At 40.9% G+C, this 71,313-nt stretch overlaps 8 protein-coding genes across 11 annotated transcripts in view; 6 read left to right on the top strand and 2 right to left on the bottom strand.

The window, feature by feature from the left end:
• LOC308698591 (alpha-1,6-mannosyl-glycoprotein 2-beta-N-acetylglucosaminyltransferase) overlaps nucleotides 1–1,476 on the bottom strand; it is a 4,370-nt gene extending 2,894 nt beyond the window's left edge. Inside the window, exons 1-2 of one of the 2 annotated variants that reach the window (XM_081378760.1) lie at nucleotides 1,357–1,476; nucleotides 1–1,225 (exon numbers count right to left, since the gene is read on the bottom strand). The exon at nucleotides 1–1,225 is cut by the window's left edge and continues 2,894 nt beyond it. In XM_081378760.1, the coding sequence (XP_081234886.1) occupies nucleotides 1–1,116 (1,116 nt within the window). In that variant the 5' untranslated portion in view covers nucleotides 1,117–1,225; nucleotides 1,357–1,476. The remainder of the gene's footprint in view (nucleotides 1,226–1,356) is intronic. The other variant, XM_081378761.1, reaches the window with a different exon arrangement.
• A 36,325-nt stretch (nucleotides 1,477–37,801) lies between these two features.
• On the top strand, nucleotides 37,802–45,215 carry LOC308698041 (thrombomodulin-like). The gene is made up of 2 exons (XM_081377865.1): nucleotides 37,802–40,589; nucleotides 44,934–45,215. The coding sequence occupies exon 1, from the start codon at nucleotides 37,913–37,915 to the stop codon at nucleotides 39,383–39,385; it is 1,473 nt and encodes a 490-aa protein (XP_081233991.1). The 5' UTR covers nucleotides 37,802–37,912; the 3' UTR covers nucleotides 39,386–40,589; nucleotides 44,934–45,215.
• On the top strand, nucleotides 37,850–46,641 carry LOC308698043 (toll-like receptor 5). Of its 2 annotated transcripts, none has more exons than XM_081377873.1 (2): nucleotides 37,850–39,319; nucleotides 45,445–46,641. In XM_081377873.1, the coding sequence occupies exons 1-2, from the start codon at nucleotides 39,276–39,278 to the stop codon at nucleotides 46,409–46,411; spliced, it is 1,011 nt and encodes a 336-aa protein (XP_081233999.1). In that variant the 5' UTR covers nucleotides 37,850–39,275; the 3' UTR covers nucleotides 46,412–46,641. The 2 variants fall into 2 exon arrangements, with proteins under 2 accessions (XP_081233999.1, XP_081234000.1); XM_081377874.1 differs by lacking the exon at nucleotides 37,850–39,319 and adding an exon at nucleotides 45,054–45,215.
• A 4,482-nt stretch (nucleotides 46,642–51,123) lies between these two features.
• On the top strand, nucleotides 51,124–52,754 carry LOC308698200 (toll-like receptor 5; the record flags this gene model as incomplete). Its single annotated transcript, XM_081378119.1, has 2 exons — nucleotides 51,124–51,144; nucleotides 52,161–52,754. 2 exons carry the CDS (start codon nucleotides 51,124–51,126, stop codon nucleotides 52,752–52,754), a joined length of 615 nt encoding a protein of 204 aa, XP_081234245.1.
• Nucleotides 52,755–57,528: 4,774 nt separating this feature from the next.
• On the top strand, nucleotides 57,529–59,911 carry LOC308698862 (thrombomodulin-like). The gene has a single exon (XM_081379281.1). The coding sequence runs from the start codon at nucleotides 57,673–57,675 to the stop codon at nucleotides 59,041–59,043; it is 1,371 nt and encodes a 456-aa protein (XP_081235407.1). The 5' UTR covers nucleotides 57,529–57,672; the 3' UTR covers nucleotides 59,044–59,911.
• On the top strand, nucleotides 59,878–64,119 carry LOC308698861 (toll-like receptor 5). Its single transcript, XM_081379280.1, has 2 exons — nucleotides 59,878–60,289; nucleotides 60,466–64,119. The coding sequence occupies exon 2, from the start codon at nucleotides 60,476–60,478 to the stop codon at nucleotides 63,110–63,112; it is 2,637 nt and encodes an 878-aa protein (XP_081235406.1). The 5' UTR covers nucleotides 59,878–60,289; nucleotides 60,466–60,475; the 3' UTR covers nucleotides 63,113–64,119.
• Nucleotides 64,120–65,672: 1,553 nt separating this feature from the next.
• LOC308698560 (toll-like receptor 5) lies at nucleotides 65,673–69,990 on the top strand. Its single transcript, XM_081378697.1, has 2 exons — nucleotides 65,673–65,990; nucleotides 66,995–69,990. The coding sequence occupies exon 2, from the start codon at nucleotides 67,005–67,007 to the stop codon at nucleotides 69,642–69,644; it is 2,640 nt and encodes an 879-aa protein (XP_081234823.1). The 5' UTR covers nucleotides 65,673–65,990; nucleotides 66,995–67,004; the 3' UTR covers nucleotides 69,645–69,990.
• Nucleotides 69,991–70,178: 188 nt separating this feature from the next.
• disp1 (dispatched homolog 1) overlaps nucleotides 70,179–71,313 on the bottom strand; it is a 77,116-nt gene continuing 75,981 nt past the window's right edge. For both annotated transcript variants that reach the window (XM_081378696.1, XM_081378695.1), the window contains exon 8: nucleotides 70,179–71,313. This exon is cut by the window's right edge and continues 3,177 nt beyond it. In XM_081378696.1, coding sequence (XP_081234822.1) covers nucleotides 70,921–71,313 — 393 coding nt within the window. In that variant the 3' untranslated portion in view covers nucleotides 70,179–70,920.

Here is a 71,313-nt window from a genome sequence, read left to right as displayed (position 1 = left end):
CGAATGTGCCTCTTTAAGTGCCGAATCCACCCTCTCCTGAGCCCTTTCGGGCCGACAGTCCTCTTTCTGGTGCAGGCCGCAGTCGCCCGTGTGAAGAACCCGGCTCCCGCGGGCCATCAGGACCTTGAGGGGTTTTGAGATGCACGTACCTGACAAGTTCTGGAGGGTCCAGTCCCAGTTATAATCATCATAGGTGCAGAACGCGTTGCTGCATCCCATCAGTTTATAGTAGAGCTCTCTGGAGATTCCCATTCCTATGTTGTGCTTGGTGGACAGCCATGCTGTCGTCTCGGTTTTGCTGGAAAACTCGTGAAATCCGGATAAACCGTCGTGGTTTCCTAACGCGAGGACGTCGCAGTCCCCGCAGCTGGTTTTCCTAAGCTCGGTCATGGATTTGAAGTATGCGTGGAAATCAGGGAGAAGATAGTTGTCTTCCTCGATGAACACGACATATCCGTGGTATCCCAGAAGAACCCGCACTCTTTCGAACACGAAATGCAGTTTCCACCACCAGTGGTGTTTGGTCTGAGTGATGGACGCTTCCCTGTAGTGTCCGTACGAATCCGGGTGCTCCGCGTTCAAACATCCCTTTTTAATGGCGTCCTCCTTTGAAATGTCTCTCGGACAATCTCTCGGATCTTGTCCTGGGAATTCGTTCGGATACAGCTGAGTGCTGTATGGGAAATAGATCTGGAGGACCCTACAGAAAGTGATTCCCTGGACCATATCAGAGATTTCCTCGGAGAAATAGTCGTGGCTGAATATCACAAGAGTGTTTTCTATGCCATCGACTTTTTCCAGGGATTGTATGAGCATTTTGAGGTACGCCGGACGATTGTGGACTTGAACGACGACCACCATCTCCGGCTCGGATGGAAACTTGTCTCCGTTGAGAATAAACTGCCTGTAGTTGCTGTCATAGATGGACTTCCTCATATCCTGGATGTTGCCGTACTCAAATTTCACCATTAGTACAGCAGCCGGAGTGCTGTCTTTTTCAGTCACCTCCACGTTTGTTTCCTCTTTAGTCCGTTTAATGGAATAAAACAACATTATAAAGACAATTAAAATGACGAGGAACACAATAAAGTTCTTCTTCAACAGCCGTAATCTCATTTTCAATGTCAAAGCAGCATGGAAAGCAAACTCTGGGTCATGCACTGCTGTTACACGTCTGTTGTGGGCATAATCCGGGCATTTTCACAGGTGAAACACGAACATGGTTCTGTCAAGAGAAGTTCATCAAAGAGTTTTATAATGTGAACGCGCGAGACAAACACGCGATTCATAAAGCGTAGTGCGCGATCACGATAATGTGTCGCGAATGTCGTTGTTTGTGAAGCGCGAGCTACTCACCCAGATAAAGTGTCATGTGCAACAAAGTTGGAAACAGGAAGAGAAAGTGATGTGAGAAAGAGCGAGGAGGTCTTTAGCGCTGACGTGTACTTACAGTCAACAGGAGCACGTGATCGCTCCTCCTCACTCTCTCACAGGACAAACTTAAGACATGATTTACGCTACATTATTATTTTAAAATACATAAATAATATCTGTTTATATTGTATGCATTCTTTAAAGTTTATATTCCTAACCAATTGATGATTGTTATATTATAATTTAGAAAAAATATATATAGCCTAAATAAAAAATATAATAAAATGCAGACTTGTTGTTTTTAATGTTTTACCTTTAATGAAATTTCATTTATATATTAGGCAATTGTTCATGAATATTATGTGTGTGTGTGTGTGTGTGTGTGTGTGTGTGTATATATACATATATACACATATAATACATATAGACATATATATACATACATTCATACATACATACATATACAATTTCATATTTATATTTTATACAGATTTATTAGGATTGATAAACAAACAATACACACAATATTGAATACATGAAGTGATAACTTTAGACACATATATTGGCTATAAGTGTATATGACATATACAAATTCCTTGGGATGTTCTTCAACCTTTACATGAGAAAAAGATCAAAAGACAAGAAACACAAAACCCCTTTTGTGTCCAGACATATAGAAACCAGGTTTTCTAGTTGTGTTAAAGTTGTGGAACCAGCCTTGCAGCTCTTTTGTTGGTTATTCAGATCACCTCTAGATGGCAAAAGAAGAGCATCATATTAAACCCGTTTCTTACGTCATTTATCTTTCAGAAAAAAACAGAACTCATGTAACTCAATAGCTTTGCTAGACATAATGACTATGTGTACCAGTGATTCAATCATGTTGTCACCCAGCAAGAATTGCCAACCGGTCAGTTTAGCACCAATCAGGTGTTGAGTTTTGAAAAATAACATTCATGGTGTGATAAATTATAATAACAGTTGAATATGCATTTGAATAATATACTTTACATACAGATTAGGTGTGTAATTTCCTTGCAACTAACAAACTGAAATGTTTAAAATCTAATAGACCATTAAAAATTCAGACTGACTCCCCCATTGGCAAATTCCTCTTAAACATCAAGCAAAGAACCGTAATATTTCAAATAAACAGACTTACAAGGCTTTGTCAATCCAACATTCAGAGTTTTTCTCAACAAACATCTTTGTGCAATTCTGTTTGGTGCCACTATTAATTCAGGAATCAGTATTAATTGATGTTTGTTGCATGCATTTGGTTGACCATTCAGTGTATATGTAACAGAGACAAAAACAATCCAATTAAATACATTGCATAAGGGTGATAAAGGGAAATTAATATTTGCAATGATCCAGTAAAAGAAATGTAGGCGTATAACTATATAACAGGATAATTGATATGAAGTGGTTTCGCCCATTAAACCAATAAACTGAGTTTTTTTAATTATCGGGTGGAACTGCAGTATTTAAAAACACTTGTTGATTGAACTTAATAAAACCGAGATCCCAGGATGTTCATGGTCTTAAATCAAAGGTCACACTGTTATGGTGTAACCGGCCTGAGTTTAATTTGGTTGCGAGGGTTTAGCGCAGGTCAAACACACATCAGATGATGGTAGCGGTCAGAGACAGGCACAGGCTTTCAAACAGTCAAAGCAAAAGCTTCTTTCAGCCATGAGATTTATTAGTTTTAAGGGAACTTTGTTTTTGAAAGAGCTCCACATAGATGTGATCTTTAGCAGTGACTTCTTTTAAAAAGTTTACACAGGGTCAGAATGACACAAAACCCTTTAAAACTTCTACATTTTTGTGAGTTTCTGCACTATGAAACCGCTTGTGGTCGCTTTCTTTCTTTCTGAGGAAACACAATGCAGAACTAATCAATTGTAAAGCATCGACACACTCATCAGCTTGTTGTGCAATACAGCCACGTGAAAAGATTTGTGAATGTTATGCATCAGCTGCTAAAACTCACTCTTAGAAAAAAAAGGTTAAATGGGGTTTTAAATAGAATTCCATTGCTCTTGACTCAATTCTAAAGAACACTTCATGCCAAAAAGGTTCAGGAGAAATGCCTAGAATGTTTGCATAATAATTTCATGTTTAATGGGATATTAAAAATTTTCTAAGTTTGTTTACAAGCTACTTGATTGATAAAAATGAATTAGGCCTAATTAAAACGGAATGCATATGGGAAACCCCTGAAAAAAAAATGATTTGTTGAATTTAATCAATTTTTTTATGGTAAGTGGTTGCACACAATTGATTTTAGCTACATTTAAACAAATGCATTAAGTTGAACTAAATCAATTTTAGTTCAACTTAATGCATTTGTTTAAATGTAGCTAAAATCAATTGTGTGCAACCACTTACCATAAAATTTTTTATTAAATGCAACAAATCATTTTTTTCAGTGCATGAAGTGCCTATTCATCTATATGTGTTGGTAAGTGAAGAAAACATTGTGAAGTAAAGACCAGTATGTGAATTTTATTAGATCATTGACATTTATTTGATCACTGATATTATGAGTGTTGAAATCAACACTGAACATCCATAAACTTTCAGAAGTTGGATTGATTCTGGTTGGATTCAAGGCCTGACATCCAAAGAGTTTTTTATTCCTCACACGGCATGTATTTCTCAAACCAGCTCAGTGCAAAATCAGTTTTCCTCAGACTTATCTTATCTCCTCAGTGTTCACCTGTTTTTTTTTCTCTCTCTCTCTCTCTCCTTTGGACTGTCTAGTCCATATTATCTCAATATTTTCGTAACGATTAACATTCTGTTTACAGCAATGTGAAACAATGGTGCAGATTTCTCCAAAACTAACAGTGTTTTATTGTTTCCCGCACACTACAGGTTTTTGGACGGGACGTCACTTCTGTTCAAGTTTGCAAGTACATGTCAACATATGCTACTAACCCTATAACCCTAACCTAACAGTCTACTAACAGTTAGCTGACATGTAGTTGCAAAGTTACTGTAGAATATAATGTAGACTATTAAAATAAACTGTTACCATTGCTGTTGCCAGCATTTTATATGAGGTACAAGTCTACAAATTGGCAGGACATTTTCATGGCATGTCAGACAGGAGAGTATTGTTCACAGTTCTGTGGGTGGATGTGATTAAAAACATCACTTTACAAATATTTACTGAGTGTTACATAATGCAATGATATTTAATATGCAATCGACATCCATTGTTGCTCGTTATGTGCTTTAAAACGCTTTCTGATTGCATAATGCGGAAATTGTTTTGGCCTTTGCAATGATATTTGTTGATTTCTTTTTTTTAGCTTTTAATTATTTTACAGCCAGTGTTTTGAGATATTATTATAATTTTCAATCATATTTTGAATTCATTTAAGTTAAAGTTTTAGTAATTTTGTTGTTTTTGTCATTTATTTTTATTTCAGTTTTATTGATCGTTATTTTAGTTAATCAAGGTAACAAAATGAAAATAAGAAATCTTGCCTCAACAACAAGCTGAAATACAGTGTGTGTTTTTGTACATTTTACTTTTTTGAGGTTTTGGTTTTGGTTAAGATCACTGTTGAACAAACTTTCCCAACATTTTCCCCCTGAAAACAAAAAACAAAAACGTTCTCATGTTCCAAAAAAAAAAAAAAGACGCCAGCACAAAAAAAGTGCCAAATATCAGTCATTAAAATATTTTATTGCAATTATGTGTTGTTTTGAGGAGCCAAGAAGATTTATAGACAACACTGGCTTTAATCTGATGGTTTCAGAGAGATTTTACTGCTAATCATCAAAAACAGAAGCAATAATGGAAAGAAATGCAATACAGCCTTTGATGCAAATATGGAAGTAAGGTTAGATGTCCAGCTCATGTGTTGTGACATTACTGGATATTTGCATTTATTTACATGTAATAAAGGATGTCAGGTTTTGCAATAGTAGTGTTTGTGAGGGTGTTCTTGGGCGCACAGGAATCTCTGTGTCTTGCCACGAGAGGCCAAAACATCTGTTCTCAATCACAGCTCAGAAACAGCAGTATGCATCGGTGAGGACGACTCTGGGATGTGAAAACAAAAGAAAACACGGCTAAATCAGTGTGTATTCTCCAGGGTTGGGACATAAACTGATGAAGCACGTGTGTCAGAGGATGACCGTTGTCTGTGTGCTTATGTAATAGGCCAATTACATATCGCATGAAGCCACACTACGACAGCAACGACTAACATCTGAAAGAGTCAGTGTTAGCGATGCAGTGTTTGGGTGGAGATCACACTTGGCTGCCAGGTTACCACAAAAACAATGAGAATTCAAATAATAATAATATGATGATGTAGATGACGATGACGGTGTCCCCACATTTTACGAAATCACGCTACACTCATTAGTGATGCACTAGTGAAATTATATCATTACAGCATTTAATACCAAAAACAAAAGGGCAATGAAATGAATTAATTTCTTCATAGTGGAGACCAGGGTAAGTTGTCACACATTTTTTAAAATATATAATTTATTGTAAAGACACAAGGTTTAAAGCTTTAAAAACTATTGAACATTTAAGCCATTGTTGCTTAAGAAAAAAAAATAGATTCAGTTCATTAAACACCTAAAGCGTCCCTAAAGCGGCGCATGTTGTCACACTGCACGAGGTTTTCAGAATGGAATGGTTTAGATTACGCATGAGCCCAACACAGACGGAGAGCCCGAGCCTGCTGCTCTTCCAGAGAGTCTGACCCGGTGTGTGTGCCGGCTACATCGGCCGTTCCCATGGGGTTGCTTTTGGAGTTCGAAACCATGGTTCTGGTTCTGCCCAACCCAGAGTTTCCTGATCCCCCGCTGGTTCTGCCCAGCTCAGAGTTTCCTGTTCCCCCGCTGGTTCTGCCCAGCTCAGAGTTTCCTGATCCCCCGCTGGTCCTGCCCAACCCAGAGTTTCCTGATCCCCCGCTGGTTCTGCCCGGCCCAGAGTTTCCTGATCCCCCGCTGGTTCTGCCCAACCCAGAGTTTCCTGATCCCCCGCTGGTTCTGCCCAACCCAGAGTTTCCTGATCCCCCGCTGGTTCTGCCCGGCCCAGAGTTTCCTGATCCCCCGCTGGTTCTGCCCAACCCAGAGTTTCCTGATCCCCCGCTGGTTCTGCCCAACCCAGAGTTTCCTGATCCCCCGCTGGTTCTGCCCAACCCAGAGTTTCCTGATCCCCCGCTGGTTCTGCCCAACCCAGAGTTTCCTGATCCCCCGCTGGTTCTGCCCAACCCAGAGTTTCCTGATCCCCCGCTGGTTCTGCCCAACCCAGAGTTTCCTGATCCCCCGCTGGTTCTGCCCAGCTCAGAGTTTCCTGATCCCCCACTGGTTTTGCCCAACCCAGAGTTTCCTGATCCCCCGCTGGTTCTGCCCAAACCCAGAGTTTCCTGATCCCCCGCTGGTTCTGCCCAACCCAGAGTTTCCTGATCCCCTGCTGGTCCTGCCCAGCTCAGAGTTTCCTGATTCCCCGCTGGTTCTGCCCAGCTCAGAGTTTCCTGTTCCCCCGCTGGTCCTGCCCAGCTCAGAGTTTCCTGTTCCCCCGCTGGTTCTGCCCAGCCCAGGTTCCCCCGCTGGTTCTGCCCAGCTCAGAGTTTCCTGTTCCCCCGCTGGTCCTTCCCAGCCCAGAGTTTCCTGATCCCCCACTGGTTCTGCCCAACCCACAGTTTCCTGTTCCCCGCTGGTTCTGCCCAACCCAGAGTTTCCTGATCCCCCGCTGGTCCTACCCAGCTCAGAGTTTCCTGATCCCCCGCTGGTTCTGCCCAACCCAGAGTTTCCTGATCCCCCGCTGGTTCTGCCCAACCCACAGTTTCCTGTTCCCCCGCTGGTTCTGCCCAGCTCAGAGTTTCCTGATCCCCCGCTGGTTCTGCCCAACTTAGAGTTTCCTGATCCCCCGCTGGTCCTGCCCAGCCCAGAGTTTCCTGTTCCCCCGCTGGTTCTGCCCAACCCAGAGTTTCCTGATCCCCCGCTGGTTCTGCCCAACCCAGAGTTTCCTGATCCCCCACTGGTTCTGCCCAACCCACAGTTTCCTGATCCCCCGCTGGTTCTGCCCAACCCAGAGTTTTCTGTTCCCCCGCTGGTTCTGCCCAACCCAGAGTTTCCTGATCTCCCGCTGGTTCTGCCCAACCCAGAGTTTCCTGTTCCCCCGCTGGTCCTGCCCAGCTCAGAGTTTCCTGATACCCCGCTGGTTCTGCCCAACCCAGAGTTTCCTGTTCCCCCGCTGGTCCTGCCCAGCTCAGAGTTTCCAGATCCCCCACTGGTTCTGCCCAACCCAGAGTCTCCTGATCCCCCGCTGGTCCTGCCCAGCTCAGAGTTTCCTGATCCCCCGCTGGTCCTGCCCAGCTCAGAGTTTCCTGTTCCCCCGCTGGTTCTGCCCAACCCAGAGTTTCCTGTTCCCCCGCTGGTTCTGCCCAGCTCAGAGTTTCCTGATCCCCCGCTGGTCCTGCCCAGCCCAGAGTTTCCTGATCCCCCGCTGGTCCTGCCCAGCTCAGAGTTTCCTGTTCCCCCGCTGGTTCTGCCCAACCCAGAGTTTCCTGTTCCCCCGCTGGTTCTGCCCAGCTCAGAGTTTCCTGATCCCCCGCTGGTCCTGCCCAGCCCAGAGTTTCCTGATCTCCCGGCTGGTCCTGCCCAGCCCAGAGTTTCCTGTTCCCCCACTAGTCCTGCCCAGCTCAGAGTTTCCTGTGTCTCCAGTATTCCTACCCAGCCTTCCTCTTCCATCTCCTCTACCAAAGCTAAACAGTACGTCAGCCCAGCCTCCATTGGTCCCCTCCTCCTGCGCTGCATGGATGACAAGAAGATCGCCTGTATCCAAGTAAATCCTCAGAGCCCTTGACTCCACCTTGACCCTCTGATCCTACAGCGTCTCCTTGGCTCCACGTTCCCTTAGCCCCACCGGGGTTTATCAGTCCTCGGACTCCACCAGGCTCCCTTGTCCCTCCGGCCCTACTACACCACAGTCTTCCACTCTTCTGGCTGGCGGCTCACTTCTCTCCACCCCTCTTGCTCCGTCTGGCAGCCCATTCCCTCCAGCATTGCCTTGGTCCTCGCTCCCTCAAAATCTACCCCGCTCTGCTGAGTCCCCATCTACATCTCGGCCCCTCAAGCCTGCAAGTCTGCCTCGTCCCCTCCAGATCTCTGGTGTCACCTTGGGTCTCCATCTCCTCCTTTCCATCTAGGACCCCTCCACTGTCGTCTCTGACTCCATCAGTCATCACCATAGTGTCATTGAGGGCTTCTCCATCATGGCTCCACTATTTTAATAATGTATTAGTAAATGTTGAAATGAATATAAACTAAGATTAATAAATGCTGTAGAAGTATTGTTCATTCTTTTTTTTTCTTTTTTTTATTAATTATGCATCACATCTTATTCACATATACAACATTTGTATACAACATTATACAACATCTATCCCCCCCTTCAAGAGAACCCCGCCCCTCTGGACCTGTATGTCAAATATTCCATGGGTAAAAGTTCAAATATTACCTTATGCCAGTCTAAAACTGTAGGTGGTTTATTTGAAATCCATTTCAACAATATAGCTTTACGTGCAGCATATGTTAAAACATTCCACAATTTTTGACAATGTGATCCTTTTATTTGTGGGTGTGGTAATCCCAACAATAAACACACTGGGTCCAGGTCCAACTTCTTATTAAAAACCAAGTCTAATTTCAAAGCCACTTCTACCCAAAAGTCCTGGATATGCATACAGGTCCATACAGTATGTATAAAGCTACCAACTTCCCTGTTACATTTCATACACAGAGCTGATTTCCTTGGGTCCATCTTATGTCTGAGTTCAGGTGATATCTGAAGGCGATGCAGTAACTTAAATTGTAATTCCTTCACTCTATTACACATGGATATGCTATTAGCATGCTCCCATATGTCCGCCTCCATAACTTTATCTATTACCGCCCCAAGGTCCTGAGCCCATGTTTGAATAATTGTATTATTAGTCTTAATGGACTTATAAAAGGCCTCATAGCATCGCCTTACTATAGCCTTATTGCTATGTATTTTGTATAGTAGTTGCTCAATTGGTGACATTTCCAGAGTAAATTTATGCCGAATTGGATTCTGTATAAAGCTTTTGATTTGTAGGAACCTAAGAAAATGTGTGTGTGATAAGTTGTATTTCAGTCTTAGTTGGTCAAATGACATCATTCTGTCCCCTTCAAATAAGTCTTTCAAAGTTGTGATACCAGCACTTTCCCACAGAGCAAACCCATTATCTGTCATGCCAGGGAGAAAATCTGTATTTCTTCGTATTGGAGTAATTGGAGATAAAACATCTGTTCTCTTTTCCCATTTCTTAATCATGTCCCAAGCCTTTAGTGTGGATTTAACAATGAAATTACCCTCTGCAACCTCTAGTTTATTCCGATTCAGGATAAAAGGGAGACTAGCTAATTGTAATGGCTTACCTAAATTATATGCCTCAATATCGAGCCAGACAGAGTCCGAGTCACTCCGTACCCAATCTACTAGATATCGAAATTGGGAAGCCACTTGATATAGTTTAATGTTGGGAACTGCCAAACCCCCCTGACCCGATGACAGTTGCAATTTTGTTAATTTAAGTCGTGGTCTCTTGCCATTCCATATAAATGATCTGAACCAACCGTTAACCGTCTTAATAGTATTATTATTTAGTACGACTGGGATCATTTGGAATTTGTAGAGCAGTCGTGGTAAGATATTCATCTTAATTAAAGAGATTCTTCCCAGCATTGAGAGTGGTAAAGAAGACCATCTCTCTAGGTCATCATGGATGCGTTTAAGCAAAGGCTGAAAATTTGCTTTAAACATCCTTTGCAGCAGAGGAGTAATAAATATACCTAGATAAAGAAAACCTTCTGTTGCCCATCTGAAAGGTGACAAGCCGGGGGGAAGAAAGTGATGCACCCGACCCAATGGCAAGGCCTCTGACTTACTGAAATTTATTTTGTAACCAGAAAACTTACTAAACTCGTTAATAACAGTAAGGACTAACATAACAGATATTTCTGGTTGCGTGATAAACAATAGAACATCGTCAGCATACAGAGAAATCTTATGTTGCCTATGATTAATCGATATACCATGAATAGAAGGGTGGGTTCTAATAGCTTCTGCTAGTGGCTCGATTGCGATTGCAAACAGCAGTGGTGATAAGGGGAACCCTTGGCGAGTGCCCCTTCCCAAAGCAAAGTAGGGAGAGCATTTACCATTTGTGATGACAGACCCTACTGGGTTATGATAAAGCAGCTTGACCCATTCAATAAAATCTTTACCTAAATCAAATTCCTTGAGTGTGAAAAACAAAAAATCCCATTCTATACGGTCAAAGGCTTTTTCTGCATCCAATGACACTACCATACCTTTAAGATTATTTTGCTGACACAGCTGAATAATGTTAAGTAACCTTCTAACATTATTACATGAGTTCCTTCCAGTAATAAACCCTGTCTGATCATTATTAATGATAGTTGGGAGGATTTTCTCTAGTCTTAAGGCTAGTATTTTAGATAAAATCTTAAAGTCTAAGTTTAGTAGACTGATAGGTCGGACTCGGTAGGATGAACACATATCCGCTGGTTTATCCTTCTTAAGAATCAGGCTAATGTTCGCTTCTGTAAGTGTTTTGGGAAGAGCTCTCTTCTCGAAGGAGTCATTAAACATGGCAAGTAGGGGCTTCACCAACAGCGGCTTAAAACATTTGTAAAAGTCTGAGCTAAAGCCATCAGGGCCTGGAGCCTTTCCTGATTGTAAAACACCAACAGCTTTAGCTACTTCTTCCAGTGTTATCGGTCCGTTCAGTACTGTCTTTTGTTGGTCATTAGGCTTGGGCAGATTCAGATTGGAGAAAAAGCCCTCCATAAGTCTGGAAGACCCTGCTGGCTGCTCACTTGTATATAACTTTGCATAAAATTCTACAAAAACCTTATTTATGCCATTGCTATCCAGTTTTGCCTGCCCCAAGACATCTTTAACTGAAGATATGTTCTGAGAGATAGGTCTATTCTTAACCAGGTTGGCTAAATATTTGCTAGGTTTGTTACCAAATTCATATAATTTCTGCCTTGCGAATCTTATAGTCTGCTCTGCCTTCTGAGTGAGCAGTGAGTTAAGTGCTGCTCTTGTGGTCAAAGTTGTTTTAAGATTAGTATCCGTAGGATTCTGGTTATATGCCTTCTCACACTCAGCTAGCTGTAGCTCCAGTTTCCGTTGATTTTCTTGACACTTCCGTTTTGTGCTTTTTTCATAAGATATTATCAAACCGCGTGAGTAAGCCTTACACGTCTCCCACAAAATAGAAGGCGATACATCAGGTGTATTATTACATGAAAAGAATAGCTGAAACTCAGTCCGAAAAAAAGATATAAAATTTTACTCTCCAGAGAAGAATGTGAATTCTTTGTTGTTTGGATTGAGTGCTCGCCACACATCCAAATAACCTAGTTCTTCACATACATCAGCGGTTGCTCGCGCCCGTTTGGTTAGTTCTTTCAGCAGGTAACTTATCAATGCGAGGGTCTAATATGCAATTTAAGTCACCACCAGCAAATGACCGAGCACAGTCCAACTCCGCTAATTCTGAAAAAGCTTTTGTAATGAGAGCAGGAGGATGACCTGGTGGAGCATAAACATTTAAAATAGATATATTTTCGCCAAACAGGCAGGGGCGTAGTTTGTGGGGGGGTTGGGGGGGAGATAACCCCCCCAATATTTAAATCTATGCATTACAACCCCCCCGATATTTATACCATGATCACATGAAAAATATGCAGACCCAAACTTCAACCCCCCCAATGTTCAAACCAAATCTACGCCCTTGCAAACAGGTGTCCTTTTATTGCAACATATCTTCCTGCATTATCTTTAATACAGGATTCTAGCTTAAAAGGAAGTCGTTTGTTAATAAGGATGCAGACTCCTCTACTATTGGACGTGAAAGAAGAAAAAAAAACTTGTCCCACCCATTCCCGTTTAAGTTTTTCATGTTCTGTGTCTTTTAGGTGTGTTTCTTGCAGTAGGGCTATGTCAACCTCTTCTTTTTTTAGATACGTCAATATTTTTTTTCTTTTCACAGGATGATGTATGCCTCTAATATTCCATGTACATACCTTAAGTATAGAGTCAATCATAGTGGTTGTAAAGAATTAAATAGAGCGAGGATTGGTTGTTGCCTTAAGTCTGTATGCATTATACTATCCATAATCTAATTCCCTCCATGTACCATACATTGTGACCGGAAAAAAGATAAAACAGAAAGAGAAACTCAAAGTGCTGCGCTGTCTTCCCTAACCCTAGAATAACCCCCTGATCAAAACTATATACACACAGTCTCCCATGAACAAACAGGCAAATGGAACTCGAAATAAAGAGAAGGGTGGAGACCCCAACTTCAGAAGAGAGACCCTTGCTAGGCCCTCTTAACCTTACTTCAGATGCGACTATGATGTTCCTGAACCCACAATATTGAGTGCAATCAATTATTCAATCAGCCCTATGTTCACTGAGCTGACGTTCAACCATCACTTGTATTTTTCCACATAGTATCACACAAAAAGAACAGGGATATCTCTGGTATCTATACAGTCAGAAAGTTAATAATATAAAGACAAAAAAAAAAAAAAAAAAAAAGGAATAGGCAGCTGGCCACGTCCGACATCCCTCGCTCCTTTGGGCACTTTCACTTATGACAAAAAAAAAAAAAAAAAAAAATCCACTTATGACCGACAAAATGCAATTATTTATGGCTGCGAGCCGTGCAGGCCTCGTTTCCAAGATAAACTTCTGTTAAGAAACAGAAGGGTGAGAGAGAGAGGAAAAAAAAAAAAAAAAAAAAGGAAAAAAAAACGATAGACAGGAGACACAGTCCGAATGCCCTTAACACGATAGTCTTAACGCCAGTCTTTTACACTCGTTCTCCAAAACATTGAGCTTGGAAACAAACTACAGCAGCATGAACTGTATATTTCAGTTTGTTCGTCACAGACCATGACTAAATTGTAAGATCTTACTTACTCACGCTCGTTCGTCCGGTACAGTGCCTTCACCACCAAGCGTGTTTATATATGCCATAGCTTCTTCGGGCTTGATAAAGGACTTGGTAGTGTTATTCACGGTGATCCTCAGAGTTGCAGGATAATTTAGGCCATAGGTGTGTAGTCCGAGCGACTGGAGCCTCCTTCTGGCCTCGTCAAAAGCCCGACGTTTCCTCTGAGTTCCGCTGGAGAAGTCCTGGAAAAGGAAAATTCTGCTGTCCTCAAAACGAAGCTCCTTCGCCCGCCTGGCTGCCTCTAGCACCCGCACCCGATCGCTGTAGTGGTGAAACCTTACAATCATAGTGCGGGGGTAAGGTCTGCGTGAGTCGGCTCCCCTCCTCGCCGGGCCCGACACCCGATGCGCCCTTTCCAACTTTATTTCCCCGTCCTTGGTGGTCAGTGTCAAAACTTTGGGGAGCCACATCTCCATGAAACTTACAACAGATGAGCCCTCTGAGGATTCTGGCAGACCGATTATTCTGAGGTTTTTACGTATGCCTCGATCCTCCTGGTCATCCAGCAGTTCCTGTAGAGAGACCACAACTTTTTCCAGGTATGAGACACGTTTCTCCGTCTCGACATTTACGTCCTCCACCGCGGAGATGCGATGTTCAGCTTCCCCAACACGCTTAGTTGTGTCTTGCAACTCTTTCGATATGTCTCCAATCTTTTGCAGGAAAGAGTCAAACTTAGCCTCTATCACCCCGGATATATTTGCTGTAAGTGTGGCCATGGCCTTGGTCATTGCGGGACTCAACACATCCGTCTCTGCAGTCTCTGTGTCGCCATCTTGTGTCTTATCCGTGTTGCTAGCCGTGACGTTCTTCTTTTCCTGTGTCTTTTTCGCGGATTTTGAAGCCATTTTAACAAAAGCTTTACCCCAGAAGTGGTCCAATGACATCAGCTAAATTCTACACGTGTTTTTTTATCGACTTGGGCTGAATTAAGCATTAGTATCAGGATATTTCGCATCGACAAAGCGGGAGCTCACACCGAACGCTGCTACTCGGTCCGCATCACCGGAAGTCTCCGTATTGTTCATTCTTAGTTTATGTTTACTTAGGTAGTTAACTAATGTTAACTAATGAACCTTATTGTAAAGCGTTATCCTGTGGATTATTGGATTAAATACTGTTTTTATTGAGCTATTCCTCTTTGTGTGCTTACTTATACAGCCACAAGTGACAGTTAACAGATACAGATTTTTAAAAATGCATTAGTACATCAAACAAAGTCCAATAATGGAGAATGCATCCTCAGATGAGTATTAAAATAAAGGTGCTCTATGGTCTTGGGTATATCATAGTCCATCAGTAAAGTTCTGTGTTGACCTTAGAACTTTTTTATTGAATAAATAGCCTGTATTATTTCATAATTTGCAGCCATGAAATAATAAAGCCTTATTAATCGTAAAGAGTGCCATGGTCACTTATTGATGAATAAGTACATGTCGAAATTAATTTGAACAAACATTGATCAAGACCTCTACAGCATTTATTAATCTTAGTTAACTAATGTAGTTAACTGACGTTCATTGATGGTCATGCATCATGGATCCTTATTGTAAAGTGTTACCAGTTTTTAATGTGTTCACAGATTTTTTTTCTCTCAGTGTTTGAAACCACACCTGTGAGAGAAAACAAGCATTTGTGCAACTGAACTAGACTGAGGTAAATCACAACTTCCCTGTCTGACAACTAACCTGATCTGCTCTAAAGAGCTGCACGTGCATTAAACAGACTAGTCTTTTTGTTTCTAGTTAAATGCAAATCTGTCGTCAGAGAAGAATAGCAGTCTGTCTGGCATCTCCTTGACTCTGCACAGCCCGTGAAAACACATTCTGTTTACGTCTGAACACTCAAAGCGAGAACATCATGTGATTGAACTCAGCTTGAGTAAAAAGCACTGGTATCTGAACTCTGGGTCAGATGGGAGTGTCCGGTGGTCTTTGACTGATTGGAAATGATGGGTGGAAATTACTCTGGCAAGCACTTCATACCAAGTAGCATGTGTCAGTGTGCGGCCTGTCAGCTGGATCAAGTTTGTTTAATAAATCGACAGAAATGATTGAAATAATACTGACAGTGCAGTTAAATTCTTTATTAATGAAAAATGATTATAGTCCCACACTGCTTGATTGAAATTATTCTCTTATTTGCTTGGAACCTGAATATTTGGCCAAGAAAAACCAGCGTATCTGTAGTGGAAGAACTGAGCCATGAATCACATTCCACATTCCGATCATTTCAGCTATCGCCACATAATCCTCTAACTTTGCTCTTTCCCATAAGATTTACATGGAGCTGCTGCCAGATTCCTTCTTCTGTAAAGTAATCGTTTGGTAAACATCTGTATCAAATACACAACTATTTAAAAAAAAAGAAAGAAATTAAAGCTTTTATTCAGCAAGGACCAATTACATTGATCAAAAGTGAGAATATAGACATTTATAATGTTACAAAAGTTTCAAATCAAATAAATGCTATTCTTTTGAGAATCCTGAAAATAAAATGTATCACATTTCCACTGTTTCAACATTGATAATAATCAGAAATGTTTCTTAAGCAGCAAATCAGCATATTATAATGATTTCTGAAAGATCATGTGAGACTGAAGACTGGAGTAATGATGCTGAAAATTCTGCTTTGATTTATTCGACAGGAAAAAATTACAGTTTGCTATATATTAAACTGTTATTTTAAATAGTATTAGTATTTACACTATTACTGTTTCTACTTGATCAAATAAATGCAGCATAAATGGTGAGTATATATTTATTTCAAAAACATTAAAAAAAATCTTAAAACCTTCGTATTTTGAGATGTGCAATGATCCTGCAGAGATTATCTCAACTTCCTAATGTCTCTGTTAAATAACATTTTTTTCTGATTCTTCCTCATGTATAATTATACATCTTGCCAACATTTTATTATTCAAAGCGACGCCAGTCAAGGTATAAATTGAATCAGTTTGTGCTTCCTGGGAATCAAACCCATGATTTGGCATTGCCACCAGATGAGCTACAGGAAAAGAACAACAAATCCACAAAAATCCATCATCTCAAGAGAAGGACTAACACATGGTTTCCGCAATAAACTGTTCATATTCTTTGGCAAATCCCTCTTGCATCAGAACAGATGGTCCCCAGGCACAAGTGCGCACAGATCAGGGAATATGTCATGAGTAACTGGTGTCATCAGAAATGACAATGCGTCATTTCTGGTCCAGTGCCGCAATATACAGGCTTCTCATTGGTCATACTTAAAGGGTGACTCTCGCCAAAATGCAACCTATGGTCTTTTTGTTAATCTGCCCGAGGCAAACTTTCGTTTAAAAGCATAATTAGGATGGAAACGCCACTTTTAAGTTTGACCGTATTTTCGTTTTCGGTCAAATTGCCTTTTGAATGGGAGTGAATGGGACACGACTATGATAGCATCAAAATCACTATTTTTAAAACACTAAGAAGGCTCGACACAACATGAAACTTTGCTCTCAGTATCACCAGAGGCTCTACACATGAACTCCAGCATTGAGAACAGTGTTTGTGTTCACAGAGTTTACTAAAGAGAAAGATTTTGAACAACTCACTGTCTCTGTGTCCGCCGGCATTTTGACAGTCGATGCAGCCAATGTTACTGGTCTAGATGCTCAAACAAGCAAATCAATGTTTTTAGATGGTTTACTAAGTTTACTTTTCATATTGAATTAAAGCCCTATTCGGATGGGACTAGTTTAACATGGAGAGGAGGGGTAAATTAATTATTACCAGAGCTTCTCAGTGATTTTAGTCCCGTCCGAATGTGCATCTCAGTGATCATGACGGACAATGCCAGTAAAGATTACGGCGACTTTTACCTTCAGTAAAAAGGTCCGGAAAATTGACCTCAGGTAACGCTAATCCCGTGCGAATACACCCGCTGTAAATATGTACGTAAATATTTTCGTCATTTCCTGTTTAAAAGTAATTTTCCGCGTTTTTTTCCAAGTATGGAGACGCTTGAAAAAGCATCAGTTGCGTTCTAGACGCTGGGACGAGTCTGTGGCAAAACTCAAGTGTTTCACACACACCATTCAGATCAGAAAGAAGATCGACAGCACTTGTTAGAGGCACGGAACATCTTTTAGCGTTAGATAAGTGCCTATTACCAACACAATCCAATCTGAAGTCAATTAATACATCGTTCGACCGGACATAACTGTTTTATATATATATAAATAGGTTATATGTGTTTGAGCACGTGATAGGAAGCAGCGTAAAATACACACATGACGACAGGAGTGGCGGCGATGCACAAATCAGACATCCTGTGGTAAAATTACATTACTCCATCTACACTTGTAGTTATTCCCATCCGAATAGGGCTTAAGCTAGTGTTTTATTTAATAAATTACACCCCGTTAATGCAATTCAAAGTTAGCCTTCAAACTCTGAAAAGGACCTTGTGTGTGACAGCCGGGAGATGGATTGAGGAAACAGCCACAGTATCATAGAGGAAATGCCAGCTTTTTGTCCAGAAACAGAGATGGCACGGCTATGGGATGTTCCACCCCTGTGTGTTGCTCTTGGACATGGCACAAAACCCATGAAGTCCGGATCCGTGTGAGGTTTAGAAATGCATTTTGAGAATCTATTGACAAAATCTGTCCTTAAAACAAACAGAGTTCAATTCTGCTGTAAAGCAGCTCTTAAAAGAAAAAGTGTCATTGTTCAGCTGATATCAGTTCAGTGTTTATTCAGTTCTGTTCAACACTCTCAGAAAAAAAGGTACAAAAGCTGTCACTGGGACAGTACCCTTCAAAAGGGTTCTAATATGTACCATTTAGGTACTAATATGTACAATTTTGGTACCAATATGTACCTTTGAGGGACTAAAATGCACTTTTTAGGTACAAAGGTGTACCTTTTAAAAAGGTACTGCCACAGTGACAGCTTTTGTACCTTTTTTTCTGAGAGTGAATAACTGTTTAAAGATCATCAAATATGAAATGAGTTCAATTAATCTATAAAGCAGCTCTGATGTTATCATCAACTTAGCTCTCGTCCAATAGTGTCAGTCAAATCAGTAATATTGCTAAATTAGCAAACTAAGCAAACCAGAGGCGAAAGTGAAGAACCCAAATAACTACATGATAACTTCATGTAGCCACACATGACCTACACACAATTACACACAATATTAGTTAATGTAACAGAACAAAAGTGTAGGGTAGGATTTTACTCATCTGGATTTGATCCGATGGTGAAAAGTGTCTTTCATTAGTAAATGTTAAAGTATTTATAGCGTTTTGGATCTCCAAATTGCTTATAAAGTTTTATAAGCAATTGCTTATAAAGTTTTATAAGCTACTTTTTGATTTTTTAAAGAGCAATTTTAAAGTCTTGGAAAGGTTGCTTTTATTTCATTGGATGAATTAATTTCTTAACGGTTCAACCTTTATTTCAGATTAAAAGATTATATCGAGTCAACAAAATGTCCGTCTGTTTTTCTTTTATTGCTTTCCACTCTCTAGATTCATTTGCAGATGAAGTGAAATACTCTTTCAAATAAAATGCCTTTGAAATGTCCCATTTCCATCCAATTTATACCTGATGGATAAAACAAACATTTTTCATTGAATGTTTTGTTTCACTCAGAAATGGCACATTACAAAAATAAAATGAGTGGCAAGTGACATTTCGTTCAAAATAATAGACTTTCAATATTCAGCAATCTTGAAGCTGGAGAAATGACATGCTGTTCTACTAAAAAGAAAATATAAATCACTGAGAAGTGTAAAATCCCTTAGTGAATGCGAACACAAACAAACCCCAGAAGAACATCAGTGTTTTTTGTGTTAACATTGTGTTTAGCTCACATCAACAACCTTTCACCAGCTTCCATGAATGTGTCCGGGAACTTAACAGCACTTTTGAGAAATGAATGATCTATGATCCGACACATTTTCAATGCCGTTTCTCAGAGGAAAAATCATTAAAAACAATAGCTTGGACCAATGGAGCTTGCAGATGCTGTACAATTATTTATAACCAAACAAAACTAGTGCTTAACTCATCAATAGATTAGAAAAAGTGAAATTCCTTAGGGAGGGAGTCATTTCCTAAACCCCAAGTGCTACACCGAAATAATCAAGGAAAACTATTGTCACTTTCCAAATGCTTTAAAAGTTATGGACGCGCCTGTAAGGTCATCCAGGGTTTTTTCGAGAACAGGTGATTAAAAATATGTTTCGGCTTTAGCACCTCATGGCAACACGAGTGGCAAACAAGAAACAGGAAAACCCTGCTTGTATTATAATGTATAGTGCTATTGTGCAAAAGCAGCGAAGCAAATGCGTCTAGGGAAAAGCATTGTGTTTGGCTTGTGTTAACGTGTTCCTGTAGCTAAACTGGTAAAGTCAAACACATACAGATAAATGTGCAGTGCAATGCAAGTTGATGTGCATAAAAGTGTGTGCCAAATGCATTGATGTAAATGGATCATTAAGAAGTTGGGGTGTAACAATCTCCTCATGTCACAATATCACGATACTAAACTCACATTACGATAGTATTGCGATACTCCAAGACATTTGGTAAAATGTTTTAACAACATTTTTACTGATGATCAGGGGTGCGTTTCCCAAAAGTAACGTTAGCCAACTATGGGAATCAGCATAGTTCAACGACTCGAGTCAGTGTTTCCCGAAACCATCGTTCTAAGGAACATTCGCAAACAGCATCGCAAAGTTGTGTAGTTGGAACGACAGCTCTCGACCTGTGGTTAGAAGCAGAGTTTCTAGTTTGCATGACATGTGGACTTAATAAATCCTCATCTTGAGTAAAATAAGCAAGCTGACATTCAGTACAACCTGTGTAATTTATTTAGAATACATGTAATTTACGTCTTTTAGTTTGTCAAGAGATTTAAAGCACCGTTTTTGAAGACTGCGCATGTGCGAACGTGCTCTACTATGTAAAAGCGAGCCAAATATTGAGTCTGGTACTAAAGCAAAATAACTGAGAAAAATTAGAAATGGTCTTCAGATGCCATGTCTGTAACTTATATGACAAAATCTAGCGTTAATTCGATCTCAAACAGATTAATTAAAATAAGTTATTAGTCCACCACGTGCGAGACGTCATAAACCAACGTGGTTGAACGTTACTTTGCGACATACGGTTTCGGGAAACAGTCGTGACTGCTAGTTGATTTCTCCAACGATGCATCGTACTATGGTAGTTAAGCAGCGAGCTATATAGTTGTATGGGAAACGCACCCCAGGTTAGTTATGATATTTAAAAAAATCTCAGCTCTCAGATTCTGTCATTTCTATAACGAAATTCAAACAATACCGTTTTGACGCTTGTAAATGTGACGTGACAGATCGCTAGCGGTACGTGAACCAATCATCTCTACTACTAGTAAATAAACACGGATGAACAATGTTGAAAGATACAGTAGGGTAGAGTGGGGGAAAACGCCCCCCTTAAGGAAAATGTGACATTACAGTGAAACAAAACATAAATGTGACTAAAATTGCCATCCCGGTTTTGAGTGACTATGGCAGGAGTTATTCACCAAATATTAGAATTGCTCAGCCTTCATAATTAATTAGTATTTTGACTGAAAATATTTTTGTACAAAGGGGGCGGTTTGCCCCAGCGGTGGGGTAAAATGCCCCCTTTCTTACCAACCAGTTTGCTTCATAGATCAACAGCAAAATTAACAGACAATAGTTTTTAATCTCTAAAAGTAAAAGGCAAGTAATGCATCAACATGTATATTAATATTTATTTCAGCAATGTCCAAAATAGCCAAATTTAACTACCTTCCATCAGTGAGCTAACTTTGCTAGCAAGCTAGCTAGTTAATGCTCACTTGAGGTAATATTTTCATGTTTTGTTCAAATATTTTGATTTTACCACCTAATACTGCATTAAGTGTAAAACAAAGGATTTGATAGACAGAAATATTTTATTATAGTAATTATGATAGAGAGAAACTATGCCCCCAGGGCGGGGGGGGGGGGGCATTTTCAGAGGTGGACAAAGTACACAACTTCCTTACTTGAGTGAAAGTACAGATACTACTGGTCAAATATTACTCCGTTACAAGTAAAAGTTGTAAAGACCTATTCTTACTTAAGTAAAAGTACAGAAGTACTCGTTTTTAAAAGTACTTAAGTATCAAAAGTAAAAAGTAAATGTCAATGCATTGTTTTATTATTGTTGCATTGTTGAATGTAATACTTTCAGTACCTTATGCCTCTGAATCTATGCCTGCCTACCCTCATATCAATATCACATTTATTTCTAGAACAGTTCCAGAAGTGGGATTGAATATGAGATTGAATAAGTGCACTCAATAACGTCCACAATGGTTTCGGACACCCAAATGGCTGTTCCCTCAAATAGTGCCCATGGCTTAGTTTTTTGGCTTTGACGTCAACCCGACTTTCATTTCCAACCAAAATCCAATGTCTGTCTGACGTCGGGTTTTGACGTAAATCTGACGTTGGGTTTTGTAGTCAACCCGACTTTCATTTCCAAACCAAAATCATCCCCTGACTGACGTTACTACTTTCTACTCAAGGGCCTTGACAGAAATGTAGTGGAGTAAAAAGTATGATATTTGTCTTTCAAATGTAGTGAAGTTAAAGTAAAAAGTTTCCAGAAAAGATAATACTCAAGTAAAGTACAGATACTCAAAAAGTGTACTTAAGTACAGTACTCAAGTAAATGTACTTTGTTACTGTCCACCTCTGGGCATTTTACCCCACAAGCTATGACTTTTAAAAAAAACGTTTAATTTTTAAAATATAATTATATTCCTTATAAATAACATATGATCTCAAACTACAGACTTCACTATTCATCTATCATACATCACTGCGATATCCTGCAGAACAATATTCTCTTAAACACTTGTTTACTAATATCTGAAAATTATAGCATTTACCATATAATCCTCTTCTCTTCAAATATGTCGCTGGTGTCAGCTTCTCCATAGAGATTTGTATATCCCCGTTATCAACGTAGTGCATAGCAACAGTAAAAATGTATCTTGACTACTTTTAGTGGTTATTTTGGGAAAAACAGGTGGGGGGGCGTTTTCCCCCACTCTACTACAACTTACCGAAATGTATATCCCTCATACATAACATAATATCGATCAATCAGTGTTTTTCAGCCGCGGAAAGGGTCAATAAAACAGCTGGAAAACAATTATGTCACATAACATTTACCTCAGGAAAGTAATTTAATGACCATAATATATAGCCTAGCATGTTAGTTGGCTAGAAAAAAAGAGCCATTGATAGTATTTTTCTAAATATGTGCACTATATTACATATTTATTATATTTTTACTTATATCATTAAATAAAGTTGTTATTATAATAAAAAACGCATTATATTTAATTTGATTGATTTTTTAACCTTAAATAATACTACCAGTGTAACGATAGAGATGCGGAAGCAATTGCAAGTGATAACTCTTTTATTGAGTGAGATAAACAAGTAGACAAAGTTCAGGAGAAACAGGTTGGTAGCGCAGGGACTATTGATGGTCAGATGAACCCAGTGTGATGAAGTGCAGACGTGCGGTGAGACGAATCCAACGATGACAATAAATCCAGGAATCCACAGGAACACGAACAGGAACAAGGCAGGCACAGGACTCAACACGCAGACTGGGACACCACCGGGAAACAACAAACAACGATCTGACAAAGGAGATGAGAATGAAGTGAGTATATATAGGGTGATGACGGATTAATACGAGCAAAAAAAACGGGCTTAATTTTGGACACGTGAAAGACGGGATGAATCCTCCTGTACACTGGGGGAAGATTGAGGCGGACTGTCACCGGACTAATGATTTTAGTGACAGAGAACGGGCCAATGAATTTGGGTGCAAGTTTATTAGAGACGGAGCGGAGCGGAATGTCCTTAGTAGAAAGCCACACTTTGGAACCGACGACATATACGGGAGGCCTACGCGGATTAAAACGAGCAAAAAAAACGGGCTTAATTTTGGACACGTGAAAGACGGGATGAATCCTCCTGTACACTGGGGGAAGATTGAGGCGGACTGTCACCGGACTAATGATTTTAGTGACAGAGAACGGGCCAATGAATTTGGGTGCAAGTTTATTAGAGACGGAGCGGAGCGGAATGTCCTTAGTAGAAAGCCACACTTTGGAACCGACGACATATACGGGAGGCCTACGCCGGTGGCGATCGGCTTTGGCCTTGGTGCGGGCCCCCACTTGGAGTAAAGTCTCCCGGGCTTTAGTCCAAGTGCGGTGACACCTCTGGACGAAGGCGTGGGCGGAGGGGACCGCGACTTCGGATTCCAGACTAGGAAAAATAGGTGGCTGGTACCCTACACTACACTCAAAAGGTGATAGGCCTGTGGATGACACTGGCAACGTGTTGTGGGCGTACTCCACCATAGACAGTTGCTGACTCCAGGAGGAAGGATTCTTGGACACTAAACATCGCAACGTTCTCTCCAGATCCTGATTGGCTCGCTCAGTTTGACCATTGCTCTGGGGATGAAACCCAGAGGACAGACTGACAGTCGCCCCCAGTAGTTTACAAAATTCTCGCCAAAATTTGGACACAAATTGGGGTCCTCTGTCAGAAACCACGTCTGTCGGGAGGCCATGTAGCCGAAAGACGTGATTAACGACTATCAACGCTGTCTCCTTGGCTGAAGGTAATTTGGGCAAGGGAATGAAATAGGCCGCCTTCGAGAACCGGTCCACCACGGTTAAAACTACCGTGTGACCCTGGGAGGGTGGGAGGGCGGTGATAAAATCTAGAGCGATATGGGACCAGGGTCTCGAAGGCACCGGCAGCGGTTGAAGTAACCCATCTGGAGGTCGATTGGAAGTTTTACCCGTGGCGCAGACTGAGCAAGCCAAGACAAAACTGTGAACGTCACGAGCCATACCAGGCTACCAGAATCGTTGCTTGACTAAAAATTGAGTACGATTAACACCTGGATGGCATGCCACATTGGAACAATGACCCCACTGAATAACGCTGGACCGCAAACCTTCAGGCACAAATAAACGATTCGGTGGACAACGAGTCGGAGGCGTTACCCCTTCTAAGGCCTTCTTGACCTTCGATTCGACCTCCCATGTGAGTGAAGAGATGAATAGATTCTCTGGTAATGCACTCGGGAGTAGACGGGCGTTCGGAACGGTCAAAAATACGTGATAAAGAATCGGGTTTGATGTTTTTGGAACCCGGGCGGTACGAGAGAGTAAAATCAAAACGACCGAAAAAAAGAGCCCACCGCTGCCTGGAGTTCAATCTTTTAGCAGTCCGAATGTATTACAAGTTCTTGTGATCGGTCCAGACGATAAAAGGTACCCCCGACCCTTCTAACCAGTGGCGCCATTCCTCCAAAGCTAACTTGACTGCCAACAACTCTCTGTTGCCAATGTCATAATTGCGCTCGGCAGGGGATAAACGATGCGAAAAAAAACGCGCAAGGATGCATCTTGTCGTCTGAAGGAGAACGCTGAGATAACACTGCACCTACCCCCACCTCTGACGCATCGACCTCCACCATGAACTGACGTGAAGGATCAGGGGTTATCAGAATGGGGGCTGAAACAAAGCAACCCTTCAGTTTGGCAAACGCAGCCGAGGCTGCGTCTGACCACCTGAACGTCGTTCTGGGGGAGGTCAAGGCGGTCAGAGGTGCGGCTAGTTGGCTGAAATTGCGAATGAAACGCCGGTAGAAATTGGCGAACCCCAGAAACCTCAGTAGGGCCTAACGGGAATCTGGACTTGGCCAATCCACCACAGCCTTAACCTTCTCAGGATCCATGCGCATTCCATCAACCGAAACGATGTAACCTAGAAAAGGAACAGACTGTGCATGAAAAGCGCATTTCTCCGCCTTGACAAAAAGCCCATTCTCTAGCAACCTCTGAAGCACTTGTCGGACGTGTTGCACGTGTTCCTGGAGAGACGAAGAAAAAATAAATATGTCATCCAGGTAGACATAAATGAACTGATCGACCATGTCTCGTAACACGTCCTTAACAAGTGCCTGGAAGACCGCTGGGGAGTTGGAAAGGCCGAAAGGCATAACCAAGTATTCAAAGTGCCCCCTGGTGGTGTTAAAAGCGGTCTTCCACTCATCCCCCTCCCTGATGCGGACCAAATGATAAGCATTACGTAAATCCAATTTTGTGAAGACAGATGCTCCCTGCAACCTCTCGAAGGCTGAAGACATCAACGGCAAAGGATAAGTATTCTTTACCGTGATGTTGTTCAACCCCCGGTAATCAATACAAGGTCGCAACGACCCATCCTTCTTACCCACAAAAAAGAATCCCGCCCCCGCTGGAGAAGAGGAAGGGCGGATGAACCCCATTGCTAGAGAATCAGAAATGTATTTCTCCATGGCCTCTCTCTCCGGGACAGAGAGTGAATATAACTTGCCCTTAGGCGGAGACGTACCTGGTAATAACTCTATAGCACAGTCATAGGACGATGCGGAGGAAGAGAAGCAGCCCGAGACTTACTGAACACCTCCTTCAGGTCCAGGTACTCCGCGGGCACGTTAGATAAATCCACTGCCTCCTCCTGAAACACAGGGACAGAAACAGACGGACAGGCAGACACTAGACAAGACTTATGACAAAAACTGCTCCACGCCGACACCGACTCAGATTGCCAGTCCACTCTGGGGTTGTGACGGGTGAGCCAAGGGTGACCAAGGACGATGGGTGCGAGGGGAGTGTCCAGAATGTAAAAGGAGATGGTTTCGGTGTGATTGCCGGATGTGATGAGGGTGATGTCTTCAGTGACCAGTGAAATGGTGGGGAGTTCTTGACCGTTGAGTGCGTGTACTGCAATCTGGTGCGTGAGGGGTTTGAGGGGAACTTGAAATTTGCGTGCAAAAGTGTAGTCCATGAAATTACCTTCAGCCCCAGAGTCCAGAAGTGCTCGACAGTCGTGGAGGTGAGTTGACCATCGGAGCCTTACCGGAAGGAGAGTAGATGTTGATGAGGTCTTTTCGGCAGAGATCCCACCCGACAGTAGCCTCATACTTACTGCCGGGCTGGGCCTTTTAACGGGCAGCTGTAGGCAAAATGTCCCGCTCCTCCACAGTACATACAAAGGCCCAGGGATCTCAGCCTCTCCTTCTCCTCCCGGGAAAGCCGGGCTCGACCCACCTGCATGGGCTCGTGATCGTTGACGGGGCTGACCGCGTCCCTGCTTCCGTAGCGTTGTCCCTCGATCCCTCCTGGAAAACGGCTCGTCTGCAGACGCCGGTCAGCTCGAGACAGACGAGCATCGACTCTCATAGCCAGTGCTATGAGATCACTCAGCTTGGGAGGAAGGTCCATGGCATAGATCTCTTTTTGGACGCGGTCAGCCAGCCCATGCAGGAACATGTCCCACTGCGCCTCCTCGTTCCATTGGCTCTCAGCTGCCAGAGTTCGGAACTCGATCGAAAAGTCAGATACCGACCTTTCTCCCTGACGTAAGTCCGCCAACACTCTAGCAGCCTCCCTTCCAGACACGGCGCGGTTGAAGACCTGTCTCATTTCTTCGGAGAGCTTCTGGAACGAGGAGCAGCATTTTTCCTGATTCTCCCACACCGCCGTTCCCCAAAGCGCCGCTCTCCCAGTCAGCAGCGCCAGCACAAACGCGACCTTGGTCCTCTCGTCGTGAAACGTTTTGGGCTGTAGAGAAAAGTGCATTGAGCACCTAGTAAGAAAAGATCGACAGTAATTAGGTTCACCTGAATATGCCTCAGGAACGGGCAGGCGGGGCTCTGACTGGGATGGGTCCGCTGGTGGTGGTGGGGGAATCGGCGGTGCGGGTGGCGCAGTGGGAACTTGGGGCTGTTGTAACTTTTGGGTGAGCCCGGACACCTGCGCCACCAGAGCCTGAACAGCGCGAGCTGTCTCGTTGAGATTCCTCTCCTGGGTATCCATTCTTTGTATGCATTGATTCATAAATGCCTTCATCGGATTAGAAGATCCACTCGCTGCTTCCATGCTTGGGTCAGATCGTTCTGTAACGATAGAGATGCGGAAGCAATTGCAAGTGATAACTCTTTTATTGAGTGAGATAAACAAGTAGACAAAGTTCAGGAGAAACAGGTTGGTAGCGCAGGGACCCCGATGGTCAGATGAACCCAGTGTGATGAAGTGCAGACGTGCGGTGAGATGAATCCAACGATGACAATAAATCCAGGAATCCACAGGAACACGAACAGGAACAAGGCAGGCACAGGACTCAACACGCAGACTGGGACACCACCGGGAAACAACAAACACGATCTGACAAAGGAGATGAGAATGAAGTGATTATATATAGGGTGATGAGATGAGCTGCAGCTGGTGACGGGAGTGATGAACTTGATTGCTGATGAGCGCAATAGAGTCGGCACGCCCACACAATCAACACACACACACATAACAACAGAACACGATACGAGAAAGAGACAATGGATTTATGAACCGTGACAACCAGCTGATAGGGCTCTCTGTATGTTTACAGCATTAGGTGAGGTTTTCTTTTCTTGAGAAAAATTAACACCTAATATTTATCCAAATGAGTCAATATTGAATCAAATCACAAGAATTGAATTGAAATGAAATCGTGAAATTTGTGTCAAGCAATAAAAAACAACGTAGTTTACCAGAAATTATACCATGTAAACATTGTAACATGTTGTCACTAAACTAATAAAATTCTGTTTAGTTACTAAAAAAATTTACCCCCCAACCCCATAATTCTCACTCCAAGCTAAACTCAAAAGTTGGCAGCCCTGCTGTTGATTAAATGCTAAATTTGGTATTACATTGTGTGTGTAAATGAATAGACGTGGACTTGGTGCTTGAAACCCAAAGCACAGGACAATAGAGACACCAGAATAAAAACATTCATGATTCTGAAGCTGAAAATACAGAATTATTTTAAACAAATATTCTTGCACTTTTTCACTGACTAGATACATTTAAAATAATGTAGGCCACATTTACTGGTAAGACATTTGGCATTATCAGGACACACTGAATTATTATACATTATATATAACAGTTTAATATAGTGCACTAAATCTCTGAAAACTTGATTTTTTTTTCCCTCACGCAGTAATTTTCATTTTGGGTGAACCATACACAACATATTGTCACTATCCAGAATACATATTGATACATATTTTTGCATTACGATATATTGTGACACAATATATTGTTACACCCCTATTAAGAAGGGTCCAATATATTCAGTTATTTAGTTACTCCTGGTGAATTGAGAAAATTGATCAAACTTTAAACTATTTTATAAGGAAGAAAACAGGCAGGTCCGAGATACCAGAACCGGATTTGAACTTGGGTGGTTCAAACAAAAACACTATTGTGCACCATGTCGGAGCATATTCACAACCCATCGGGCTACAAATCCTCTGACTAACTTTACTTAAAAATATATTTTGCTCCATTTCGACACTCATTTAGCACTTGGCAAGATTGTCATTATCATTACTCACCCTCATGTCGTTCCAAACCTGGATCTTTTTTCTCCTAGAACACAAAAGAAGATATTTAGTTTATTATTATTATTTTTTTGTCCAAACAATAGTTTGCACAAATATAATATACATCACTAACACAAATTATTGTACTGTCTGCTAAAATCACTATTTTTTTTGTCCAATTGGAAGCTTCATAATAACAATATGTTCCTACTATCAGAAGAAAAAACCCTGGATGCTTTTACTATTCAGGGAATTATAAGCAGAAATATCTGTTTGAGATCAGCGTTCTTCCCAAGACAGTTTTGCTCATCAGTGATGAATAACATCCTTCGACCTTTAGTTATATAGTAAATTATGTCAAGTTGTATAAAGAAGTCAGGAAATGTAGTGTTCTGACTCTGATATGGGAACTTCACTTTTAACTTATACAGAGTTTCAAACATGGTGCATTGCATGTTTTTGTTCAACGTTTAAGAAGCCAAAACATTTCTGCAGATAAAAATCCAAAAGAAATATGGATTTTCAAATTTATAAAAAAAACTTCATGATATCTATTTATGATGAAATGTATGATAGAGAAAGTAAGAACATTGAAATTTAAAGGAATGTTTCTGGTTTAATATGATCTGTGACCAGTGTTGTTATTAAATATTGTTAACAGTGCATGTTGTTTTAACCCAACTTTGGGTCAAATATGGACAAACCCAAACGTTGGGTTAAAAATGTAATGTAAAAATCTAACCCAACAGCTGGGTTTGTCCATATTTGACCCAAAGTTGGGTTGAAACAACCCAGCAGTTTTTAGAGTGTAATATCATTAAAATATGAAAATTTAAATGACATGTAATAATAGATTATGACGGAATTTTTACAACCCAAACGCGACCTCTGATATACTTAAAAGCTTAAACAAAAAAATGTAAATTATGAATAAAAAAACAAATCTGAATTAACAGATTTAATTAATTAAAAAAAAACTAAATCCAAAACAAAAGTACTAAAACTTCAACTAAATTTAAAATGAAAAATTATAGATTGTATATAAATGATACTAAAATACACTTTCTGTGACACACTGTTGAACAGAACAATTATTTTTAGACAAATGTTTACTTTAACACCCTTATTCTGTAGAAAAGGTGGGACTTCTAGCCAGACAACGGTTATGAGTTATAATCTACGCACAGACTATTGAAAAAGGTCCATATGTTTGATAATGATTCCAGCTCTGTGTGTTTTAGTCACAAGCACGTCAGCGATGACATTACACGGGGACAGAAACAGGACAGACAGTTACTCACTGCACACACTCACACACACACACACACACACACACACACACACACACACACACACACTCGCTCAGCTCTGCTGAAAAAAATCACAGCATATAAAAGTAAAACGAGACTTGTGTTTGCGAAACATCTTGGAAAGGGAAATTGCTTGACGTCTTGTTACCAGTTAGTTCGCTGTCTGGTTTTCTGATGCATTTCCACATTTATAATGACTAATCAAATGAGCTTTAGGTTTATATCTTCAAAAATCTCACAAGCAGAGTTTGGGCATTAAAATTCTGTCTTTATTTTTTCACCCTCATGTTGTTCCAAACCTGTATGCTGTTATTTCGACTGGATAATGACCGTCTGTTATTCATTATTATTCAGCAGCAATTCCTCATATGAGAGTGATTTCTGGAGGATCATGTGACTCTAAAGACTGGAGTAATGATGCGGAAAATTCAGCTTTGATCACAGGAATAAATTATAGTTTACGATACATACACATAGAATACGTTTCTTTAAAATTATAATAAATATTTCACAATATTACCGTTTTTTTTATCAAATAAATGCAGCCCTGGTGAGCAAAAAAGACTTAATAATTCAAATCTTAATTATTATGTAGACTTGAGGAGGAACTCTATTGAATTGAAATAAATGTAGAATCTGGAATGTTTTTGTTGCTTCTCTCTCGACTCGTACTTGAATCCTGTAAAATTTGGTAAATTCAATAGTAAAACATGTTCTGATTCATGCATATTAAAGCCGTATTACTTCCTGATCTTTTGAAAACCCGGAACGTTCGCCAGAGATTCCCTCGAGATTTTTCTATGGGTTTTTATAATGGGTTTTTCAATTTATGAGTGAAATAAGGTCTGTAAGTAAACATAACTTGACAATACTATTGTTCTACAGAATAACACACACACACACACACACACACACACACATCTAAAATGTGAATTTGGAAGCTGTTGTGTTTCTTTTTTTAAATCGTAGTTTCTAATAAGTAACTAGATAAGAATGTTTGGGGTTTAGTTTGTAGAACTTGTAGAAGTTATGTTTAGCACAGACCTTATTTCACTCATAAATTGAAAAGCAACATTATAAAAACACATAGGAAAACCAGTGGAGAATTAATCTTCCTGGTTTCCTCTTTACTCCAGATAAATATAGCTCGGCTTCATCGACTGAGATAGTTCTGATGTCCTTATCATATGATCACAGTTGGGGAGCTCTTCCCAAAGACACAGGATGTTTCAGGAATTAAATGAACATTTCAGGCATTTACTCACCCTCATTCTGAACACAGAAAGACTTCTGAAGAAACTGTTCTTTTTCGTAAAGGTGATCACATCTGTAAAACACAATGAAATTACCTGCACAGTAGTGCTTATTTTTGAAGACTTCCATATGTGACCCTGGACCACAAAACCAGTCACATGGGTAAATTTTTTGAAATTGAGATTTATACATCATCTGAACGCTGAATAAATATGCTTTCCATTGATGTATGGTTTGTTAGGATAGGACAATATTTGGTGGAGATACAACTATTTGAACATCTGGAATCTGAGGGTACAAAAAAATCGAAACATTGAGAAAATCTCCTTTAAAGTTGTTCATTTACGTTCATGACTGTGCTGCATTCACTCACAAAAATACATGTTTTATATATTTACAGTAGGAAATTTACAAAGTAGCTTCATGGAACATGATCTTTACTAAATATCCTAATGATGTTTGGCATAAAAGAAAAATCGATAATTTTGACCCATACAATGTATTGTTGGCTATTGCCACAAATATATGTGACTGGTTTTGTGATCCAGGGTCACATATATGCTCATATTTTTCAAGTGTTAATCACATAAGCTTTGTTTAAGTAACAGAAACTATTCATTTAAGGATTATGTGCATAACACCCAACTCTGACACACACTGCCAATGTAAACACTCATGCATACGTCTCTTATATCAAAATGAAAAATGCTAAATGACCTCCGTCTGGTATTGAATCATGCAAGGTGCCGTTCGGGCCGGGATGTTTTTCAGAGCTTCAGTGGAGCAGGCACAGACTGGATGTCCTCCAAAAAAACATTGCTTGACTCCAGGGATAATCCAGTTTTCCCTTCAACCCAGTCGAGGCCTCCCTGTTTACTGTGAAGAGAGCATACAGTCATGTTTAACAGTCCAAGAATGTGTGCTAAAAGCAGTCCTTACTATTAATGCATTAAAACCTCTTTAGAACAACTCAAAAACACATTAGCATTGTGCCGGCAACTTTTGCATGTGGAAACACCAGTCATGTTTTCTTTAGAAGATTAACATTCAAGTCTGAAGAAGGAAGAAATGGAGGAAAAAGAAATGTTCCGGAAAATCAACCCTTCTTTTCACTCCCTTATAAAGGATTATATCACCAAGTGAGTTAAATTTAGTGATCACTGCAAGATATGTGTATGAAAAAGTGATGCATATTATTTACCAAACCCCGTGCATTAAAAATGGCACGCTATCAAGAGACGATCACAAAAGACTAGTCAGTGTAAAATTATAGTCGTGAACCAGATTCTGCATGATCTCGTCCTGTTAGTGACACTGAGATTCATTTACAATTCTTCCAATCCATCAAAGTCATTTAATGCAAGAAAACATATTCACAGAAGAATGTGTTTCAGGTCAGAGTGAGCAACGGCCCGCTCGACAGTTGATGCATTCAGAGTGAATTATGCGGCTCTAACTGTCTTCACTGTGTAGGATGCTTGTTTTCACCACATAGTTTTACCTCACAGCCTTAAAATTGCATAACAAAAAGCCATGGAGGAAGAAATTCCAGTCCAGAGTCCAGCGCACGGCACAGTCCAAAACAATGAAACCTGCTTCAACATATTAATGTGGATTTTCACCTCAATAATCTGTTTTTCAGCACAAAAAAAAAAAAAGAAAAAAAGTCACACTTTAGTTTAGGGTTCAATTCTCACTATTAATAATTGCTTATTAGCATGCATATTACGATATTGACTGTTTAATAGTACTTATTAATGCCTTATTCTGCATGACCACATCCCTTAATCCCTACCTAATACCTAAACTTAACAACTACTGTTAATAACCAGTAATTAGGAGTTTATTGAGGCAAAAGTCATAGTTAATAGTGAGAATTGGACCCTAATTTAAAGTGTGACCCCCAAAAAATTGGGGGTCCAAAAATGGTTTGTATTGCATTTCCATAGTCACTCAGAAATTCCTAGTAAATTTCACAAAGAATTACAAGAATCTAAATGGCAAGTGACGCATTGAATCAAACGTGAAACTTTTAAGTAGATAGACTAAATTTGTATTTTCCTGTATAATGTACAGCTCACTTGTGCATTTAATTGAAACTAAACATATTAATGTGGCTTTTCACCTCACCTCACCTTTGTGCCCAAAATATGACTAGAACAATAACAAGGATCAGAGTAATTTCTTGTAACAGTAGACTGGGTTTTGGGCACAGAATGCCTTCCTGAAACCTGAAAAATAAATAATAGGAACCTAGAAATATAAACATTAACAGGACTTTAATAAAGAGTAAAATTTCAAGCATGCAGCTCTTCATAACTCTATCACGCCACATGCCATACTGTATATTCTCTGAAAAATAAGACTTGACACAAGTGATTCCAACACAGTTGATGTGAGAGGAATGCTGGGATATCCTAATATGCATAACACACACACGTACAAAAAAATTATGCATTTCAATATTTGATTACATGCGCATTTATAATCAGCATTTCTCTTCGTTATCTTAATTCATCTGCGTTTTCAGAGTTTCTTCTCTGTGAAAGATACACGTGAAACTGCATCAAGGTATTTTAAGAGTTGTCTATAGGATAAGCATTTGCGTCAGGAGTGATGTTGGCAGCTCGCTAGGTCATCTGTGAACGGTAAAGCAATAAAAGCTTCTCAGAAGTCAGCGGGATCCAAAAACAAGAGGAGAGGAAAGGAAAGGAAAGGGAGGATGTGTTTTACGGCTTTATCTGCCGGGAGAGATCTGCTGTCTCGAGGCAAGACTCGCTTCGGAGGTTCATTTTTATTTATTTTTGAGTGGATGACTTTTTACAAAAATATGTTCACGTGCACATTGATAAGAACACAGCGTGTTACATTGGCTGGTGAAGCGGCGTGATTTAGTAAATGCTGTTTTTAAAGGGATAGTTGTACTGTACTGCATGGATAAAGTTAAGTGAATTTAAGCAAAGTCAAAAAGAAAGTCTTTTTTTTTTTTACACTATTAACTCTTTCCCTGACAAGTTGCCAGCCATATCCAGCGGTTTTTATTTTATTTTATAATTTTCACAAAACTTTGATGGCCCCTAGAATATTTTGTTGTATGAATATCTGAACATTCAATAAATCAAAAGAAAGAACAGAGCATCTGCTTGTAAACCCAATTTTATTCTAGCTTCATGCATTCTTTTTTATCAACACTTAAATGTGGGTAAGTTCCATTAAAAAAGCAACATTTTGAACAAAAAAGCTGAGAAAAGCGCATTTTCCCCCCACTAAAGACATCAACGTGCATAAGAAATGCTTTTATCGCTGGTTTCTGCTCCTTTTTTTGCCTGTTTTGATCTTGAGATTCTCTCTTTCAGAAGATGCGTATAGCGCCCCTACAATATAACAGTGAAAACACGGAAAGCCGGAAAATTCCATCAATGACGGGACTTTTGCTGCGATGCATCTTGCAGCTATTTTCATAAATGATAAATTCCTCTTTAACTGATTAGTAAATTGTTTAATTAACGTTTGTAAATGCTAGTTTCCATGACAGAGTTCAAGGTAAATCTTTTCATTACTAGCTGCCAGTTTGCAAATCTTCCGGTGCACTCTCAAGTGTGTTGTGGAGTTGGTTCATGGAGAAAGTAAACTGTGTGTTTACATGGCATTTTACATGGTGTTTTGTATGGCATGCATTCGGCCAATCAACGTACACTTACATGCACTGTTGTGCTGGGTTAGACCCTACTCTGAATTTAGTCCCCCAAAAGCCATCCCTAGTCTTATTATTATCCCTAGACTAAAATTATCCTTTAGTTCCTGTGGTGCGAACATGTCAAACAAGGGGGTATTTCCGCCAATATCTATAGAAACCATGTTCCTCTGGGAGAGTCCCTATAGAAGAACCCTTTTCGGTTTCCCAAAGAACCTTTCAGTGAGCAAATCTTAAAAGATTTTCTAAGTGCGAAGAACATTTTTAAAAATCTGAATCTTTTTCCGCTATAAACAACCTTTTGTGGAATGGAAATATTATTTTTAAGCATGTACAATGTTAATTTTTTTGATGACAATTAAGCACATTTCTTCCATTTGTCCTTCTTCCTATTGTTTTTAAAAATACAATTATTCAATGACTATAGATTGTCTTTACAATAATATTTTTTTACTGTATTGCTTCACGAAAATTGAAATTGCACCAGCATAAATCAATTATTCTTTCTATTTTAGGATAGAATATGACCCATGACTTATGACAGGTTTTGTGAGAGCACAATGGAAACATAAAATGTGAATTTTAGTAACTATGGTTCATAAATGCCCTTTTTGCAAGGTTTAAACAATTTTGCATTGGGTTTAACACTTACCAATGCATGAAAAAAGTGTCTTCAAACAATTATGATTATTAATGATAAATTGAAATGGACGGATTTCACAGTTTGTGTATTGTCGTGATTAAAGTCTATTCTTCATGCATCAGATAACATTTACCTGTGATGCCCTGTGCCCTGATATAACATTAAAAAATGATTCTCTCATTATGTAATCAAGATCCAGATCCGAAGGAGCCCTTCTTTCTAGGTGCAAAAGATTTCACTACTCCGTTAAAAAAAAGAATACCGACATCCTTCCTGAGGATATGACAAGAGAGCAACTATGACAATACCTGAGCAGGAAGGATTTGACTGCACCCTACTTGAGAATTAATATTACTTACTAATACACGTTTAGGAATGATATCTAAATTAGACTACATTTTGATGATATGAGTGGTTCTTGACCGTGCATAACTCACCGATTAAAAATGGAAAAGTGGTGACGGACTGAATGACTGTCTCTAATATTTCCCTCCAATTTCCTGCCAAGGTCACCAAAATAAGAACAGGAGCATCTCGCGGACATCCCTGAATTGAAAAATCAAAAGATTAGTAGTTTTAAAACAATCAACAATCACACACCTGAACATTTTAGTATGTTGACTTATTTAGTATGCTGTTTTTAAGATCACATAGATTTGCGTGGTATTCAATCAGGGCATCGGTCCTAACAAAAGTCGACTTCATTTCGCCCACTCTCTGCCTGATTTATGTTCTGTTTTCATTCTTTGTCACTAATAAAACAATCCCAATCTTCTTGCTATGACTTGCTTTCATGGATTGTTCTGGAGGGGCAATCTAAAACATCTACATGAGGTGTAACGGATTGTGAACGGAAATGAAGAGAAAGTCTAGAATAGGGTGGGTCGGGGTGGACTGCTTTTTTTTCTGTGACCATCTCCAAAGAAAAGGCTTTTATCAGTCATCATGCACACCTACAGCCTTCAGTAGTATCGAAATATAAATAAACTCCTTTTGTTAACAGCACCACTATCCACCCAGTTTCACTGAAGTCATGGAAAAAATGCACTTCAATAGCTTTGATAAATGTAGCAGCCGCTTCCACCCTTTGGTGTCGCCAGTACTTAGTCACTGAGCGTACAAATAGTCTAAATCTATACTGTAAAAACAACATTGTTGGTTTAACTTAAAAAGGTAAGTTACCTGGTTGCCTTAAAATGTTGAGTTGAAAAATTGAGTTAATACAATGGAGATAATATTATGCTATGTTATATTATGTTATCTTCACCACAGCTAAGTTGATTTGACAATTCATGAAAATGTTTTTTTTTACAGTGTATACATGGACGTATTGAATTCATCATACTGGTGTTTTCCTTACTGTGACAACCCACACTCAAAACCCAAATTACACAATTTAATGATTACATCTTACAAAACACACAAGTAAATCAATTTTTTTTTTTTTTTTTGCATAGCCTACTGTGCCTTATATTGCCTGTATAGGGTTGATTAACATGGATACCACCATATGTGCAAAGATGTAATATAAAACATGACCTCACTATATTGCATGTTTAATGTTTAATCTATGAAGAAGTATGTTCATTCATGTTAACTAAGGTAGTTAACATTAACATGAATGAACCTTATTGTAAAGTGTTATCTATCTATCTATCTATCTATCTATCTATCTTAGGAAGAGTGGGCTACAGCTTGACCAAAACATAGTTAGGTGAAAAGGCGACATCTATTCTCGGTAACTAATTTGGAAATTAAATACTCAGGATGGATATCGTGTATCCAAACACATGCGCGCAGACTGATAGGAAGAGAGAGAGAGAGAGAGAGAGAGAGAGAGAGAGAGAGAGAGAGAGAGAGAGAGAGAGAGAGAGAGAGAGAGAGAGAGAGAGAGAGAGAGAGAGAGAGAAAGTAAGTGGCGCTCCGGGATCTCTGCCAGAAAACACGGACTTCCTTTAATTTTTGGAGACATGGATGTCATTATAAATGCGGCACGGCACACCTCGGACTCTATCCGCACGGACACTTCTCCATATATAACTTGGTGAATATCGGCACATAACGGTTCCGCTGAGATGAGAGAGCTCATAGGAATGGCGCTGGCGCTCGTTGTTCTGAAAGTTCACGGGGGGAAAATCAGTGACGGTCATTGTGTGGAGGGAAAATGCTTCGCCATCCAAACCAACAGTTTGAGTTTTGATTCGGCACAGCGAGTCTGTCAGGAGAGAGGAGGACATTTGATGACCGTACGCCACAGAAAATCGGCCAATATTCTTGCTAAATTGTTGAATGGCACTTCTGGAAACTTTTGGCTTGGGCTGAGATATCAGTGTTCACATGCAAACGATGGGTTAAAGGGATACAAATGGGTCACGGGAGACACCGCAAGCCACTACATCAACTGGGAAAGCGACCGAGCGGTTTGTTCTCCACTATGTGCTTCAGTGTCACAAAAAGTTCAGAAATGGGCCGAAAGACCCTGCGATGACATAATCGATGGTTATTTGTGCGAATATGAAGACCTCAATTATTGTCAGCCACTGAGCAACAGTTCAGCAATCGTATATGAAACTCCTTTTGGATTTAATGCAAGCGAACTCCTCCAAGAAATTCCTCCAGGCACAATAGGGACATTACAGCCGCTGAGAACGAAACATGTTTGTTTAGAAGGCGAGTGGCTTCAAGCACCTTGGAGTTGTGAGGTTTTTGGTGGTGGATGTGATTATGCGTGCGATGGGAGCTTTCCTAACATCACATGCATCTGTCAGCCTGGATTTAAACTCGACAGTAACCGAGTCACATGCAGCAAACAGGACGCTTGTGCGCACGGGGAATGCGAGCCGGTGTTTACAATGTCTCCCGAAGATTGCAAGCCCGGCTTTCGCAAAGAAAGTGGCATTTGCGTTGATGAAGACGAATGCGAGTCTGCACCATGCGAGCACAAATGCAACAACACTGAAGGTAGTTATCAATGTTCATGCCATGAGGGATACATTCAGTCGACGGAGGACATGCACATATGTCTGATGCACTGTACAGATTACGAGTGCCCAGCTGACTGTGACCCCAACAACAACGCCCAGTGCAACTGCCCCGATGGTTTCGTACTTGAAGATGAACGACAAAAATGCGTTGACATTGATGAATGCTACAGTGATTTCTGTGACCATGATTGTGAAAATACACCTGGAGGGTTTGTATGTTCCTGCAGTGAAGGATACTTGCTTTTGGACCAGGGCAAATGTGTGAGAGAAGACATTGATGGTTCAGGAAGCTCAACACCTGTTGATGTTTCTACAAGTAAACCCCCAACCGACAAGCCAATGTCAATCTCGTCGGGCAGTCTTTTGGCAATAATGGTTTGCATTGTAACTTGTATTCTCTTACTCGTCGGCCTCGCTCACTTCACATTGAGACGTTTTTGTCAAATGCACAATTATGATGTGCACAAAGGCCAAGATGAAATCTACGACTTTGAACAGGTGATCATTGACAAAAACAGCACAGAACTGTCATTCCCAAATAAGTATTTAAAAAGAGACACTTAAAGTCGGAAAATGTCACTTAAACTGAAATGTAAATAGTAGCCTATTATAGTAAATATATTTCATTTTAGATATAAACTAATATAGGGTAGCCTAATTCGGGGTAAGATTTCTCCAGACCATAGATGACACTACATTTTGTCATTTCATCTGAATGTCAACATTTGTGAGATTTTGTCAGTCGAAAGAGTTTTGATGTTAATTTATCTAATTTTATATGTGTGAAATAGCGTTCTGTGACACTGTAGGCTATTGTGTTGAATGTCAAAGTTTTTTGTGTGTCTGTTTGTTAATGATGAATTTGCGGCCACATTATTGTTTTAAGATTTGTGGAGTAAAAGTAAAAAGTTATAATTTTTATTTAGAAGTAAAACGATGAAATTAGACCCTTGGGGTAAGATGCGCCACCCAGAATTGGCATGTTGTTATTATTATTTTAAATGTAATAATAACTAAATTAGCAAATGTTTTATTTATTTCCTATAATAGCACATTGGCTGATGCCATTATGCTAAACTTATATCTACATATGTTACATTTTAAACATAAATGCACATTGTTTTTAAGGGGGGCATCTTCCCTCATGTTATTAGGCTATAGAGTGTCAGAAAAACTTAACTTTGCACAAGTTTGAATAACTCATTATTGTCAGTATTCCTAAATGGTGGTGTTTGAAGAGAATAAATACTATATTTTAATAACGTTTTGCAAATTGAATTTACAGAACCTTGTTTCGTTCTCTCTTGCTTCATCAACATCTCTGTCCAAATATGCTGATAGACTGGAAAAGACATGCGCAGTGCAGCATTAATGAACTATTTCTAAACGTTCTATTTTTATTTTATTTCCAGTATAGGCCAGTGTTATTGCCCTCCTACAGCGGATTCTGCTGGTTTTCCTATGATGTTGGTTAATATCACTCTCTAGTGGGCAGTAAGGAACAAGTTACTTCATACTCGTACATTGCCCATGTAAATGCTGTAGTGTTTTTTTCTTTGAGTGGCAAGGGTTAATGTTCAGTCATTTTTGTTGGCTAATCCTTGATCATTACTGTGTTGTACAATTGTATATCTACGCTGAATATATTTTTGTAAATAAATGAACGGCGATTCTGTAACTGGTCGAACTAAAATCCAAAATAACAAAATGTTAAAATATGCTACCGTTGAAAACTTCCGAATTGATGAATGAAGCTGAAACAGTTGTAGTTTATTATGGAGGTAGATTTGTGTCTTTATTATTCAATCAAAAAAAAGGTTGCTTCAATCAAAAAATATATTTTCAATCAAAAAAAACCGTTTCAATCAAAGAAAAAAAGTGTTTGAATGCAAAAATATATTTGAGACTCAAAAAAATGCATTTGAACACTATTTTTTTTTGCTTGAAAATGTTTTTTTTGATAGAAGTGAAGGTTTTTTTGTTTGAAGCAACTTTTTTGATTGAAGTATTGTTGTTTTGTGTTTGGGCCATATTATGGGTAGGACATTTGTGTCTTTATAATTCAATCAAAAAAGAAGTTGCTTCAAACAAACAAAACATATTTTCAATAAAAAAATCACTTCAATCAAAAAATAAACCTTTTCAATCATAGAAAAAATGTTTTTGAATGCAAAAAAATATTTGAGATTCAAAAAATTGCACTTGAACACTTTTTTTTTGATTGAAAATGTTTTCTTTGATTGAAGTAATCTTTTTTGTGTTTGGACCATGTTATGGGTAGGACATTTGTGTCTTAATTATTCAATCCCAAAAAAGTTGCTTCAATCAAAAAAAAAACATTTTCAATCAAAAAAAAATAATTTCAATCAAAGAAAAAACTGTTTAAATGCAAAAAAAAAAAAAATCATTTGAAGTGTTTTTTTTTTATTGAACTTTCTTTTTTTTTGAATGAAGTGAAAAAAGTTTTGAAGTCGTTTTTTTTTTAAATCATTTTGACACAAACGTACCGCAGTGGGGGCGGGTGCTTCCCCATTGGTCAGACATGTTTGAGTGACAAGTGTCTACACCAACGACGTCTTTCTGACAAGCAAGTCATGGTCGCCACTCGCCAGCGAGCCAGGAAGCAGTGGTGGAGTTGTTGGTAAGTAGATAAAACCGTATTAAAATGATTGGTGTCACGTTATTAGCCTACTCTGTTTGATATTTCGATTAAACATACAGCTTGCTAACTTAGCTCACGTTGACTAATTTGTGTGATGGTGTTAGATATCTGACGCCTCATATTGTCAGGCAGGCTAGCAGGGTGCGCTAACGGCTAATTGAATTGTTTATTTCACTTAAGTAACGTTACAGAGGCTTGCTATGTGCTAGTGCTATATTGTGTTATAATACGTAACGTCATTAGTGGTCAAACAACAGTCCACAGGCCAACTGTTGCCCACAGCGCTGCCTGTTTAGCAGCAACAGGTCATGCAGAGCCTGAGTCTATCTTCTCACACAGCCCACAGGATTACAGCTATTTGACCGTCCCGCTCTCTCTCTCGCTCACGGGTAGTGGTCTCCCCACCATCACAGTCAAATGCTCGCAGACACAGAGGCAGATGCTGTTATTTTGAGAGCGGGGCTTACATATGCCGTCCCGTACGGAAAATAATGTTGCATACCACCGGTAACATGAATATATATTCCGTTGCTCGGTGCGCAAACTAGCTGTGTCAGGCATTATTTATAAGTAGCCTAATGTCCTGCACAACTCCACATGGAAAACTGGCAGTTCAATGAAGTGATGCTTATTGTCTGACATAGTGTACAAGTAGTTACTAGCTTAAAGTATTGTGCCAATAATGATCCTTCTGGTAAATTTGGCATTCAGTTGAGACACAAAAGCTCTTAGTTTAATGAAAATCCTTGGAAAAGAAGACAAGATGGTTTGTTTAATTAGTATTCATTTATTTATATTTCTAATATCATATAGTATTGTCCTGTCAACCCATTACAAGTCTTGCCTTATTCAGTGTTGATTTATTGACATGTTTATGTAAGATGTTTTATTAGAAGGTGTGTGAGTGAAAGTTGTCTGAAGTTGTATTTTTCTATTTTATTGCTGATTGATAATGTAGGACTCTGGTCCTGGCTTGGCCTAAGTTTTGGTGTCTCTAAATGCTGTGCTCTGTAGGCATGACACATTAATTTCTTTATGTGATACTTTATTTTTTGCATCAAATTATTTGAAGTATTGATAAGCAGTATTGATATCGATACAGGTATTGCTGCACTCTCAATTATAACTGCTCAATAGTGTCGTATGGTTACTTTTATTATACAAGCCATCAATTTTGATGTTAGTTCTTGGCCTAAAAAAACATAATTTGATCAACAGGAAAAACAATTAGTCCATCTGCTGCCTGGAAAGATGTTGCAGTTAATGTAGGTAGCTATCGTTGTCTGTGTGTGTGTGTGTGTGTGTGTGTGTGTGTGTGTGTGTGTGTGTGTGTGTGTGTGTGTTGCTGCAGACAGAGACATGAGACAACTTAATTTCAGCTACTTAAGGCTTTAGCTAGTTAGCTACTTTAAAAAAAAAAAAAAAATATCTGGCTAAATGTACGCTATATATAGCATTAATGCCATTATGCTTAACGGTTACACTAACAAGCCATTAAAATTGATGGCTTGTATAATAAAAGTAACTAAAGAAATTAATGTGTCATGCCTACAGAGCACAGCATTTAGAGACACCAAAACTTAGGCCAAGCCAGGACCAGAGTCCTACATTATCAATCAGCAATAAAATAGAAAAATACAACTTCAGACAACTTTCACTCACACACCTTCTAATAAAACATCTTACATAAACATGTCAATAAATCAACACTGAATAAGGCAAGACTTGTAATGGGTTGACAGGACAATACTATATGATATTAGAAATATAAATAAATGAATACTAATTAAACAAACCATCTTGTCTTCTTTTCCAAGGATTTTCATTAAACTAAGAGCTTTTGTGTCTCAACTGAATGCCAAATTTACCAGAAGGATCATTATTGGCACAATACTTTAAGCTAGTAACTACTTGTACACTATGTCAGACAATAAGCATCACTTCATTGAACTGCCAGTTTTCCATGTGGAGTTGTGCAGGACATTAGGCTACTTATAAATAATGCCTGACACAGCTAGTTTGCGCACCGAGCAACGGAATATATATTCATGTTACCGGTGGTATGCAACATTATTTTCCGTACGGGACGGCATATGTAAGCCCCGCTCTCAAAATAACAGCATCTGCCTCTGTGTCTGCGAGCATTTGACTGTGATGGTGGGGAGACCACTACCCGTGAGCGAGAGAGAGAGCGGGACGGTCAAATAGCTGTAATCCTGTGGGCTGTGTGAGAAGATAGACTCAGGCTCTGCATGACCTGTTGCTGCTAAACAGGCAGCGCTGTGGGCAACAGTTGGCCTGTGGACTGTTGTTTGACCACTAATGACGTTACGTATTATAACACAATATAGCACTAGCACATAGCAAGCCTCTGTAACGTTACTTAAGTGAAATAAACAATTCAATTAGCCGTTAGCGCACCCTGCTAGCCTGCCTGACAATATGAGGCGTCAGATATCTAACACCATCACACAAATTAGTCAACGTGAGCTAAGTTAGCAAGCTGTATGTTTAATCGAAATATCAAACAGAGTAGGCTAATAACGTGACACCAATCATTTTAATACGGTTTTATCTACTTACCAACAACTCCACCACTGCTTCCTGGCTCGCTGGCGAGTGGCGACCATGACTTGCTTGTCAGAAAGACGTCGTTGGTGTAGACACTTGTCACTCAAACATGTCTGACCAATGGGGAAGCACCCGCCCCCACTGCGGTACGTTTGTGTCAAAATGATTTAAAAAAAAAACGACTTCAAAACTTTTTTCACTTCATTCAAAAAAAAAGAAAGTTCAATAAAAAAAAAACACTTCAAATGATTTTTTTTTTTTTGCATTTAAACAGTTTTTTCTTTGATTGAAATTATTTTTTTTTGATTGAAAATGTTTTTTTTTTGATTGAAGCAACTTTTTTGGGATTGAATAATTAAGACACAAATGTCCTACCCATAACATGGTCCAAACACAAAAAAGATTACTTCAATCAAAGAAAACATTTTCAATCAAAAAAAAAGTGTTCAAGTGCAATTTTTTGAATCTCAAATATTTTTTTGCATTCAAAAACATTTTTTCTATGATTGAAAAGGTTTATTTTTTGATTGAAGTGATTTTTTTATTGAAAATATGTTTTGTTTGTTTGAAGCAACTTCTTTTTTGATTGAATTATAAAGACACAAATGTCCTACCCATAATATGGCCCAAACACAAAACAACAATACTTCAATCAAAAAAGTTGCTTCAAACAAAAAAACCTTCACTTCTATCAAAAAAAACATTTTCAAGCAAAAAAAAATAGTGTTCAAATGCATTTTTTTGAGTCTCAAATATATTTTTGCATTCAAACACTTTTTTTCTTTGATTGAAACGGGTTTTTTTGATTGAAAATATATTTTTTGATTGAAGCAACCTTTTTTTTGATTGAATAATAAAGACACAAATCTACCTCCATAGTTTTTCCAGAGTTAAAGCACTCAAACGTACAGAACTCCTCACCGGAAAATGAATCACTGCGTCAGAAAGTTATTTCCTATTTCAGAAATGCTGAGAAACACAAAATGAAATGAAGGGAGAGAGAACGGAGGAAGAATTCACTTTTGCCGGAACTCACGCGAGAGAAAGACGGGTAGCTCATTATCTAACTCTGATAATATTGCGTTATTGAAACGTTCTCAGTATTTAATACTACCACAACAAGACTTAAGAAAACGCTGTATGGATAAGGGACCGAACCTGGTAAGACGCTAAATTATTGCTCTGTTATAGGCATCAACTTTGTAGTAAAATTTTCAGATTGCTGCACGTATCAGAATCGTTGTAGGCCTATATGTTTTTTTTTGTTTTGTTTTTTTTTAAATCACTTAACCTTTACCTTAAGCAAACAATGAGTGAGATAAACTTGTTCTACATAAATATTAACTTGCATAGCACAGCCTCTCAAAGGTTTTTTTTTTTTTTTTCACAGTGCTCTCAGAATGGGATATACATTCACACTGATCCTCTTTGGATTGTGCATCAACACTGAAGTTGTGAAATGCACCTCTGTGTGTTCAGTTCATGGTTATGCTGCCTTCTGCGCATTTAAAGGTCTTCATCAGGTGCCAGAGCTGCCCACTTATGTAAACTTTGTGGATCTGAGTTTTAACAGCATTGCTGAACTCAATGAAACATCCTTTCCTCATCTTGAAGGTCGACTAGTCCTTAAACTGGAGCAACAAACACCAAGACTTGTGATCAGAAACAACACGTTTAGAAGACTCTCCAATCTAAGAGGACTTCAACTAGACTACAACCACTTCCTGAAAATAGAGACAGGAGCGTTTAATGGATTATCCAACCTTGAGATTCTCACTCTCACTCAGTGCAGTTTAGATGATGCCATTTTGTCTGCTGACTTCCTCAAACCTCTGGTGTCTCTCGAGATGCTTGACTTGCGTGAGAACAACATTCAAAGAATCCAGCCGGCATCATTCTTTTTAAACATGAGGAGATTCCATCGGCTCGATCTCTCTCGCAACAAAGTGAAGAGCGTCTGTGAAGAAGAGCTCCTCGGCTTTCAGGGTAAACATTTCACGCTTCTGAAACTGTCCTCCGTGAGACTGCAAGACATGAACGAGTACTGGTTAGGATGGGACAAGTGTGGAAACCCATTTAAGAACATGTCCATAACTGAATTAGACCTGTCTGGTAACGGCTTTAATGTTAACATGGCAAAGCGTTTTTTTGATGCAATCACTGGTACCAAAATCCAAAGTCTCATTCTCAGTAACAGTTACAGCATGGGCAGTTCTTTTGGTCATAACAATTTAAAAGACCCAGATAAATTCACATTCAAGGGACTTAAGGCGAGTGGTATTACAATTTTTCGCTTTGTCAAATTCAGTATTTACTCATTTTCCAGATCTACAACAAATTACATTGGCACAAAATGAGATCAACATTATTGAAACTGATGCATTTTTTGGTATGACAAATTTACTAAAGCTAAACCTGTCCAAAAACGTTTTGGGTAGTATTGATTCCAATAACCTACATTTCAGAATCTAGAGAAACTTGAGGTGCTTGATTTGTCTTATAACCATAAGGGTTCTTGGAGATAAATCATTTCAGGGTCTCCTAAGTTTACTAAACCTACTAAACCTGAAGATACTCTACTTGGTTGAGAACGTATCGGTTACTAAACGTAACCTCTGTTCTCTCTAGAAGAGGGAACGAGTATTGAAGCCAAAAAATGATCCTAATTTTTAATAATCTTGTCAACGCAGTGCGGCAGCATGCAGACCTAGGGCAGGCTTACTAGCGTGCCCATTGGCTGCCCTGCGGCAACTGCAGCAGCCTATCGCTGAGCCCTTGGCGTGACGTCACGACCAATGAGCGCGCTTGGCGCGCTTCATGCGTCACAGCCCGCCAAAAGGGGTGTGGCTTAGCGTATTTAAGCAGGGCTCAGAGGCTGCTTCACTGATTTCTGTCGCTGAAGCGAGTGAGCTCGTGGCGCGAGCACGGCGGGTTACGCAATACTCGTTCCCTCTTCTAGAGAGAACAGAGGTTACGTTTAGTAACCGATACGTTCTCTTACGAGAGGTTCTCTCGTATTGCGTAAGTAGCTTACACTGCGGGAACTCCCTTGTCCACGCCGTGCGCGCCCAGCATCCACTGAATGAGTCCCAGGGAAAGCCCGGGGAACGTGATAGCAGGGAGCCGGGCGCCCAACAGAAGGCTAGCGCAGTACACAAGCACATACTAGGGAGCACGGAGCAGCACAGCCGGTCTGAACTGACAATTCCCTGCACAGTGCAACTCAACCAGTAGAGCTAAATCAACCAACGTAGCCCGCGCACTGATAGTGGGCCAGTCTACGCGAGACTTAGACTGATAAAATTTTCGCCTGCAAGGCGGGAACTTCTAGGTTGTAAAACCTAACAAATGTAGAGGGGGAGGCCCAGCCTGCCGCTGCACAAATGTCATGAATGGAAATCCCGCTGGACCACGCCCACGATGAGGCCATGCCTCTGGTAGAGTGAGCTCGAATGCCCAGTGGGCACTGCAGGTCTTTAGACGCATAAGCAGTTGCGATAGCGTCCACTATCCATCTGGACAGGCTGTGTTTCGAGGCGGCGAGACCCTTGGTGCGCCCTCCAAACGAAACAAAAAGCTGCTCCGAGCGCCTGAAAGCGACGGAGCGTGTGATGTAGTTTCTCAGCGCCCTGACCGGGCAGAGGAGATTACTATCGGCCTCGCTGCCGGGAGTTGGCAGGGCTGAGAGAGAAATGACCTGCGCTCTGAAGGGAGTGCCCAATATTTTGGGAACGTAACCATGCCTCGGTCTGAGAATAACTTTAGAGTCGTTAGGTCCGAACTCGAGGCACGCGGCGTTAATAGATAACGCGTGAAGGTCTCCCACACATTTGACTGAAGACAGAGCTATCAGAAAAACGGTTTTGAACGTGAGGTATTTCATATCCACAGTTTCCAAGGGTTCAAAGGGATGCGTTTTCAAGGCCTCCAAGACCAGTGAAAGATCCCACATAGGAACCGAGGGGGGTCGCGGGGGGTTCATCCTCCTGGCTCCTCTAAGGAAGCGGATGACGAACTCGTTCCTTCCTAATGCGCGGCCCAGCTCTGAGACAGTGAAAGCTGAAATGGCCGCAACATAGACTTTGAGCGTGGAGGGGGACCTGCCCGCGTCCAGCAGCTCTTGAAGGAAACACAATACTTGCGATACCCCACATGTCTGTGGATCGAGCCCCTTGGCAGTGCACCATTTGCTAAACACAGACCATTTTGACGTGTAGAGCCGCCTCGTAGAGGGGGCTCTAGATTGTATGATCGTGTTCATAACCCCTTTTGGCAGATCAACGGGTAACCGTTGATGCTCCATGCATGCAGAGACCAGCGCTCTGGATGGGGATGCCAGATCAAGCCGCGGGCTTGAGAGAGAAGGTCTCTCCTCACCGGTATCGGCCAGGGGACTGTGTCTGCCAGCTGTATCAGTTCCGGGAACCAAGCTTGGTTCTCCCAGTATGGGGCTATGAGGAGCACTGTGTGGCGCGCTTCCCTGACTCTCCTGATGACCTGAGGCAGCAGAGAGACCGGGGGAAAAGCATATAGCGGGCCGCTGGGCCAGGTCTGGGCCAGCGCGTCCTCGTTCTTCGTAAAGAACTCTGGGCAGTGAGCGTTGTCTTTTGACGCAAAAAGGTCGACTTTCGCTTTGCCGAAACGGCGCCACAGTGACTGGACTGTTTGGGGGTGTAGAGACCACTCCCCAGGGGGAACGTTGTCCCTAGACAGTCTGTCGGGGCCCTCGTTCAGGTGGCCAGGCACATGCGCGGCTCTCAGCGAGCGCAGAGAGTGCTGAGCCCACACAAGGAGGCGTTCCGCCAGGGTGCAGAGCGTCTTTGATCTGACACCGCCCTGGCGATTCACATAGGAGCGCTTTCTCGACCGCGAGCATCTCTAGACAGTTTATGTGTAGGAGATTCTCCTGGTCTGACCAGCGGCCATAGACCGGTCTGCCCTCGAAGAGCGCTCCCCAACCTAGGTTGGAAGCGTCTGTCGAGACAACTTTCCGGTGTGAGATAACCCCCATAGTCACTCCTGTGTGATACCATTCGGCTGCCAGCCAGGGCTGCAGGGCTGAAATGCAGCCCTGATTCACTCTGACTCGCGAGCCACCGGCCGCCCAGGCTCGGTGGGGCACGCGCGCTTTCAGCCAGCGTTGAAGCGGGCGCATGCGCAATAAGTGACCGAGAGACCCAGACCTTCCAGATGGCTGAGAAGCGATGTTCTGTGAGACAAAAGTTCCGTCTCTTTTTCCGCGCTAGAATAAGCCAATCGTCCAGATAGTTCAGTATCCGCATTCCCTGTCTTCTCAGGGGAGCGAGAGCCATGTCCATGCACTTCGTAAATGTATGGGGTGCTAAAGACAGGCCGAACGGCAGGACTGTGTATTGATTTACTCGACCGTCGAAGGTGAATGGCCTGTGACGGGGAGCTATCTGGATCTGAAAGTACGCGTCCTTTAGATCGAGAGAAATAAATCAGTCTCCTGGGCGAATCTGCGCGAGGATTTGTCTGGTTGTAATCATTTTGAACGGCTGTCTCATGAGGGCTTTGTTCAGATGTCTATCTAAAATAGGTCTTAACGCTCCGACCTTCTTGGGTACGAGGAAGTAACGGCTGTAAAAGCCCGACTCGCTCAGAGAAGGATGAACCTGTTCTATAGCCCCTTTGCGCAGCAGCTTCGCTATTTCTGCTTGAAGCAGGTGCGCTGCTTCTAAACTCACTTTCGTCTCCGTCTGCGCTAGAAAGCGCGGGGGGCGACGAGTGAATTGAAGCGAATAGCCGTGTATTATAGTATTCAGCACCCATTCTGACGCGCCCTGAATAGCTTCCCATGCTTTTGCACGCATAGCTAGGGGTCGAATGGTCTCTGGGTTCAGATCGCCGCGCTGCGCAGGATGGGGAACCTGTATCAGAGAGGATGGGGCGGCGCGCGGTGCTCGAACACGGGGGCTGGTAAACAGTGCTGGCCGGCTGTACAGCGTACGGTGGCTCGGTCCCTAAGGATGGAGCGCGTTCCCGGGGGGGCGGCGGTCTGTGACGGCTGGACGAGCGCGACCTAGGGCGGCCGCCCTGACGTCGCTGCGAAGCAGTAGGTGGCCGAGACGAGCGCTGTGTAGAGCTGCGCGCAGGAGACTGAGTTTGAGAGCGGCCTGCGGCTGGGCTCGAGCGGCGGGGCAGGAAGAGGTTCATCGCCTGCGACGCCTTCTGCACTTCGGAGAAGCGATCCACAATCAAGCTGACCGCAGGGCCGAAGAGGCCAGTGGGCGAGAGCGGGGCATTGAGGAACACCGCGCGCTCTGCCTCACTCATATCCGCCAGCGTCAACCAAAGGTGTCTGTCGATGACGGTGAGCGCGACCATAGATCTGCCGATGGCTTGTGCAGCGGTTTTGGTGGCACGGAGCGAAAGGTCCGTAGCGCTGCGCAGATCCGTTAAGGCTGTGTGATCCGGGCCCTTCTCATCCAGTTCACGGAGGAGGTCGGCTTGTAGGATCTGAAGCACAGCCATCGAGTGCAGGGCAGAAGCAGCTTGGTCGGAGGTGACGAAGGCGCGGCCGGCGAGAGCTGAGGTGGTCCTGCAGGCTTTGGACGGCAGGGCAGACTTTGAGCGCCATCTGGCAGACGGCGGGCAAAGGTGCGTTGCCACAGCTTCCTCCACGGAGGGGATGCTAGCATATCCCTTCTCGACGGCCCCGTCCACCTGGGAGAGAGCCGAGGAGACTGAAGAGCGGAGTATAGCGGAGAAGGGCGCATTCCACGACTTGGATAGTTCCGCGTGGAGCTCAGGCAGGAAGGGTGCTGACCTAGAGGCTGGCGCTTGGCGGCGGCTAGGCAGAAAACACCCGTCGAGCCGATTAGGTGCAGGCTCCTTCGGTGGGGACCAGTCAAGTCCCAGTTGGTCGACAGCTTTGGTGAGGAGGCGGAGAAGCTCCGCGCCGACACTGGCGCGGGACCGGCTAGACTCCTGAGTCGAGGAGGCAGAGCGGTGAGAGCCCGACCACTCCTCGCTGTCTGAAGCAAGCAGAGAGCCGCTGTCAGCGGCGTCATCTGCTTCGTCCCCTGAGGCGACGGCAGTGCGGGCAATGGCCAGCCGCTGCGCGTCAGTGAAGGGCGGGGGAGAAGGAGAGAGCGAGGCTCGCGGGAGGGGCTCCGGCGAGCGTTCAGCTGTCATACCCGGCTCGGGAGGCCTTTGAGAGCGGCGTTTCTTCTTACGCGGCCCGGAAGAGGCAGCCGGAGAAGGGGGAGGATCATCAAACATGGCGAGTCGAGCCCGCAGGGTCGACATCGGCAAATCCTCGCACTGTTCGCAGCCGCCCGAGGAAAGGGCGCGGGCTGCGTGGTTGAAGCCCAGGCAGAGAGCGCAGATCACATGGCGGTCTCCGTCGCTGAGCGTGGCTGTGCACGAGCCACAGGATGAGCGAGGCATTTGAAACAACACCTCGCGCTCTTTTAGATGCAAAGTGTGTCGCAACACACAAACACACACACACAGAGCAAATAAAGGATATATTCGCCGGATAGCGAAGCAGGCAGGGAAAGCTGAAGGCGGCGAAGGCGGCCGGCTTCCTCAGTCTGAGATCCTCGGCGTGCTGGTCGTTTGATTCGACGGCGACTTCCTCAGAGTCCAGCGATGCGGAGAGCTTCGCTGAAGAGACAGAAATCAGTGAAGCAGCCTCTGAGCCCTGCTTATATACGCTAAGCCACACCCCTTTTGGCGGGCTGTGACACATGAACCGCGCCAAGCGCGCTCATTGGTCGTGACGTCACGCCAAGGGCTCAGCGATAGGCTGCTGCAGTTGCCGCAGGGCAGCCAATGGGCACGCTAGTAAGCCTGCCCTAGGTCTGCATGCTGCCGCACTGCGTTGACAAGATTATTAAAACTTAAGGATAATTTTTTGGCTTCAGTATCTCGAGAAAGAAGACTTTCCCGCAGCGTAAGCTACTTACGCAATACGAGAGAACCTCTCGTAAGAGAACAGAATTTCATCTTTGTCTGGTTTATCCAACATTGCTAAAAACCTCACAACCCTTGACCTGGAATTTAACAGATTAAAGGACTTGTCAGACCTGCACACAATACTACGCAAATTTCCTGAAATAGAACAAATCTTTCTTCAAGGTAACAAGTTTTCGAGTTGTTATAATCAAAGACAATGATCGTGATCGTGATCCTGATCCTGATCAATTTTTGTACGATGTGTATCTTTGTTTTAGTTCCAGTGATATGAAGTGGGTAGAAAGAGCGCTTCTGAACAGACTAGACTCTCAGTTCTCAGAGCAAAACACACTCCGCTGCTGCTTCCAGGAGCGAGACTTCATACCCGGGGAGGACCATCTTACCAACATGCAAAACGCAATCCAGAACAGTCGAAAAACCCTTTGTGTGGTGTCTGAACGTTTCCTCAAGGATGGCTGGTGCCTAGAAACCTTCACCTTGGCACAAAGATGGATGGAAGTGGAGCTAAAGGACATTCTGGTGGTGCTGGTTGTAGGGAACATACCGCAGTACAGGTTACTGAAGTTCAAACAAGTGAGATCCTACATTGAGAACAGAAGATACCTTCAGTGGCCCGATGACAACCAGGACTTGGAGTGGTTTTATGACCAACTTCTGCATGAAATAAGAAAAGATACCAAGGTTAATCAAACAAATCAACCAACCAACCAAACAAAGCCTAAAGCATTGAATGAATATGCAAACACAGCAGTATAATTATGGTCTATTTGTTGATTATGCATTTTGTAAAACCTTACCTAATCACCTAAGGTTTCCAATTAGTTAGAATGCATAATGCAGATGCATTTTATCATGTTTTCTATGTGTATACAAATGTGTGTGTGATGAGTGATTTATAATGAAAGTATATTTAATTCATAACATTCTATTTCTATTCTCTCACAAAAAAAAAGCTGATATAAAATATTGTCTGTGAACCTGCTGATATTTTCATTAAATGTCTGAAATGCTAATTATAACAGAATGTGTGCAGAAGTGGATAAAGACCTCAGAATCTATCTATCTGTCTGTCTGTCTATCTATCTGGTAGCACTTTACAATAAGGTCCATTAGTAAACATTAGTTAATATATTAACTAACATGAACTAACAATGAGCAACGCATTTGTTACAGTATTTATTAATCTTTGTTAATGTTAGTTAATAACAATACAGCTGTTCATTGTTTGTTCATGTTAGTTCAGTGCATTATAATGTTTACAAATACAACCTTTAATTTTAATAACGTATTAGTAAATGTTGAAATTAATATTAACTAAGATTAATAAATGCTGAAGAAGTGTTGTTCATTCATGTTAACTAAGGTAGTTAGGTTCCCTGAGATGAGGGAACGAGTATTGCGTAAGGCTAGCTTACGCTATGGGAAAACTCCTTTTCTCGAGAATATTGAAGCCAAATTTTTTAAATGCAGTGCAGCTGCACAGCAGACACAGATGAGCGACTACGTAGTCATTGGCTGTGCTGCGGCAACTGCACGAACCTATGGCAAGGCGGCTCAGGCGTGCGAACCAATCAGGCCGCTTCGCGCCCTGGCACATCAGAGCCCACCAGAATGGGCGTGGCTTATGTCTTAATAAGCATACATTCTTAGCCAAGGAATTCAGGTTTAACTGACTGAAGTGATCCCCTGTAGCACGGTGGGTAACACAATACTCGTTCCCTCATCTCAGGGAACCTTGGTTACGTTAGTAACCGAGACGTTCCCTTTCGAGAGGTCTCTCGTATTGCGTAAGGCTAGCTTACGCTATGGGAACCCCCTTCAAAATGCTGTGCGTGCTTAAACTTCGCTCCATACCGTAGCCCAAGGCAAGATGCCTGAGGCCCATAGAAAAGTAAAGTTATGAATCCTAATTGAAACCAGTCCCCTGACGAGCTTTGCATAGGGAACCAAGGAATGGGCCTATAACAGGGCCAAGTCCTTTATAATGTATGTATACGGTAAGAACTGTAGTTCGAGTTCAGCCAGAACCAGACATGTATCGAGCCCTATTAAGCCTGGTTCACACAGGACGATTTTAAAATTGTCGGCCGATTTTCCAAACCTGAGAGACCCCACACATGGCGATAAAAAATCACGGGTCTAACGGTTTTGGTCGTACAGTGTGTGGTGCGCAGCCACACGGCAAAATCAACACATCACACACAAACCGATTTGACTCCCGAGCATTCCCAGGTCAGACGGGAAATCTCGCAAAATCCCTCGAGATCAAACGTAATTTAATACTGTGCTTACGAGGATACTCGACAAAGTGAACATTTCGGGATACTTTTATGTGTTTTTGTCCGTTCAAGCGTGAAAGAGAACTCAATGCGGCAGCGCGCTGTCTGTGTCTGATTCTGTGCGCATGTGTGTGTGTGTGTGTGCATCACACAGAGAGGAGATTTACAGACAGCGCGCCGCCAGTACAGATTTAAGTTCTTTTTTGCGTTTTATCGCGCTTGAATTGTTTCTTAGCACTTGAATGAATGATAGCGTGATAAAATACTATAGTATAGAGCAGCCAATGGATGAAAGAAAAAATCTACACGCCACAGTCCAGAGGATGCGTGCTCGTTTGTCCCCGGGGGACACCACACACGAGGAGAAATCGGGCCAAAACAATCCAACATGTTGGATATCCCCGATTTGAGATCGGAGCGGTCCCGAAGTCCTTCCGAGCAGACGAGAGCAGTCTTAACACACCACACACGGCAGGAATATCTGATCAGATTATTTTACGATAATCGGAGCATCCTTAAGATTGTCGGAAGGGGTGAATCGGGGCTAAAATTGGCCTAATTATCCTGCCGTGTGAACCAGGCTTTAGGGGGTGTGCTTACACTTTTATATTGAAAGAACCCTCGCTTGCAAAGCGGGAACTTCTGGGTTATAAAACCTCATAAATGTGGATGGTGAGGCCCAGCTGGCCGCCGCACAGATATCTTCAATAGGTATTCCACTTGACCAAGCCCGTGACGAGGCCATACCTCTCGTGGAATGAGCTCTGACGCCTAAGGGGCAATTATGGCATCTGGGGACAGACCGCTTCATTATAGGGACTTCGGCCGCCCAGCTGTTTTCATTCTTGTATGCTATTGGCACAGTGCTTGTGTGCAGGGGTGCATACTTTATAGTGGGCACACAGCCTAAATTTAGATAACAACGGTGAAAGAGTCACGCATAGGCAGGGCCAGCGTGGTCTCGTCCGTTTGGTGTATAAGCACAGGAGAAAAAAGTCTCTCTCTGTAGAATGTGTCACGTGGGGGCGGGGGCGGGGGCGGGGACGGGGACGGCGTGGGCTCACCTGTTTTTGAATGCTCATTAATACTCTAAGCCCGTCGTTGTTAGGAGGGAGGGCGGGAGGGTCGATGTCATTTTGTGTATCGTAAGGAAGCTGGCCTCGAGTGCAGTGAAGAGAGCAGCTGTTAAATAATTTTCACCTGCTGCCAGAGCTGGGATTCGAATACGGGTCTCTGGCGCGAAAGCACCACTGAGCCTCAGGGGGGAATGACGTAATACAGTTAGCGCGAGCAGAGAGGAGAGCGCCATGTTTTGTGTCGCCTGTAAAACGGCATTTGTTTGCAGGTGTGCATGTTTTATAACAGACTCGTTAGCTGCAATATTGACATTTCCAGCCGCCCAAACTAAAGAGGGGACTGGGAAATGTGTGAGAAATGGAGGTTGGTCCGGCCTCGGCGGGACTCAAACACTCTCTTTCTTCCTTTCGCCGATGTGAGTGACGCAGTTTCACCGAGCGTCGTGAAACTCACACATAGTGTCGGTCTGGGTCATGCAGAGAGCTCGAGAGGGCGTGAGGGGACGAGCGGCAACTCTTCTTCACAGGCCACTCGTTCCGCTGAAAAGCTATGCCGTCATCCCGTCCCAGTCAGGGCAGCAGCCCTTGGCGAGTGCAGCTTCCACGTAGTCACGGCCCAGACAGAAAGTGCAGAGGATGTGACGATCTCAGCCGAAGAGAGGGCCTCTGAACGAGGCGCAGGTGACTCGAGGCATTTGCAACAACGCCTCAGAAATTCACTCTTTTAGGAGTGCGTCGCAGCGAACACACTATATTAGCTTTTGAAAAGGTTATAGCGGGCTGAAGGCAGCGTCCAGGAAAACGGATGCCGGATTGGTTTGCGCATCTGAGCCGCCTCGCCATAGGTTCGTGCAGTTGTCGCAGCACAGCCAATGACCTAAGTAGTCGCTCATCTGTGTCTGCTGTGCAGCTGCACTGCATTTAAAAATTTGGCTTCAATATTCTCGAGAAAAGGATTTTCCCATAGCGTATGCTAGCCTTACGCAATGCGAGAGACCTCTCGAAAGGGAACTAATGTTAAAGCTGCAGTCATGGCGACAAAGAGGAAAAACTACGGACTGCAGCTTTAACATTAGTTCCCTTTCGAGAGGTCTCTCTGTTCGAAATCTGCAATTGCAGTTATTCGCGGAATTATCAACTTTACGTGCGTTGTGCCTCGGCACGGCACAGCGCGGATGAATCCAATGTTTTGAGGAGAATGTGCGGCTGTCAGTCTCCGCGCTGGTGTGGATCCTGGCATTTGGCATCAGAGATTCTACTTTTTGGAAGCATGACCAAAATAAGAATTTTCACCGGAAAAATGTCGTTTGAACTAACATTCACTCTGAACAACATTCTGAAGTAACATTCACTTTTGTTCTGACCAACTAAGGTAAATTTTGGGCTGATTAAATCTAATGATCGTTTATCATATCACGTAAAACCGTGCAAATTATACTTTGTTCTCAAATTGTTAATATTAACAACATCAGCATTGCGTGACATTTAATGCCATTCTGATATTTATCCTTGTTTTTGCATGGGCCGGTTGCAGTCTCTTTTTTTCTGTAGCCACTACAAAGTCCTAACTCTCTTGCATTTTACAAATTGTGAATCTCCAGTTGGTGATTGTCATTTGATTGTCGTTTAATTATATCAAGTGCTGTGAGAAAAGGCTATAAATCTCCACCTCCTACATCCTCACACTTCTTCTTTATGTGGACAGATGTGACGTAATGACGCAAAGACATGCTTGAATTTCCCGCGGAAATCCCCCAATACCACTGGAATTATAACAAGCTTACCGTTTTGAATCGAGGCAAGTAGAGAGTTTTGAACACTGAGTGGTTATGTACTTGCTCAAAATATTATTTTGGATAATTTTTAACCCAAAAAAGTTACGGACTGCAGCTTTAACTAATGAACCTTATTGTAAAGTGTTACTATCTATCTATCTATCTATCTTAGGAAGAGTGGGCTATAGCTTGACCAAAACATAGTTAGGTGAAAAGGTGACATCTATTCTCGGTAACTAATTTGGAAATTAAATACTCAGGATGGATATCGTGTATCCAAACACATTCGCGCAGACCGAAAGAGAGAGAGAGAGAGAGAGAGAGAGAGAGAGAGAGAGAGAGAGAGAGAGAGAGAGAGAGAGAGAGAGGTGGAAAGTTAGTGGCGCTCCGGGATCTCTGCCAGAAAACACGGACTTCTTTTAATTTTTGGAGACATGGATGTCATTATAAATGCGGCACGGCACACCTCGGACTCTATCCGCACGGACACTTCTCCATATAGCCTATAACTTGGTGAATATCGGCACATAACGGTTCCGCTGAGATGAGAGAGCTCATAGGAATGGCGCTGGCGCTCGTTGTTCTGAAAGTTCACGGGGGGAAAATCAGTGACGGTCATTGTGTGGAGGGAAAATGCTTCGCCATCCAAACCAACAGTTTGAGTTTTGATTCGGCACAGCGAGTCTGTCAGGAGAGAGGAGGACATTTGATGACCGTACGCCACAGAAAATCGGCCAATATTCTTGCTAAATTGTTGAATGGCACTTCTGGAAACTTTTGGCTTGGGCTGAGATATCAGTGTTCACATTCAAACGATGGGTTAAAGGGATACAAATGGGTCACGGGAGACAACGAAAGCCACTACATCAACTGGGAAAGCGACCGAGCGGATTGTTCTCCACTATGTGCTTCAGTGTCACAAAAAGTTCCGAAATGGTCCAAAAGACCCTGCGATGACATAATCGATGGTTATTTGTGCGAATATGAAGACCTCAATTATTGTCAGCCACTGAGCAACGGTTCAGCAATCGTATATGAAACTGCTTTTGGGTTTAATGCAAGCGAACTCCTCCAAGAAATTCCTCCAGGCACAATAGGGACATTACAGCCGCTGAGAACGAAACATGTTTGTTTAGAAGGCGAGTGGCTTCAAGCACCTTGGAGTTGTGAGTTTTTTCTTGGTGGATGTGATTATAAGTGCGATGGGAGCTTTCCTAACATCACATGCATCTGTCAGGCTGGATTTAAACTCGACAGTAACCGAGTCACATGCAGCAAACAGGACGCTTGTACATACGGGGAATGCGAGCCGGTGTTTCAAGCTGCACATGCAATGTCTCCCGAAGATTGCAAGCCCGGCTTTCGCAAAGAAAGTGGCATTTGCGTTGATGAAGACGAATGCGAGTCTGCACCATGCGAGCACGAATGCACCAACACTGAAGGTAGTTATCAATGTTCATGCTATGATGGATTCATACAGTCGACGAAGGACATGCACATATGTATATTGCACTGTACAGATTACGAGTGCCCAGCTGACTGTGACCCCAATAACAACGCCCAGTGCAACTGCCCCGATGGTTTCCTACTTGAAGATGAACAAAAATGCGTTGACATTGATGAATGCGAAAGTGATTACTGTGACCATGATTGTGAAAATACACCTGGAGGGTTTGTATGTTCCTGCAGTGAAGGATACTTGCTTTTGGACCAGGTCAAATGTGTGAGAGAAGACTTTGATGGTTCAGGAAGCTCAACACCTTTTGATGTTTCTATATCTACAAGTAAACCCCCAACCGACAAGCCAATGTCAATCTCATTGGGCAGTCTTTTGGCAATAATGGTTTGCATTGTAACTTGTATTGTCTTTCTGGTCGGCCTCGCTCACTTCACATTGAGACGTTTTTGTATCTAATTTTATATCTGGGAAATAGCGTTCTGTGACACTGTAGGCTATGTTGAATGTCAAAGTTTTTTGTGTGTCTGTTTGTTAATGATGGATTTGCGGCCACATTATTGTTTTAAGATTTGCTGAGTAAAAGTAAAAAGTTATAGTTTTTATTTTGAAATAAAAATATGAAATTAGACCCTTGGGGTAAGATGCGCCACCCAGAATTGGCATGTTATAACTAAAATTAGCAAATGTTTTATTTATTTCCTATAATAGCACATTGGCTGATGCCATTATGCTAAACTTATTTCTAAATATGTTACAATTTAAACATAAATGCACGTTGTTTAAATAAATGCACAACTTCCCTCATGTTATAGGCTATAGAGTGTCAGAAAACCTTAACTTTGCACAAGTTTGAATAACTCAATGTCAGTATTCCTAAATGGTGGTGTTTGAAGAGAATAAATACTATTTTAATATAACGTGTCGTGTGGCAAATTTCATTTACAGAACCTTGTTTCGTTCTCTCTTGCTTCATCAACATCTCTGTCCAAATATGCTGATAGATTGGAAAAGACATGCGCAGTGCAGCATTAATGAACTATTTCTAAACGTTCTATTTTTATTTTATTTCCAGGATAGGCCAGTGTTATTGCCCTCCTACAGCGGATTCTGCTGGTTTTCCTATAGTTGGTTAATATCGCTCTCTAGTGGGCAGTAAGGAACAAGTTACTTCATACTCGTACATTGCTCATAAAGGCTAGTGTTTTTTTCTTTGAGTGGCAAGGGTTAATGTTCAGTCATTTTTGTTGGCTAATCCTTGATCATTACTGTGTTGTACAATTGTATATCTACGCTGAATATGTTTTTGTAAATAAATGAACGGCGATTCTGTAACTGGTCTAACTAAAATCCAAAATAACAAAATGTTAAAATATGCTACCGTTGAAAACTTCCGAATTTATGAATGAAGCTGACACAAAGGTAGTTTTTCCAGAGTTACAGCACTCAAACGTGCAGAACTCCTCACCGGAAAATGAATCACTGCGTCAGAAAGTTATTTCCTATTTCAGAAATGTTGAGAAACAAATGAAATGAAGGGAGAGAGAACGGAGGAAGAATTCACTTTTGCCGGAACTCACGCGAGAGGAAGACGGGTAGTTCTTTATCTAACTCTGATAAAATTGCGTTATTGAAACGTTCTCAGTATTTAATACTACCACAACAAGACTTAAGAAAACGCTGTATGGATTAGGGACCGAACCTGGTAAGACGCTAAATTATTGCTCTGTTATAGGCATCAAATTGTAGTAAAATTTTTTTTTTTAAATCACTGAACCTTTACCTTAAGCAAACAATGAGTAAGATAAACTTGTTCTACATAAATATTAACTTTCATAGCACAGCCGCTCAAGGTTTTTTGCTTTTGTTTTTTTTTCACAGTGCTCTCAGAATGGGATATACATTCACACTGATCCTCTTTGGATTGTGCATCAACACTGAAGTTGTGAAATGCACCTCTGTGTGTTCAGTTCATGGTTATGCTGCCTTCTGCGCATTTAAAGGTCTTCATCAGGTGCCAGAGCTGCCCACTTATGTAAACTTTGTGGATCTGAGTTTTAACAGCATTGCTGAACTCAACGAAACATCCTTTCCTCGTCTTGAAGGTCTACTAGTCCTTAAACTGGAGCAACAAACACCAAGACTTGTGATCAGAAACAACACGTTTAGAAGACTCTCCAATCTTAGAGGACTTAAACTAGACTACAACCACTTCCTGAAAATAGAGACAGGAGCGTTTAACGGATTATCCAACCTTGAGATTCTCACTCTCACTCAGTGCAGTTTAGATGATGCCATTTTGTCTGCTGACTTCCTCAAACCTCTGGTGTCTCTCGAGATGCTTGACTTGCGTGAGAACAACATTCAAAGAATCCAGCCGGCATCATTCTTTTTAAACATGAGGAGATTCCATCGGCTCGATCTCTCTCGCAACAAAGTGAAGAGCGTCTGTGAAGAAGAGCTCCTCGGCTTTCAGGGTAAACATTTCACGCTTCTGAAACTGTCCTCCGTGAGACTGCAAGACATGAACGAGTACTGGTTAGGATGGGACAAGTGTGGAAACCCATTTAAGAACATGTCCATAACTGAACTGGATCTGTCTGGAAACAGCTTTAATGTAAACATGGCAAAGCGTTTTTTTGATGCAATCACTGGTACCAAAATCCAAAGTCTCATTCTCAGTAACAGTTACAGCATGGGCAGTTCTTTTGGTCATAACAATTTAAAAGATCCAGATAAATTCACATTTAAGGGACTTGAGGCGAGTGGTATTACAATTTTCGATTTGTCCAAATCAAAAATTTTCGCTTTGTCAAATTCAGTATTTACTAATTTTCCAGATCTACAACAAATTACATTGGCACAAAATGAGATCAACATTATTGAAACTGATGCATTTTTGGGTATGACAAATTTACTAAAGCTAAACCTGTCCAAAAACTTTTTGGGTAGTATTGATTCCAATACATTTCAGAATCTAGAGAAACTTGAGGTGCTTGATTTGTCTTATAACCATATAAGGGTTCTTGGAGATAAATCATTTCAGGGTCTCCCAAGTTTACTCATCTTAAATTTAACAGGAAATGCTCTTGAATCAGTTCATGAATTTGCAACCCTACTAAACCTGAAGACACTCTACTTGGGTGAGAACAGAATTTCATCTTTGTCTGGTTTATCCAACATTGCTAAAAACCTCACAACCCTTGACCTGGAATTCAACAGATTAAAGGACTTGTCAGATCTGTACACAATACTACAGGAATTTCCTCAAATAGAACAAATCTTTCTTCAAAGTAACAAGTTTTCGAGTTGTTATAATCAAAGACAAATGGTGGCTTCAGACAAACTACAACTTCTTCATCTTGGACTTTCAGCGATGCAGCTGATCTGGTCAGAAGGAAAATGTTTAAACGTGTTCAACAATCTTCACCAGTTAGAACAGCTTTCTCTGACTGCCAATGGACTACAGTCACTTCCGAAAGACATTTTCAAAGACCTTACTTCTTTGTTGTTTTTGGATTTGTCCTTCAACTCTTTGAAGTACCTTCCAAAAGGTATATTCCCTGAAAGTCTTCAAATACTTAATCTTGAATATAATTCTATTTATTCAGTAGATCCAAATCTCTTTAGCAGCCTCCACTACCTCAGCCTGATCAAAAACGATTTCCGCTGCGATTGCAAGTTAAGGGATTTCCAAACATGGCTCAATCAAACCAACGTAACCATTGTTCACCCCATTGAGGATGTGACATGTGCAAGTCCTGAGGATCAGTACATGGTTCCGGTTGTGAGATCCAACATACAATGTGAGGATGTAGAGGAAGAGAGGAGATCTGAAAAACTAAGGCTTGTGCTTTTTATTTTCTGTACCGCACTTATCATATTACTCACTGCTAGCGCCATCATTTATGTCCGTCGGCGTGGCTACATCTTCAAGCTTTACAAAAAGCTCACTGGCAATCTTGTGGATGGAAAGCGAGAGGAACCTGATCCTGATCGATTCTTGTACGATGTGTATCTTTGTTTTAGTTCCAGTGATATGAAGTGGGTAGAAAGAGCGCTGCTGAACAGACTAGACTCTCAGTTCTCAGAGCAAAACACACTCCGCTGCTGCTTCGAGGAGCAAGACTTCATACCCGGGGAGGACCATCTTACCAACATGCGAAACGCAATCCAGAACAGTCGAAAAACCCTTTGTGTGGTGTCTGAACGTTTCCTCAAGGATGGCTGGTGCCTAGAAGCCTTTATTCTGGCACAAAGATGGATGGAAGTGGAGCTAAAGGACATTCTGGTGGTGCTGGTTGTAGGGAACATACCGCAGTACAGGTTACTGAAGTTCAAACAAGTGAGATCCTACATTGAGAACAGAAGATACCTTCAGTGGCCCGATGACAACCAGGACTTGGAGTGGTTTTATGACCAACTTCTGCATGAAATAAGAAAAGATACCAAGGTTAATCAAACAAATCAACCAACCAACCAACCAAAGCCTGAAGCATTGAATGTCCATGCAAACACAGCAGTATAATTATGGTATATTTGTTGATTATGCATTCTGTAAAACCTTACCTAATCACCGAAGGTTTCCAATTAGTTAGAATGCATAATGCAGATGCATTTTATCATGTTTTCTATGTGTATACATATGTGTGTGTGATGAGTTATTTATAATGAAAGAATATTTCATTCATAACATTCCATTTCTATTCTCTCACAAAACAGCTGATATAAAATATTGTCTGTGAACCTGCTGATATTTTCATTAAATGTCTGAAATGCTAATTATAGCAGAATGTGTGCAGAAGTGGATAAAGACCTCAGGATACTTTGCAAAACCTAAACATCTTCAACCACTTCCCAACGGAGCTTGTAAATTCATAATGTAATATGAATTAGAAATGAAGAAATTAAGCAAATGCCTGCTTTATCTGTAAATAAATGTACAACCTAAAAATGGTAACTGAAAAAAAAGACACTCAGTGTACTTTGACCTTATTTCCTAAATACTGGCAAAATTGCAAAACTAGGAAACCACTAGTGAAAAAAACACGATGACACAATCTGACCGTATGTTTTTGGATTTGGACAGTTCGTACATTAATGAAATTTGTTAAGACACCGCAGTATTGACAAATGTTGTCATGGCCTGTGTCCTTTGAACAGGAAATATAGCAACAAGGCCCCACAGCAACATCCGGGGTCACATGCCTGATTATGTAAATACTGAAGTGAAATCTCACCATGGCTGACAATTCTGTTGTCTTCATTGAAAAATGTATAATATTATATCCTTAGTTGACCTCACAATGCCATCTGGCCAAATTTCCTGTTATGATCCCTTCATTGTAATAAGGCATATTGAAAAAGAAGACAACATTGCAAAACTAATATTAACATTCTGCATTCTGCTTTATACAGAAAGCAATCTCTCAGTGCACCTTGTGTAAACATAGCTGACCAAAGAATAGCCTTCAAATTCATTTCCTGTTCCCATAACAAGAAAAAATAAATAAAATGTAATTAACTAACAGTATAGTCTTTATATTGTATTCATATTCTATTTATTTCCCACAGTTGTGACATCAGACTGAAAGGTTCGTATAACAACATGTCCTTCTTGAGGCACATGCAGGAAGTTGCTTTTAAAAACATCCCCATTGAGAAGTCGGGTCCATTGTGCAATCAAAAACCCTTTTCTTTATTTGTTTTGGCTTCGAGAGTTACTTTTTGTTTGAACTCCCATCTTACACCATGGTGTTGAATGTTTATTAAATTGGATGCAACATTTTACATAACAGTGATTTTATGACTAATGTACACAATTTAATTTAGCTTCTGTTACATAAATGACCTCTCCCAATATTCGAATTACAGTATGCAAAAACAGAAGTGCATTAATTATGGTCATATATTATATGCAAAAATTTAACATAATACTTTTCACTTGGCCAGGTTTTCAGCTAATGCAGATTTCTATTGACAAGAGCTCTGATTTGTTTCTGGTTAACAATGAAAGACATTGTTAGATGTAAGTATTTTGGTTCCGTTTTTTTCTGTGCCTGTCATTTGACCCAGTTCACTTTTTTTTTTTTTTTTTTTGATTAATCATCCTGTTCACCTGTGTTCTCATCAATCAGCTTGTTAGGTCTTTTGATTGCTGTGTATTAAGCCTTCAGTTTGAGTTATTTCCCTCTCTGGTATTGTTTGTGTTAATGTAATTTTGACTCTAATTTTGAAAAATAAAATATAGGCCATCATATAAATACATAAAATATTTTAATAAATTATAAAACTATAAATATCTAACTTAGTTTCTAGAACCTTTGTGACAGAATTTCCTCCTTAACATAAAAGAGGAATAATACAACTTTCTCCAATTAGTTTATCAAATAAATTCATCTCTCAAAATAAATTAACTGCCATCAGGTGTCCCCTTATGTAACCTGACATTAAAATAACTTTATAGCTTTCATATACAGCAAAATATATTATTCGTTTCGTTTGTTTGCACAGATCACTTTAACAAGTCTTAACAACAGATGCTATTCTTACCTTTAAACTGCTTTGTTTGCAGTCTGCCAATAAACAAAAACAACCGTATCTTATACAATGTGATGTACCAGGGTTTTTAAAATCTGATAAACCACTCATACAATTAGTAATTAGTAATAATTAAAGAAATCGTCCCGAGAATAATGTGTCTGTTGTTCTCCATGAATGACCGTTACTTTTTGAATTGTAAGCGCCCGCGCTTTTTTGTTCTTTCGAGCGGCAGTTTTTTTAAAGCATAAAGATAAATCGATTTCATTCTTAGATTAAAAACGTGCATCTAAATTAAATAATTTATACGATGAACTCCACTATGTTTAATCTAGTCACTGTCAGTATCCTATATGTTTGAACAGTTCACAGGCACAATAACGTATTGAAATATGGGTTAAAATACGAAATATGACTGTATCGGTCGTTGTTCTAGATCTGTTTCTTTAATGAATAAAAAATAAATCAATAACATGACTGCCCCTGTGGTACATACTGCTATTGCTGCTAACGTTTGGTCTTACCATAGTATGCTAAGACAATTGAACACAGTAAGTAGCACAGAGGGGAGGAATACTGCACGTTTTGTGTGGAAGCATAGATAAGGCTAACAAAACTACACCGTTGAGTTGCTGTTTAACTGGGGTGTCTTAGAACTTTCTGTTCTCACACTGAATGACTCTTCACCGGAAACCGAGTCACTGCAGGGTCAGAAGGTTGTTGCCAATTTCAGAAACATTGGGAAACACAAATGAAACGAAGGAAGAAAGATCGACTCCGCGCTATCGCCGTAGGCTACGGAAACTCTGAAACTTTACCCCTGTCTATGTGACTATCAAATGACTTCAGAAACTGTGGTCGAACAGGTAAAACTCAATTGATAAGTTATTATTAACCATGACTTTTGTTGCAAATCTCTCAATACCGTATGTTGTTATATAATAAAACGAATACCACATTGAAATCTACTTTGGTGTTTTTCTCGGAAGTCACTGAACCTTAAACTAGTTAAACAAACAATTAGTATGATAAACTAGTTCTATAGACGTGGCTGTCCTGGCTTTATGCCTTATTCAGTAGGTTTAGTCTGAACTATAGGCTACATTTAAGATTTGCATTTTATATTATGTTTGCTAACCACACTGTATTTAGAAACTTAAAATGCACATTTTACTAAAATTAACCGTTATGAGTAAAAGTGGAGTAGCCTAACCATGTAAAAAAAAAAGATTACCATGTGTATAAACACAGTTTTACCTCAAATGCCATGTTAAAACTATGAGTAGTGTTTAGGTTAGAACAAAGCCATTGTTATTTTGTGGTTGTCATGGTTTACCTATAGTAACTATGTTTTTTATTTATTTATTTGAAGTAAAACCATGGCTAATTTTCGGAAGGGATACTTTGCCCAAGAATTAAAATTTGGTAACACTTTACTTAAAGCCTTTATGTATTGCATTATGAAGGTATTCATAGTGTGCTTTATAACTTTTCATAAATCATTGTAACCAAAGTTAAAATGCATTATATTTGCAGATTGATTGTTACATCAGAAACTGGTTGTTTGTCGTATGTTTTAATGCATTATACCTTCTAAAGGTGAATAGATAAGAAATGTAGGCTATTATAAATGTGTGGTAACAATTATTCATAAGACCATACCATGCATTATGACGTGCATTACAAGGCATACATAATCCATTAAAATACTTTTATAGTGCACTATACATAAAGGCTTTGTGAAAATGTTTCCATAAACATCTTTGTGTTGGACCAAACCTGCAGGCTGCTGTGGAGTATAATCTTTGAGTAAATGATAAAATGTAAAAAAAAAAATGTGTGGGTAAATTTTGTAACTTGTTTTCTACAGGGATCTCAGAATGGCAAAACAACACAGATTATCTCTGATCCTCCTTGGATTTTGCATCACCACTCAAATTGTGAAATGCACCTCAGTGTGTTCAATTGTCGCCTCTGTCGCCCTCTGCATTGATAAAGGTCTTCATCAGGTGCCAGAGCTTCCCACACAAGTAAATGAAGTGGATCTGAGTAACAACAGTATTGCTGAACTCAACGAAACATCCTTTTCTCTTCTGAGTGGACTGCAAGCCCTTATACTGATGCACCAAACACCAGGACTTGTGATCAGAAACAATACATTCAGAAGACTAGCTAATTTAACATCACTTAAACTAGACTACAACCACTTCCTGAAAATGGATACAGGAGCGTTAAACGGATTATTCAACCTTAAAATTCTCACTCTCAGTCAGTGCAGTTTAGATGATGCCATTTTGTCTGCTGACTTCCTCAAACCTCTGGTGTCTCTCGAGATGCTTGATTTGCGTGAGAACAACATTCAAAGAATCCAGCCGGCATCATTCTTTTTAAACATGAGGAGATTCCATTGGCTCGATCTCTCTCGCAACAAAGTGAAGAGCGTCTGTGAAGAAGAGCTCCTCGGCTTTCAGGGTAAACATTTCACGCTTCTGAAACTGTCCTCCGTGAGACTGCAAGACATGAACGAGTACTGGTTAGGATGGGACAAGTGTGGAAACCCATTTAAGAACATGTCCATAACTGAATTAGACCTGTCTGGAAACGGCTTTAATGTAAACATGGCAAAGCGTTTTTTTGATGCAATCACTGGTACCAAAATCCAAAGTCTCATTCTCAGTAACAGTTACAGCATGGGCAAATCTTCTGGTAGTAATTCAAAAGATCCAGATAAATTCACATTCAAGGGACTTGAGGCGAGTGGTATTAAGATTTTCGATCTCTCCAATTCACACATTTTTACTCTGTCATATTCAGTATTTAGTTATTTGTCAAGTCTAGAACAAATTACATTGGCAGAAAGTCAGATCAACCAGATTGAAAACAGTGCTTTTTTGGGTATGACAAATTTACTAAAGCTAAACCTGTCCAAAAACTTCCTTGGTGATATTGATTCTAAAACATTTCAGAATCTAGAGAAGCTTGAGGTGCTTGATTTGTCTTGTAATAATATATGGATGCTTGGAAGTAAGTCATTTCAAGGGCTTCCAAATCTACTCAACCTAAACTTAACAGGAAATGCTCTCAAATATGTAGATGGATTTGACCCCTTACCAAACCTGGAGAAGCTCTACTTGGGTGACAACAAAATTACATTTGTGTCTGATTTACTCAAAACTAGCAAAAATCTTACAACCCTTGACCTGCATTTTAACAAGTTTTCTTCTATGTCTGAACTCTACGAAATACTAGAGGGATTTCCTCAAATTGTGGAAATTGTTCTTCGAGGCAACGAGCTCGTTTATTGCCCGAATGACAGACATAACGTGCTTTCACAAAAAGTACAAATCCTTGATCTTGCATATGCAGGATTGGAAGTTATATGGTCAGAAAGAAAATGTTTAAACGTGTTTAACAATCTTCACCAGTTACAGCAGCTTTTTCTGAGTTTCAACCTGCTACAGTCACTTCCCAAAGACATTTTCAAAGGCCTTACCTCTTTGATCTTATTGGATTTGTCCTTCAACTCTTTGAAGTACCTTCCAAACGGTATATTCCCTGAAAGTCTTCGAATACTTAGTCTTGAACATAATTCTATTTATTCAGTGGATCCAAATCTCTTTAGCAGCCTCCACTACCTCAGCTTGATGAACAACGATTTCCACTGCGATTGCAAGTTAAGGGATTTCCAAACATGGCTCAATCAAACCAACGTAACCATTGTTCACCCCATTGAGGATGTGACATGTGCAAGTCCTGAGGATCAGTACATGGTTCCGGTTGTGAGATCCAACATACAATGTGAGGATGTAGAGGAAGAGAGGAGATCTGAAAAACTAAGGCTTGTGCTTTTTATTTTCTGTACCACACTTATCATATTACTCACTGCTAGCGCCATCATTTATGTCCGTCGGCGTGGCTACATCTTCAAGCTTTACAAAAAGCTCACTGGCAATCTTGTGGATGGAAAGCGAGAGGAACCTGATCCTGATCGATTCTTGTACGATGTCTATCTTTGTTTTAGTTCCAGTGATATGAAGTGGGTAGAAAGAGCGCTGCTGAACAGACTAGACTCTCAGTTCTCAGAGCAGAACACACTCCGCTGCTGCTTCGAGGAGCGAGACTTCATACCCGGGGAGGACCATCTTACCAACATGCGAAACGCAATCCAGAACAGTCATAAAACCCTTTGTGTGGTGTCTGAACGTTTCCTCAAGGATGGCTGGTGCCTAGAAGCCTTTATTCTAGCACAGTGCAGGATGCTAGTGGAGCTAAAGGACATTCTGGTGGTGCTGGTTGTAGGGAACATACCGCAGTACAGGTTACTGAAGTATGAACAACTGAGATCCTACATTGAGAACAGAAGATACCTTCTGTGGCCCGATGACAACCAGGACTTGGAGTGGTTTTATGACCAACTACTGCATAAAATTAGAAAAAACACCAAGGTAAAACAAACAAATACTAAAGCCAATGAGGTTGAAAAAAATCTTGAAGACGTTCTCACAGACACTGCAGTGTAACTATGAAGGACTTGTGTATGATGCTTGTACAAATGCTTATATAACTTGCTTTGCTCCCAGGCTTTCATCCATCCATCCTACCATGTTGACCTTCTCTCTTTTGGACAATGACTTCACCAAAATTAAAGCTGGAAACCATACTGTATTGTATAGTTTATTTTGTATTGTATAGTTTATTTTGTATAATCCATAATGTGAATGTACTTATTGTCAATTGGTGTGAAGATCAGTAGAATTATGAATTCTTTTTAGCTATTATGTAAATTCTCGATTTACAGTAACACCTTTTATTTTTTCATTGTGTTCCAGGATTTGGCAAATAAAGTTGAATAAATCATATATTCGTACCAAGTGTCCAAATATCTGTGTGACACTACTTGTTAAAACATGACTTGCATTGTTATTTAAATAAACCTGATGGTTACTCCAAAAAAAGCACATATCAGGTGACACGTTCACATAAAATATATATTTCACAACTGTATTATACATTTGAATTATTGTTGCTACTGTTATTATACCAGACAGCAGCCTTTATTTGTAGACCCAATATTAAATAACCAAAAACCAATTGTATAGAACATAAATAATGTAAAATTGGTGATTATCTTTCTTTTAAAAAACTCCCTAATTTTTTAAGATGACTTAGTTAATAAATAAATGTTTGGGTGAGACATACACACAGTATATGTCAAGGACACATTTGTACACTTAAATTCACACAAGTCATAAACTGATTAGATTTTCCTGAAGTCCTGAGGTTAATGTAAATGTTTGCACACTGCAGAAGGAGGCAGTTTTATCAGAGAAACTGGGAAGAAACAACGACAACTTTGAAAAAAAGCACAATCAGTTTTTCAATTCACCAGCACATAAACTACTGAAGTTTACTTTACAGGCGAAACAATTAAATCAACATCAACAAAAAAAGTGCATGACTCAAATACATACACACAAAAAATATATACAAGTTCATATGAAATGTGCAGGAAAATAAATTCTGAATACGTTTTTTTTTTGTTCTCATGAAAAAGTGATGGCCTGTGGCCAGATATAAAAAAAAATATGAGAGGTCACACAAATACCAGCCAGTGGGTTAAAATAGTGTCTTCTTAAATAAGACTTGTTTTCAAATATAAATGTTTCCCTTGACGTCATGTCAGCATTCACATGCACATAATGTCAAGGAACGCTCTCCTGTAGTTGCTTTTCTGTGCTAAATCTTAACAATATGGCAATATGCTTTGATATCGCAGTCCAACACTAACTTTACATGTTAGCATAAACTCTCAGATGAGGCTTTCGAATTAATGGCAATAGTAGGCACGCTGGTTTTTGGCTTGTGAAACTCTACAGAATTGCACTTCACTTTTACAGTCTTTTTAAAACAGTTTTTTTTGGGAGAGACAGGCTCTGCCCTTTCATTATTGCCTTTGTTACTTTGATTGAATTTGACACTCTCCTCCGGTACCACTGGAAGCGCTTCGCGAATCTCACAACTGTCCTGTATTAAAACACAAGTGCCATTTACTTTTGTTTTTATATGGTTCAATGGTATTTTTTGAGGGATCTGGGAATTTAATCCTAGGTCTCCTGTCTTCTGTGTATCATGATTAACAGTACAGACTTGAGTTGTGTCAGGCAAAGAGCAGCGCTGAACATCTGGAAA

This window comes from Scardinius erythrophthalmus, assembly GCF_964197995.2.
Source record: "Scardinius erythrophthalmus genome assembly, chromosome: 11".
NCBI classification, from domain to species: Eukaryota; Metazoa; Chordata; class Actinopteri; order Cypriniformes; family Leuciscidae; genus Scardinius; species Scardinius erythrophthalmus.
This window is presented reverse-complemented; position numbering and strand designations above follow the sequence as displayed.

What these genes read in the sequence shown, in the direction of transcription:
- LOC308698560 (XM_081378697.1), top strand. Translation starts at nt 67,005, where the DNA reads ATGGCAAAACAACACAGATTATCTCTGATCCTCCTTGGATTTTGCATC.
- LOC308698043 (XM_081377873.1), top strand. Translation starts at nt 39,276, where the DNA reads ATGATGTGCACAAAGGCCAAGATGAAATCTACGACTTTGAACAG. An exon ending in AAATCTACGACTTTGAACAG is followed by an intron (nt 39,320 to 45,444) that starts GTGATCATTGAC and finishes TTTTTTTCACAG; the next exon opens with TGCTCTCAGAATGGGATATA.
- LOC308698861 (XM_081379280.1), top strand. Translation starts at nt 60,476, where the DNA reads ATGGGATATACATTCACACTGATCCTCTTTGGATTGTGCATCAACACT.
- LOC308698862 (XM_081379281.1), top strand. Translation starts at nt 57,673, where the DNA reads ATGAGAGAGCTCATAGGAATGGCGCTGGCGCTCGTTGTTCTGAAAGTT.
- LOC308698041 (XM_081377865.1), top strand. Translation starts at nt 37,913, where the DNA reads ATGAGAGAGCTCATAGGAATGGCGCTGGCGCTCGTTGTTCTGAAAGTT.